The sequence below is a fragment of the Eucyclogobius newberryi genome, unplaced genomic scaffold (assembly GCF_026437365.1).
Source record: "Eucyclogobius newberryi isolate DKJ021-1_F unplaced genomic scaffold, fEucNew1.0.hap1 SCAF_5, whole genome shotgun sequence".
Classification (NCBI taxonomy): Eukaryota; Metazoa; Chordata; class Actinopteri; order Gobiiformes; family Gobiidae; genus Eucyclogobius; species Eucyclogobius newberryi.
In genome coordinates this window covers 37,465,296-37,537,384 of record NW_027316167.1, presented here as the reverse complement: position 1 = coordinate 37,537,384, position 72,089 = coordinate 37,465,296, and positions in this window count along the sequence as shown.

Here is a 72,089-nt window from a genome sequence, read left to right as displayed (position 1 = left end):
CCTCAGGCAGGAGGCTACGGTCCATTCGGACTAGAACCTCCCGTCACAAGAACATTTTCTCACTGCACTGTCACTTCCTATTGCACTACTTAACTTTACTTTTATTATGTACATACCACCACTTCCTATTGCGCGACTACATAACTTTATACTTTATATTTTATTATGTACAGATCATGCCGTTCAGTATTCATTGTTCAATGTTTTGTTGTTTGTGTTGCACCGATCACCAGGACAAGTTCTTGTAAATTTTGTTTATCGACAAATGGCAATAAACCCCTATTCTGATTCTGATTCTGATTTTAGTCTGTCTATTGAGAACAAAAAAGTAATCTTTTCTGGAATAGATTGTATGTGTCCCTAGATTTGTTTCCCCAGATTGTCTCTCCATATGTCAATCAATCCTATATTCTTCAAAGATGCGGAACTTCTTATTTATTGTTCCTCCAGTGTCTCTTGAGTTCAACACGTAGGCTGAATATGAAGATTTTAATATCCGCCACAAATTAGGGTTCCCTCAGAGCGGTTTACAATCAGGTCCATGACATTAGCATAGAAAGCAATATCACTCCCTGGTGGCACGTACACATTCAAATGAGTGAAAACTTTTCCATCAATATTCCCCTTAACCAGTACATATCTGCCCTCTCTATCCTTGCATTCAAAACTTTGTTCAAAAACGATTCAGTTTGAAATCAAAATTGCAACTCCCCTTCTATGCTTGCCTTTGTATGAGGAATAATAGGATTTCTTTTAACAGAATTTCATTAGTTTTTGATGTTCAGTGTTATTAGAATGTGTTTCTTCTAAATATACGTCTATTCTTTCTTTCATTTTTGTTCAAATGTTTGTCCGTTTGATTGGGTTCAGTAGGCTAAATGTAACACTTCTCATGCCATTGGGTTGATTGTATTGATGTAACCGTTGATAACTCTTGAATGTTTTTAATCTTTCTGGTCAAAAACAACAAACATACACGAGAAAAATAGGAACACAACACAAAAAAAAAACAAAGGGAAGGGGCAGAAATGATGCGGGGAGAGATTGTTAAACATGTATATGTACTGTATGTATATGTGTGCATACATAAAATTTATATATATATACATACATATATATATATATATATATATATATATATATACACACCACACACACACACACACACACACAATGACAATGGGTAGTGGTATATGGTGATTGCTATTTTAAAAATATGACTACATGTACGACAACATATAGTAGCATTGTGAGAATGGTAATAATTATATAAAACATTTTTACTCTGTTTTTCAAACAACATACACACACACACACACACCCAGCTCTGAAGTTTATAGACATGACCTTGGGCTTCAAACGGCTGCGTGGATATGTGTGCACATGCTCACTTCCTTGTTTTTACATTGAACATCACCCCCTCTTTGGACAAAATTGGGTAACCCGATATTTAATAATCAATCAATGTATATGGTGTACATGGTATTTTATAATACCCGGTAGTTATTTATTTTCCATTGTTTTTGTATTCATTGTTTAGTGTTTGATGTTTGTGTTGCACCGAAACGCCAGGACAAGTTCCTATGTCCGTGAATCCTGTTCATTGACAAATGGCAATAAAGCTTATTCTGATTCTGATTGATTCTGAAAAGAAATGGCATAGAAAACAACCTAAATGTCAGTAAAGACAAACATGTGCATATGTATATATATTATATTTATTTAATTTTTTTACTATTTTTACTTTTACTATTTTTCAAAGTAGTCACAAACTCTACACCACAATGAAGCCTCATCTTTTTTGCAGTGATACGTGAAAATAATCTGCTCAGATTATAGGAAAGATTCAGCAAATTTATTGTGTACCCACTTTCAACTGGATAACTCACATATTTATCAGGAATTCAGTTTTAGTTTTGCTTACTGGATTGGAATGAGTTTACTGACAAGAATAGTTCATGGTTATGAGTGGGTATTCCGATCTCTTAAATAAGCACAAAATCTCAACTGGGTAATGTGTCAACTCTTTCATGAACTATTTTCATGAATCCAATTAATCCAATCCAATCATCCAATATATAATATGGATTATTGGATATAAATTAAAGGTTGAATGGACGATTTTTTTGGCCCAAATCTGAGTCTTATTTCCTCGTGGCGTGGACTGCCGATTAGTTCTGCCACGTATCAATCATAAAACGCTCCTACCGCTCACCTGCAGCCGCGTGCGGCTCGTCCCACATTTCCGCGTGCCTAAGCGCATGGATCTATCATAATATAGTTCCCTCAGTGTACGGGGCAAAATGAAGACGGAGAAAGACAGTTCGAGCTGACTCAGAAGTAGACGTAAATCTACGGGAGACGAGCGATGCAATGCAATCTTTCGCGCTAATAAACAAACGCACGTGTGTGTTGTATCAGTCCACACGGGGGAGTGCGCATGTGCACTTCCGCCTGCGTTCTCAAATCGCCGAAAAATCGTCCATTGCGCCTTTAAGATAAGACAGTGGAGCATCAAATGCGTAACAGTTGATATGTTACTCAAATGATTTGAATTGTTTTTGTGCCATAAAACATTTTACCCTATTAGAATTAAACCTTCATAGATAAAGTTATATATAACTATATGAAGCAGTTATGGTAAGTATTCTGCCTAATGAATCAATGAACCCCAATTTTAAATCTGTTTACAAAAAACAATGTGTTCAGTGCCAAATGTACAAAAACCCTTTAAAGAAATTGTGATGTATTAAGTTTGGTTGATAAAATATCAATATGAATTGTCAGTTGCCCGTTATGGGGTTGAAAAAATAGTTATTCAAACACTTAAACAATTTAAATATAATTCAAGTTTCAGCTTTCCAAATAATCGTTTGTGCCCCTTAAGAGGAAATATTTTTTTTTGTACTAACACAACCTGTGTTTTTTACTGAGGTAAAATGTACAGTACCCCTAATTATACAATCAAATGCACCTTAAGGATGATGCACAATGGTGGCAGCAGAGAAAAGGTTTTACCTGCAGCGCAGAGGAAGAAGCTCACACTACACCAAGACCACCTAAAATAGGTTGCTGTCTAGAGCGGCCGTTTACTGGGCTCCAGACTGCGACTGTGTTCACACTGAGACAATCGCACCGCAATGTGTGTGTTTTTCAAACAAACTAATGAGCTCTTCAAAATAACCAAGCTGAAACTAACATTCGTCAGATCACCCTCCACCATGGCTCCACAAGAGGGCCCCTCAGCTCCACAAGAGGGCCCCTCAGCCTCATCGACATTGTGTTTTTCAAGTCACTCCTCACATACTCACTTGGATAAATTTAAAATATATATATAATTTTTTGAGCGGTTGTTCAATTTGCAAATGTGCACGCCATACGTGTGTATTAAGGTTTTTTTGTGTTTTTATTACCAAAATATTTTATTTTTTGATATATGTGAATATGAATATGTCTAATAATACAATGTTTTAAAAAACTTTGTTAAAATACAGTTGTTGTTGTTGTTGTTGTTGTTATTTTCTGTGTCAAGCTCCCTTTGAGTACTGCTACTTCATACATTCTGCTTTGCTTTTGAAATTAGGCAAATTATACTTTTAAAATAATAATTTGGGTGCACAGTGCACGGTGCACGGTGGCAAAGACAGTTAGCACTCTTGCCTCCCAACAAGGAGATCATGGGTTCAATTCCCGGACCAGACCAACATCACATGATCTCTCTGGGTGGAGTTTGCATGTTCTCCCCGTGTTACCGTGGGTTCTCTCCGGGTTCTCCGGCTTCCTCCCACCGTCCAAAGACATGTCTCTGTGTTGGCCACTGTCCAGGATGTACCCCGCCTAAGGCCCGAAGTCACTGGGATAGGCACCAGTTTTGCTTCAGTATGGAGCGGGAGAGGGCGGGGCCAGAGAAGTAGTAACTTAATTGGTAAAAGGGGAACAGGTGAGACGGGTCGAGATGGAAGTCAGAGGGTGACCGACACGGTCTTTGACCGCGCATATCCGCACATCGCAGAACATCGCAGCATCTTTTTGATTGTGCAAAATAAAATAATTAAACGCACCGCGGACTACGTGAGTTTTTGTTCGTGAGGATTTTGTGTGAGTCAAGAAACGGACACCCAAAGGAGGCTACTAAGCAGTTTTTAGCGAAGATTGACTAGAAGCCAAAACAAAGTCAAAGACCCGGTAAAGTCAAAGACACGGGAACGCTGGAATCCGGAGCAAAGACGCAACGGGGCGTGGCACACGTTTGGAATTATGAATGAATCAGAGACGCCGCTGGATGAGCGCGAGGCTCGCGCCGTGTGAGTATCAATAGCGCAATTGTGGCTTTGGACATTTGAACAATCTCGCGCTTTCTGACCAAATGCGTGGATTGTAAATGAATCGGAAAATATTCTTGGAAAAAGTTGGAACAATCACTAAAGTTGTGCAAACGGATCTGGACAAATGAATGAAACGGAGGAACGTGGAAATGAAATGGAAAATGAACTCAAAAGGCTCAGTGCCAGTCGCAGAGGAAGGCTGGGCGCATGTACAAGACGAATGAATGAAATTAAAGCGCTTCTTTCTAATCCTCTCAATACAAACTATGTCACAAATATTTTTGAACATTTTTAAAGTGGCATTAAGGGAGTTTAAAGCATGTCATGAAGCAGTGCAAAGACTATTACCTCCAGAAATACAAGAAAATGAAACAATTGATTGATATGAGCCTAAAATGGAAATCTTTAATTCTTTTATGATGGAAGTTGACTCATGGATTATGAGTCCAGACCAACAAGTAGAACCAAAGGACAGAGCATCAAAAGTGTCACAAATGTCTGTTCCATCAAGAGGAAGCTCAAATTCTGGAAAATCACAGAGCTCCAGTGCCTCTAGAGAGCGCCTGAAACTAGCCTCTGAAAAGGCTGCTATGGAAGCTCGGATGGCTGTGCAAACTGAAAAACATGCAATGGAAGTTGAGAAGGCCAAAATCAATGCTAAACTTGAGACAATGGAGCTGGCAGCTAATATCGCTGCATCTGATGCCATGTTAAAGGTTTTGGACAATTGCACTCAAGGTGCTGAAAATGCAATGTCACACAAAGCACTGAGTGAGAGCGAAAGCAAACATGATCAAAATATCACAAGCATCAAAGAACACAATGTGTCGATGGGCATTTCTGAGGGCTCATCTGTTAATTATCCTGACATTGCTACGATACCCAAAACTCCACTTCAACACGTTATAAATCAACTACCGGATGGAGGGAAATCTAGAAATCCCAACTCCAACCCCACTCCACCTGTATTTGTGAGAGCCACACCTGGAAGAGAAGGTGTCTGAAAGTGACTCGAGCACAGGTTCTGAAGCATTACTTTCCAAAGAGCTGCTCTCTGTTATTCAAAAACAAAATGACATCACCAGTCTCCTAATGTCACAGCAGCAACAGTCCTCACTCCCCTCCAGACAAATTCAAGTGTTTGATGGAAATTCTTTACATTTTCAAACATAAGAGCATTTAAGTATGGCATTGAGAATAAAACAAATAATGATGATGACAGACTCTATTATTTGGAACAATATACAAGTGGCCAAGCAAAAGATCTTGTAAGGAGCTGTTTTCATATGGACATAACTCTGGGATATAAAGAAGCACAAAAACTCTTGAAAAGACATTTTGGAGATGAAATTAAAATAGCAAATGCATACATGGAAAAGGCTCTAAACTGGAACAATATCAAACCAGAGGATGGAACTGCATTGCATGAATATGCACTTTATCTGAGAGGATGTTGTAACACAATGAAACAGTTGAAGGCAATTCAAGAATTGAATCTAACATCGAATCTCAAGCTGATTCTGTCAAAACTGCCATATAAACTCAAAGAAAAGTGGAGAACAGTAGCACATGAGCTCTTGGAGAAAAATAAAACCCGAGCAGGATTTTCTGACCTGGTGGCATTTATTGAAAAACAAGCTAGTATTTTACTAGACTCTCTCTTTGGTGAAATTCAAGATGTCTCCAGAAAAACCTATCAAAAACCCACTGTGGCAATAGACTCAAAAGACCTCAGCTGCGTCCACAGAGAAATAAGAGCAGCAGTTTTGTCATGACCATAAACAACTGTAAAACTGTGTGTTGTATTTGTGGAAAAGCAAATCATTCTCTGGATCAGTGTGAAAACCTTAAAGCACAGAAACATGATGTAAAAGTACAACTGCTTAAAAACAATGGAATTTGCTTTGGTTGCTTAAACAAGGGACATGTGAGTGAATTATGTAAAAGAAGAATGACTTGTGAATACTGTCAAGGCAGACATCCAAGTGTGCTACATATACACCGCTCAATGGACAGTTCAAATCTGCAACAGAAACAATCGGTCAGTGGCACATTATTTTCAATGGAAAAGAGAGAGTTGTGATACTGGGGCTGGAAGTGACTGTAAACTGTCGATAGTGCCTGTACAGCTAAAAGCGGCAAAAGGAGACAAGACAATCGAGACATACGCTTTCCTTGACCCTGGAAGTACAGCCACATTCTGCACAGAAAACATGAGACAACTTAATATCAACGGGAAAAAGACACAAGTTTGGTTGCAAACAATGGGACAAAAAAAGCCAGTTGACAGCTATGAAATAAGTGGTTTACAAGTTAGTGATGTAAATGGAAATAACTATCGACCTGGAAAAAACGTACACTCAGACAAATATTCCAGTGACAAAACGAAACATATTCACGCAAACTGACATCGACAAATGGCCTTATCTAAAGGAAATACAAATCAAACAAATTGATGCGGACGTGGAACTCCTGATTGGAGTAGATGTGCCAAAGGCAATGGAACCATGGCAGATTATAAATAGTCATGGTAACGGCCCCTATGCTGTAAGAACTTTACTTGGATGGGTGGTGAATGGGCCACTCAATTCTGCAGCTGTGGACCGACATGGTAGACCTGTGGCATCAGTAAACCGCATTTCAATTGAAAACTTAGACTATTTTGAGGCAACAATATAGTCATGACTTTCCTGAAAAAGAATATGAAGAAAGGCCCCAAATGTCAGTGGAGGACACCAAGTTCATGAATATGATGACACAAGACGCCACATTGAAAGATGATCACTATTACTTACCATTGCCACTCCGCAACAGAGACACTGTCATGCCTAATAACTCTCATCTTGCTGAACAAAGAGCTCAATATCTGGCCAAAAAGTTCAAACACAACAACAGTTTTGCAGAGGAATACATATCATTTATGGATGACATCATAACTAAAGGTTATGCTGAAAAGGTGCCATCAAAGGAGCTGCACATACAAAAAGGCAAAGTGTGGTACATACCCCATCATGGTGTGTATCACAGGCGGAAAAAGACTCTCCGAGTTGTGTTTGATTGTACGTCTTCGTTTCAAGGCATGTCCCTCAAAGAGCTGCTGCAGGGACTTGATTTGACAAACTCACTACTTGGTGTGCTGCTAAGATTCCGTCAAGAACAAGTCGCAGTAATGGCAGAAATTGAAGGAATGTTTCACCAGGTGAGAGTGAATGAAGAGGATTCAAATTTTCTGAGATTTCTATGGTGGCCAAATGGAGATGTGAGCCAACCCTTGCAGCAATACAGAATGAAAGTTAATTTATTTAGCGCCATCTCTTCACCAAGCTGCGCCAACTTTGCACTGAAAAAGACAGCAGATGACAACAAGCAAAGTTTCACAGCTACAGCAGTTGACACAATCAAATCAAACTTCTATGTGGACGACTGCCTCAAATCTGTCCCAACAGAAAAGGAAGCCATTCATCTAGTCAAAGAGTTGAGTGAGCTATGCGCCAAAGGTGGATTCAAACTGACTAAATGGGTCAGCAATAGTCGTTCTGTTCTGTTTTCTATTCCAGAAGAAAATCAAGCTAAACAGATTAAAGCACTTGACTTGGACAGAGACAAACTACCAGTGGAAAGAGCCTTGGGCATGACATGGAATATAGAGAGTGACACCTTTGGGTTTCAGATTTCAGTCAAAACTAAATCACTAACCAGAAGAGCAATTCTCTCTACTGTAAGTTCTGTCTATGATCCCTTGGGTAGCACCATTCGTGTTGAAAGCAAAACTTATTCTACAAACACTCTGTCAGCTGAAATGTGGATGGGATACAATAATTCCCGATGAACTGTCACAACGTTATGAAAGATGGTTGTTTGAACTGGAACAACTAAAACATTTTCAAATAAATCGATGCCTAAACCCAAAAGACTTTGGCAAACCAGTGACCACTCAATTACATCACTTCTCTGATGCAAGCGAACAAGGGTACGGCACTGCAAGCTACCTGAGTGTCAGTTCAGCTCAGGACACCTTCATGTGGCTTTAATTTTGGGAAGAGTAACACCTCTAAAGAAAATGACTATCCCCAGATTGGAGCTCACAGCTGCCACTCTTGCTGTCCATGTGGATCGCATGTTAAAAGCAGAGCTAAAAATAGACTTAAAAGAATCCGTTTACTGGACAGACAGTCAATCTGTTTTGAAATACATTCGAAACCAGTCAAGAAGATTTCAAACTTTTGTTGCAAACCGTATTGCCGTTATCCAGGCATTGTCCTTTGTGGACCAGTGGAGATATGTGGATTCAAGGCAAAACCCTGCAGATGATGCCTCACGTGGTTTGAGCATTGAGGCTTTCCTAAAATCCAAAAGATGGATAAAATGACCAGCTTTCTTAGAACAAAATGAAAAACAATGGCCACCTATTCCGGAGGCAATGAAATATCCTGTTTCAAATGAGGACCCCGAGGTCAAAAAGGATGTCTTTGTGAACACTGTCAATGTTGCACAAATAAGTCCCACCAGCAAACTAATGGAGTATTTTTCGGATTGGAATAAACTCATAAGAAGTGTTGCATGGATCCTGAAGTTTAAGGGACTGTTACTGAAAAGGACAAAAAGAAAAAGGGAAAATTTGAAAGAAAATGAGAATAAGTTGACAGTGAAAGATGTTGAATATGCTGAACAATGTATTATTGCATATGAACAAAGACAACATTACAAACAGGAAATTGACCTTATTGAACGGAAAAAATACAGCCCTAAGAACAGTTCAATCTACAAAATGGACCCCAGGCTGGACCATGAGGGACTGTTGAGAGTTGGTGGCAGGATCAACAAACTGTCTATGCCCATAGAAATAAAAAATCATTTTGCCTAAAAGGTCCCACATCTCTAAACTGATCCTCAAAGCCATCCATGAGCAAATTGGTCATACCGGTCGAAACCATATGTTGTCAAAATTACATCAAAAATACTGGATGTCCTCTGCTAATGCTGCCGCACGCAACATCGTCAGAACCTGTGTTTATTGCCGGCGAATGCAGTCTGCGGCTGGAGAGCAGAAGATGGCAGATCTTCCAGAAGATCGAGTATTGCCTAACATGCCACCATTCAGCACAGTTGGTGTGGACTATTTTGGACCATTTGAAACAAAACGGGGTCGAGCTACTGTGAAAAGATGGGGTGTAATCTTCACTTGTTTAAACACTCGAGCAGTGCATTTGGAAGTAGCCAGCAGTCTGGACACGAGCTCATGTATAAATGCAGTCCGAAGATTCATATGTCGCAGAGGAACTGTATCAAGTATCAGATCAGACCAAGGCACAAACCTCGTTGGTGCAGATAAAGAACTTAAAAGATCACTGGAAGAGTTAAATCACAACAAGATTAGTGAAACACTCCTAAACAAAGGCATAAACTGGATATTCAACCCTGCAGGAGGTGCCCACCATGGAGGTGTATGGGAGGGACTTATCCGAACTCTGAAAAGGATATTGTGCTCTATAATGAAGGAACAAGTCATGGATGATGAGGCCCTACAAACAATGCTCTGCGAAGTGGAAGCAATAATGAATGACAGGCCCATCACAACAGTAACCGATGACAAAAATGATGTGGAACCATTAACACCAAACCATCTCCTGCTGCTTAAAACAAAGCCTGTTATGCCTCCAGGATTATTTGACAAAGATGACATATACTCTAGGAAAAGATGGAGACAAGTGCAGTACCTCGCTGACCTTTTTTGGAGAAGATGGGTCAGAGAATATCTCCCAATAATGCAACAAAGAAACAAATGTAACAAAGTCAAAAGAAATTTACAACCAGGTGATGTTATCGTGGATCACACGGCTCCCAGGAACTCATGGATCCTAGGACGGGTCCTGCAAACAACGCCTGGAAGTAAAGGATTAGTGCGAAGTGCTCTTATTAAAACTAAGACTGGTATTCTGCAACGTCCTGTGACCAAACTATGTTTGGTATTGCTGAATGAAGATTAATGAACATTGAACCTGCCTCAGAACTAACTGACTGGACCCAAACTTTCTTATTTAAAACAAAGGAAAACCTAAGTCTTAATTGAGTATTAGATTTAAATATTAGTATAAAATGATGTGTTGTTGTGTTATATTTGTAATTGCTTGGCCAGCAATTAGGGGCTGGAGATGTTAGAGCAATAATGGAATTAATTAAGAAAAGTAATTTTTTGTTTAAGTATAAATAAGTATCAAATTAATGTAATTACAATCTACAATCTTTAGTATAAATTCCTAATTTTCTAATTATTAACAAAGCCTAATCTTTAAGTTAAATGTATAATTTGTCATGCTTCAGTATGGAGCGGGAGAGGGCGGGGCCAGAGAAGTAGGCCAAACTTAATTGGTAAAAGGGGAACAGGTGAGACGGGTCGAGATGGAAGTCAGAGGGTGACTGACACGGTCTTTGACCGCGCATATCCGCACATCGCAGAACATCGCAGAACATCGCAGCATCTTTTTGATTGTGCAAAATAAAAGAAATAAACGCACCGCGGACTACGTGAGTTTTTGTTCGTGAGGATTTTGTGTGAGTCAAGAAACGGACACCCAAAGGAGGCTACTAAGCAGTTTTTAGCGAAGATTGACTAGAAGCCAAAACAAATGTTATCAAACAAAAAACTAAAGCTTATTGCCACTGCCAGGGCATTGAAAAGAACCAGAAAAGTTTGTAGATTCCTAAAACTGGGTGTTTTTTTACTCCTCTGCACTAAGCCAGTTGCTAAGGCACCAGATTATTCACATTTTCAAGACGCGCGCCGGGCCCTTCTCGCGGATCTCCCCAGCTACGGCGCCCGTCGGGACCTGCTCACGCGGGGCCCCGGCGGGTTGCCTCGGCTGGCGCAGTTTTTTTTTGTTTTTTTTCCCTTGCCATACAAATCTTGAGATTGTTTTATTCCACTCATCAAACAGCCAGTTGGGGATGGAAATCAGGAGAATCAGGAACAGATAGATTTTTTTCTAAGTGAGAGGGGTATAATTTTTCTCTAAGATTGCTGATAAATCCTTTTGGAGGACCACACCCAAATATCTCAGTTTGCCATTTAATGAGTGTGTATTTCTAAAGGGGAATGGAGGTCCCAAAAAGAATTTCAGTTTTTCGTATATTTAGTTTGTATCCAGACCCATTTTTTGAAGAAATTGCTTAACATTGGAGATGGAAGTGTCTGGTTTGGTCTAATATAACAGAACATCATCTGTGTAGCAGGCAAATATTGATTGTAACACCATGATTTGGTTTTGATTATTTGATATATTGGGCCAGTGGTTCCAGATACAAAGCACATCTGTCTTTCCAGAGTCAGGACCATTAATTTTCATTCTTGATGTTGGACCATTGTAAAGAGCCCAAATATTTTTTTACAAGTAAGTCGTCTATTCATTAAGCGCTTTAATAAGGCCTGCTAACAGAATTAAAAGCTTTCTCAGCCTCCAATGATAACAAGCTTCGTCTTGTTGTTTATGTATATGGTTAATTATGTGTAAAGACTATCGTATGTTATCTTTAATGTTAATGTTAATGTTAATGAATCCTGTCTGATCATTGTGAATTAAATTTGGGACTTTCTGTTTTTTTTTTGGACATAATTGAGGTATGTATACAATAGTTCACATTCAGAATAGAAATGGGACTACTTAATGAACCACAATCAAGTCGGTCCTTCCTTACTTTAGGTATTAGAGATATGATGGCTTCTTTCCAACTTGGAGGAGTCTGAGTTTTTTTAGGTGCACAGTTAAACGTTGAAAGCAAAGGGATAAGTGTTTATTTTAGAGCTTGATACACTCTAAGGTCAACCCATCACATCAGAGATTTGATTGCACCTTGTATTTCCAACACTGTTATTTCAGTTCCTATTTTCTTATTTTGCTCTTCTGACATAATGGGCAAATTGAGAGTGTCCAGAAAGGATTTTGTATCCTCCTTTATCTCCTGGAATTTTAGAGAATGTTTTTTTTTTTTTTGAAGGATTCAAATGCGGATTTAATTTGGTGTTGTTTAGATAAGATTGTATTACTTTGCCTATCTCATATTTAAAAAAAATATTCTTTCAGCTTGTTGTTTTCTAAGATTCCAGGATAATAATTTAGAAAAGTTTGATCCACTCTCATAATATCTTTGTTTGGTACAGAGCATTTTCTTAACTATTTACTGTGAAGTCAAATAATTAATTTCTCCTCTTATATTTTTCATTTCCAGTTGCATTTGAGGACTCCCCTTCTTGGCATGATATACCTCCAGCAATTATTTTTTTTCTTGCAGATCATTTCCCCTTTTTGTTTTTAGGAAAAAACGAAACGTTTTGACACTCATCCGAGAGTCATTCTCAATTTGCAAATCAAGACCGGGAACTCAGATAATTATCCTACTCTGAGTGGGCCCTACCCACCTGGACACCTCCTGATATGGATGTTTTTTGGTTTCACCAGAAACTAGCCCTCTTTGTTTACTATCAATCTATCCTCTTTGTTTACTATCAGCCCTTTAATGGGCTACCAGCCTCCTATTGTAACCTGGCTTACTCTTCCTCCTCCCTGAGTAACTGATTAGCATCCAAATGCCCTGGACGTCGACCTCTCCCGGGATTCAAAATTCCATTATAAACGACCGGAAGGTTGAATCTTAAACCACCGTTTCTATTTAAGGACGATTTTTCTTTTTTAACAAAGATCCCCTTCTGTGATTACCTCTGTATGATCAAAATCTGGTTAGTTTTTTATATTAAATGTCGTTCAAATGTGTCTCTTGTAAATATATCATGTCTATTCTTTCTTTCTAATTATTTAAGATCGTTTGATTGGGTTCAATATGCTGTTAATGTTAAATGCTACTTGTATATAGTGAAACCTCAAACAAGACTAATACATGTAATTCATGAAAAAACACTGGGAACAGGAACTACATAAAACTATGGATGAAGAAGAATGGTTTAAAGCAGTGATCCCCAAACTTTTTGACTCGAGGGCCACATTGGGTTCTAAAATTTGACCGAGGGGCCGGGCCAGGAAATTATGGATGGTGTGTTTGTGTGAACTAATTAATTACTATAAATTACACGCAAGATTTGACCTGTAACTTGTAACAAAGCAAACAAATGCAAGGCTCAATGTACAAATTACAAATGCATTAAATAATGACTAATTTAATTACATTTCAGTTGAATAAACACAGCAGGAAAATTGACCTTCAATTTCAGTGGGAACAGTGTTTTGCCAGTGCGTGTCTGGTGTAAGTTTTGTTGTGGCAATTCTCAGGATCGATCCTTTGGTGTTGATCAGTTAAGCTGGATCTGTGACGGGCTTTGTTCATGTTCATGACACTGAATGTCTCACATATGCAGGTCGAGCCAAACAAGACCAGCATCTTCTGTACGTCCTCCGGAGGTTTTATTTCCTTCAGTGAAGCATAAAAGTTGTTAAGTTTATGTTGGACCGTTTTTTTCATTAGCATTTCTTCTACCCATAAATGATCTAGTAGTAACAGCATGGAATGATTAATATCCATAAATAAAAAATCGTAATAAATGTCACCAGAATATGCAAACATTTTGACTTTATTGTTACATTTTTTGCACACTTCTGTCCTTCTCACGTCTCCAGTGGTTGGACACTTTGTCCAGGTTGATGCTTCGTTTGCTTCTTGCTGTGACTTTATGCTCATCAACTGCTCCAAAATGTGCCACTTCAAGACCATTTCTGGATTATATTATTCATAAACTAACAGGCCGCACCTGTCATAAACGCAGGTGCCCACGTTGTAACATGACATATTTACACATAAATAAACGCAGTAGTGATGCGTCTTTTAAAACGGGGGTCTCGTGGCGCACGCGGTGAACCCGTCCTGCTTAAGACCCGCTTTAGAACAAATCACAGCTGTCCGCTCTGTCCCTTCTGTCCTTGATGACTCTGTGTGAGCTGATTTACCTGTGTCTTCACATCTGGATCATCTGCACCTGAGCGCGTTACGTTGCAACATGAGATATTTACACATAAATATGGTCCAGATAATGATGCACATGTGTCTTTTGACTCGTGAGTCAGGTCTGGCCAAGAAAATCTCATTTACACAATAGTGACACACCAGTGTCTATTGAACGTACCCACGGTCCGCGCTGCGCCTTGGGCCGCGGTCCGCTGCGGGACTAATAGGACTAATTTCTCAATGAATATGATTCTGATTGTAATAAAACACACAGCGTTTTGAAACTAAAAATGCAGAGAACATGACCTGTCCGCTGGACAGTGCTTCTACTGTCCACAAGATCTACAGTGTGTCAAACACTTCCGCTTCCCGCTTTATTGGCCCCAGTGGCCGTTTGTGGTGAATTTTATTTTCTGCGCGCCATAGATCTTATGTGCAAGCTGTGTGCAATTGCGCAGGCGCAGCTTAGAGGGAACAGTGGCCATCTCTTGGGGAAATGTGGGCATTACAGGCGAAAGGTAAAATGAACGGCCACAGTATTGTGAGTTTGACTCCGACATTTGCTGCATGTCCTCTTTTCTCTCTCATCATTCCCCTTCCTTTCTTTTTCATTCCATCTACATCTACTCTAAAAAAATAATAATTATATTTTAATATAACTTGGACAAGCTTGGCGGGCCGGATTGAAAGGCCCAGCGGGCTGGATGTGGCCCGCGGGCCGTAGTTTGGGGACCACTGGTCTAAAGCCTTTACACTGGAGAATAATGGTACATCTTGTAGAAGGCTTAATTTGATTTAATTCAAAATCATTCATCGACTCTATCTCACAAACCATAGACTATCAAATATGTTGCTCCCCAAACAACAACATGGCTTAAAGACGTATGATGTTTATGGATCTTGAAAAAAATAAATGCTATTTAAGTTATACACCAGAAAATATCTTAAAAATTTGGAACAAAATAATATTATTTAAAAACATTATAAAAGTATTTTAAATGTAAAAGTAAAAAAAAAAAAAGTTTTGAAAAATAGGGGAGATGAAATAAATAATAATGTGTGTATGTATATATATATATATATATATATATATATATATATACATACACACACACACACACACACACACACACACACACACACACATACATACACACACACACACACACACACACACACACATACATATACAATGTTCCCTCCCGGGGTCTATGTGCCAAAGTTCATCATCATCTTCTATTGCATATTAATTTGAGTATCTCCAGGTTGAAAAAATCATGGTGTATTATGGGTAATTTTAACAGAGTATCCTTGGTAAATTAGCCACATAACCAAATGGCAACACATTTGGAACACCTGGATGCATAACCACACCCAGATCAGAGCAAGGAAAGGTGCCTTGCTCTGATCTGTGTGTGTGTGTGCTTGCTCTGATCTGTGTGTGTGTGTGTGTGTGTGTGTGTGTGTGCGTGCGCTCTTGTGGATGTGCACGTATAGAAGATCAAGGCTAACCCTGCATAGAGGAGGTCACCATTGTGACAGCAAGGCTCTCCTAGCGACGCAACCCAGGAATGTTCTCAGGGCCTGGGCCAGGGGAAGTCGGCTGCCCTGGAACAATCACACATGAGTTAATATTGGCCTTACAGGGCAGAGGTTAAATGCCTGCAGGTCACAGGATGGAGGAGGGCTGCTTAAGAGGCATAGAGGGAGGGCAGTGAGTGCGTGTGTGTTCCAGTTCTCTCATAAGTGGGTATATAACTGTATTTCATGAAGAGTGATCCTTTTTAGTAATAATTTAATATTTTTTTTAGTTTACATACTTAAAACCTGGTTTATTTTGATTTCATACAGTTCTGTTGTCTGCTTTATGTGCACATTTAAGCAAACCTTTTCTACTATTAACTAAGTTTAATGCCATTGGTAATACAAAAAGTCACAGATAATTGCTGAAAAATTGACCTCAGAGATTTAAAAATTAACTGGTACTTAAACCTAATTTTCAAATGTCTTCAGTCTTCCAACCATTTCTGCTTACAGAAATGAGCCCATTGTGTGTTGGGTTCATTTTCTCCAAATAATGCAAAATGTTTTGATGCATGTAGCTCTTGAGGCTCTATTGTCTGCAGAAGAAGTTTAAGAACATACTATACCTCCCCTCTTCCCACCTCTCATAGGGCTCAGGTTATGCAGGGAGAGAAAGAATGTAGGTACCACATAGACGCTCATGCATGCGCGCACACACACACACACACACACACACCGGCTTGTTCATTTACAAATATCTGCCAGAGACTGTCACCTGACCTTGTCTAAACAGGGCAAACCCAGACACACAAGGCTGTTGATTTGTGAAGGAAACACTATCTTGGCATTCACATAGCTAAGATGTGCAAGCAGTTCTCTGGCCATGTCACATCAAGTTTACAGTATATGCCCCCTCAAGCAGCGGAACTTAAATACATTTTAAAAAGCAGTGTAAAAGACACATGTCTGTTTTTGTAAGACAAATTAAGTTGTATTCTATTCTAATCTTAAGCCCTCTATAATTGTTTATTGTACAAGTTAAAACTATAGTACACGTTATAGTTGCAGTATAATGTGTGCTATTGAATATTAATAATGTGATCATGTACCAGTTGTATCAGTGATCTTATCTCTGCCCTTGAAGTGTGTGGGTGGATCAGTTCAGGAGTGTTACAGTTTTATCAACAACCTCATGTAACATTCAGCCGAGCCGGCACTACATCAAACACCCAGTGCAATCTGGGTCAGCCCCTTTCCTTAATAAGGTTTAATAGCTAACTACTGTGTATGCATTCCAAAGCCACGCCACATTTAACAGAAGTGAAAACCATGTTACCGCTGGGGGTCATGGGTGACTGGACCATATCCCGTTGATTTTGGGCCTAGGACAGGGGCAAGCTAGTTGCAGGGTTAACATAAAAGAGAGAGTAATGTAATTACATATTCATATGTTGCTGCTCAATCAGGTGAGATATTTAGAGGTTGCTTTGCTAGGCCTCTGCTATTTCTGAAGATATATGAAGCTAACAAGCTCCGTGTGGTACGCTGGAGCCACAGCCCGGGTTAACTACAGAGCGTTGTGCGCTCTGCTGAGAAGGCTGCAGACTTGCATCTCTGCAGGATCTGTACATCTCCAGGACTCATGGACACAGCCGACCCTTTTCACCCTGGACACGTACTACTTGAGCCACTCCCCTCAGGCAGGAGGCTATGGTCCATGAGGACCAGAAAAATGTTCCCCCGTTTCTATGAACAGGGGAACTACGCTAATACTAGTATAATCTACTGGTTCAGGTTACACAGCCCCAAACGTTGTGCATAAATGTATGGTTTTATTGCATAAAATAAAGCAGCATATAACCCTAACCCTAACCCAAACCCAATGTCTCGGGGAACATAGGTACCGGGGAACATAGGCCTGAACCGATATTAGTCCAATTAAGCGGTCAGATGAAATAAAGAAAACAAATAATGATTAAAAGAAAATGCATATATTATATACCTACAGAAAACCCATTTAAACAACTTAGAACATCAAAAACTAACTAAATTTGGTTATAACAGACTTTATTATTCCTCATACAGGGGAAAACATAAGAGGGGGAGTGGCCATAATGACTACAGGCAATAATGACCACAGGCCTGTGGCACTGACGTCTGTAGTCATGAAATAATTTGAACGCCTAGTCTTGCCCCACCTCAACAACCTCATGTGACATTTAGCCCAGTCGGCACGACATCAAACACCAAGTGCATTCTGGGTCAGCCCCTGTCCTTGATCAGGTTTAATGGCTAAATATGAATTCCCAAGCCATGCAACATTTATCAGAAGTGAAAAGTGAAAGTGCCTTAGGCAGGATACACCTTGGACAGGTTCTAGCTTACCATAAAAGTAATGTAATTACATACACATGCTGCTCAATCAGGTATGAGGTTTAGAGGTTGCTCTGCTAGGCCTCTGCTATTTCTGAAGATGTATATTCAGTTTTCATAAATTGAGGAACAGGGCGCATTGAAGGACAGATGATTTGAACAAGACAAGAGTGACTCAAAAGCTAACAAGCTAGCCTACAGAGCCAAAAGGTCTGTAGACAACGCTTTAAACCTGGCACTCCACTTCATCTTGCAGCATCTGGACTCCCCGGAAACCTACACCAGGATCCTGTCTATGGACTTCAGCTCTGCATTCAATACCGACCTCCCAGCTCTGCTCTAAGACAAGCACTCCCAGCTCAACGTGCCTGACTCCACCTGCAGGTGGATCACTGACTTCTTGACGGATCGGAGGCAGTGGCTGGGGAAGAATGTCTCAGATACTCGGATTATCAGCACAGGATTTGACTAACTGCAGCACCTCCAGCTATGACTCCATAAAACTTTTTGGGAGTTTGGGGATGACACCACCCTCATCGGGCTCATCTTGGACGGGGATGAGTCTGTCTACAGGAAGAAGGTGGACCAGCCGGTAACAACCTGGAGCTCAATGCCCAGAGGACAGTGGAGATGATCGTGGACTTCAGGAAAGTCACAGCCCATCCCCCATCACCACCGTGGACTCCCTCCGCTTTCTTGGCACCACCATCACCCATGACCTCAAGTCGGAGCCCACCATCAGCTCCCTCATCAAGAAGGCCCAGCAGAGGATGTACTTCCTGCGGCAGCTGAGGAAAGCCAAGTTGCCAGCAGAGATGATGGTGCAGTTCTACACGGCCATCATTGAGTCCATCCTCACCTCCTCCATCACCGTGTGGTACAAACAGAGACTACAGCGCATTGTGCGCTCTGCTGAGAAGGTGATCGGCTGTGGACTTCCATCTCTGCAGGTCCTGTATGTCTCCAGGACTTTGGGACGTGCAAGTCGGATCACAGGCCTTTCTCACCCTGGACATGGACTATTTGAGACACTCCCCTCAGGCAGGAGGCCACTCCCCTCAGGCAGAAGGCTACAGTCCATCCTGACCAGAACCTGCCGCCACAAGAACAGTTTCTTTCCCTCTGCCGTTGGACTCCTTAACATTTCCTAAACACTGTCACTTTAACCATAATTTAATCACTCTCTGCACTGTTCACTCTCTGCACTACATAAGTAAACTCAACTGTGAATTTGTGTACATACTAACCCTATTTTTTATTGTTATTTTTATTCATATGTTTATCTTATAGCTTATTGTTATTTTTATTCCATAGTAGATTTAAATTGTTTCTTTTTTGACTTATTCATTGTTCATTGTTTTATGTTGCATCGAATCACCAAGACAAGATCCTATGTTTGTGAATTCTGTTAATTGGCAAAGAACCCTTTCTGATTCTGATTCTGATTTAATCACTAACAGCACTGTTCACTTTCTGCACTACATGTGAACTCAACTGTAAATTTGAGTACATATTATACATTTGAGTACATATTAAGCCTATTTTTTTTTCTTATTTTTTATTTTTTTTTTATCTTATAGCTTATTGTTATTTTTATCCCATAGCAGAATTGAATTGTTTATCTTTTTGACTTATGGTGCACAGAATCACCAAGACAAGTTCCTATGTTTGTGAATTCTGTTCATTGACAATAAACCCTTTCTGTCTGATTCTGACATTGACTTTACTCTAAAGCTCAGAAAGTTTGTTTCATGAAGCTTGCCATGTACCGACGGAATGAGAATTGAATAGGATAGTGTGAATACAAGTGAATAAGACAATTTTTGGTCATGGTAATCGTGATCAATTGACATTTTTTTTTCATAACAAAAATTGTTTGCCTCATCGTCTTGATTTTATATCAATGTGTAGTTTATCAAGGTTCATGCCATTAAAAGTAACACCCTAACAAGAAGATTCTGTACTGCTGGCTAACTTCCTTATCACTGTGACACTAACATTATAGTGTTGTTCCTCTAGTGTGAAAGTGAGTGCCTGAGTGTGGTCTAAAGGGTAAGCTCCCCCCCTGTCCTCCCGTTCTATCGTGCCTGCATCCTCCCAGTCCCAGTTGTTGTGAATAGAACAAGTTTATTCAGCTAGGGAACCTACCCCCAGCGTGTGGAAAGGTCCCAGAGAGGCCTGTGTTAGCACATGAAAGTAGTGAGTGGACACGGAGCCGGGCTGGCTGCGTGAATGTGTGCAAGGAGCAAGCGGCCCCTTTGGGGAAGGGTGCCTGCACTTGAACCAGCCCTATTCAGCCGGTCAGGGGTCTTGTGCTCTTTAATGTGGTCACAGTGAGGCAGAATGACCTTCGAGAAGCCGACCAGCTCAACGGCCTTCTTCCTCCCCCTTCTCTTCAGCTCTGTGCTGCTTCACTGTCAAAAGAGAGACCCACTTTTTCTTCCTGGTCCTTTCTTTTCCTCTTTATGTCCCCCATATCGTTAAACAGGTTTCCTACAGCTTCAGGAATGCCTGCCAATTTGTACTCCGAAGACTTTTTAAGTTTGAGCACATTATACCACAGAATATGGGGAGTCAGGCACAAGAAAGCCAATATTGTCCTGTGTGGACCTTTGTAGATGTGTAAATGCATTATTTATAAAAGACATTTTAATCTTTATCTTTATCTTAAGTTAGATAACGCATTTCACTCAAAGGTAATGAGCATGATTATATTTAAGATTTTACAAAAAAAGGAAATAAGCAGCAGATGTGACCTGGGTAGAAGTAATTCCACAACTGTTACCTAGCGACCATTCTGTAAGCAATGACTCGAGATGGAAATTATGATTGGAATTGTCACTTGAATGAAAAGCCGAATTGAGCTTGGGCTGTGGATATCTGTCGATACCGGATACCAACTGATACCAGGTAAATTTCATTAAATCTAGTTGAACATTCTTTTACTATAATATTTGGTTAATGATATTATTTTTAGGCCCATTACAGTCACTTTGTAACATCAACCTAACTGAAAAAACAGCTTAAAGTGCTCTCCACGAAATGTATTAATATTCATCTTTATTCAAGATTCTTCTTATTTACGTATTCATTGTATATTAAGAAAGAAAGAACAAACACAAATCCATTAGGTATCAAAACAATAACATGCTTTGCAGGGACCTTATGCACAAAATGTGACTTGTATTGTCTCTTCATTCAAGATTCATACAGTCAATTTTACCTATACACTTTTACAGTACGCTTTAGTTTATCTCACTTGGATTGACTGCTGGAGGCAATCTTAGCAGAGAGGGCAACATGAACAGAGGAAATGACTAACAGAATAACAATGAGCGTTTTACTTTTATGACATGTCAAAAATATCATCTAAGTGCCCACATATTTTTTATATATACTGTACTTTTCAGATTTTAAGGCGCTACTTTTTTCCCTTGCTTTGAACCCTGCAGACATTACAACGATGCGTCTAATTTATAGATTTTTACTGACAAACGAGGGGGGGACTCTAGCAGGAAGTGCAAGAAGACGTCCAAGGGGCACATCGTGTTTTCTTTATCAAAACACTGTGTTCAGACTCAGACTCATATTCACTGAGATTAGTCTAATGAGGAAGGGAATCTACACGTGGCTAAACCCAAAGAAACATGCGGAGCGCGGACGTGTAATATACGGCGGTCTGCAGTTTAGAACCTGCCACATTGAAATAAAACTTTCGTGGCCAGACTTGACCCCAGCATGGGGTGGACTATATTTTTGTGAACATAACATATACAGAGCTAAATAAAACCATGCATTATAGGTAAATATGACGTAATGAATGCACAACATTGGCTTAAACAACCCAAGAAACCTCCTCCATCACCGTGTGGTACGCTGGAGCCACAGCCAGGGACAAACAGAGACTACAGCGCATTGTGCGCTCTGTTGAGGTGATCGGCCGCAAACTTACTTCTCTGCAGGACCTGCATGTTTCCAGGGCTCTGGGACGTGCAGGTCGGATCACCCTTCACACCCTGGACACGGACTATTTGCACCAGGCAGAAGGCTACGGTCCATTCGGACTAGAACCTCCCGTCACAAGAACAGTTTCTTTCCCTCTGCCGTTGAACTCATGAACACTCCCTAAGCACCTTGCACTCACTGCACTGTCACTTCCTATTGCACTACAACTTTATATTTTATTATGTACATATCACCACTTCCTATTGCACTACAATACTTTATATTTTATTATGTACATATCATGCCGTTTAGTATTCAGTGTTCAATGTTTTGTTGTTGTGTTGTATTCAGTGTTCAATGTTCTGTTGTTTGTGTTGCACCAATCACCAGGACAAGTTCCTATGTCTATGAATTTTGTTTATCGACAAATGGCAATAAACCCAATTCTGATTCTGAGATATTTCAAAGGGCCAAATGACTGTTTAAATGGCTCAAACAAACTAGCAAGTGGCTGTAGACATCTCTAGAACAATGTGGAAACTACGGTAGCTCTGAGCAGACAAACCACATGAACTCAAAACAGAAACAACTTTTACCATTGGGGGCAGCACACTCCCCGCCTGGTATACTGATATACCACTATACTTCCCTATACAATAACACAACTTCTGAAATACTGTAGGTCCTGTATATACCTTAGGAGTGCCTTCTTTGACTACTCGTACATCTATTTTACGCACTCTGTTGTCTCTGCTAGGATAAGTGTTTACAATGAATCCAGTGGGCCATTAATTTATCTTAACCTGGGAGTCCTTTAAGAGAACAACATCTCCAATAGCCAAGTTTGGTTGATCTGCTTGTCATTTTATTCTAGGTTGAAGTGCTGCAAGATACTCTTCTCGCCAACATTTCCAGAATGAGTCAACAAGACTGTGTCTCCATTGTTTCCGGTACAAGTCTTTTGCATCAAAGTTCCCAAGAGGAGAAGAGACTGTATAGATTTTTGAGTGAGATGGGCACTTGGTGTGAGCAAATCGGGCTGATCAGGGTCAGATGACACAGGTACTAAGGGGCGGCCATTCATGTAGGCTGCAACTTCTGCCATGAGTCTTACAAGGACTTTGTGTGTTAGGTTTGGAGAGAGAACCTTTAGCAGCATAGCATCCAAAATTCGACAAGCACCCCTCCCATATGTGAGGAAGGTTGAATTTTTAAGTGTATATTTCATTATTCAGGATGAAAGGAGCAGAGCAGTGATAGGAGCAGAGACAGGAGCAGAGCAGTGACAGGAGCAGACAGGAGTAATATCTACAGAAACAAATTGTCTACACTTAAAGCGCCAAAACGATGCATGTTTTATAAGAATCTGACTGAAATTTACAGAGAAACATGAATGAATGAGAAGCCGATTGAGGAAAATTATTTAGACGTACCTAAATACAAAGCTACGAGATCACAATCAGATTTTCATGACCCGCCCCGTTGCACACAAACCAGTCAACCATGTTAAGGGGAAGGTTCAAGGATAATCTTATTAGACATGTGATTTAGATCTGGTTGTACAAGCAAATCCAAATATTCTAGTAGGTGGCACTTGGTGTGAAAAGTTTAAGAACCACTTGGATAGTACACAAACTGCAAGAAGCTAAGCAAGCAAAGGATTTGGTGTCTAACAACACTTTTCTTTTTAAATAGACCATTGCCGCCTGTCTTCAAGATGTCTGGGAACATGGGCTAGGTGGTGTGCGTGCTGTGGATGTGGCATTCTTGGTTCAAAGAGGTTCAAACGGGACTCATCTGTGTGGCAGCGGGGCGTTCCCATAGGAGTTGGTCACGTTTACCGTGTTAGCCTCGTCGGCTTGTGGGACAGTCTAAACAATCTCTTTTGATTTTTTTGCTCCCGAAGCATTACTACCCCTATTGTTTTTTCTGTTTACTCATCACTTGCTCCTCGTTTCTCGGGGTTATGTGGGTGAAAGAGATTTTTAAGGCAAATGTCGGCAGAAGTACAGTGACTGCATGCATCTATACTAAAGCCATAACCGAATGTCGCTCTGCCATATTTCTACTCTTCAGTGTGCAATACTGTGCCATTTAATCATAAAGTTTTATATGCTGCCTGGCAGTGACACTAAACCATACATGCCGCAGATAAGGAGGAAACGCCTGTGTTTCAGCAGTGAGTCCAGCTGTTGTCTTTGTGCAGAGGCAGTGATCTTGTCAGTGCTGAATTTACACCCGACAGCTGAGCGGGAAGGGGAAGCCCACTCATACAGTCTGAAGACCCCTCATAGAAATGAAACAGGTTCCTTCTCAGAACTCAGAACTTCCCTCCAAGGTTCACACAATGCACACAGTAGCTATACGATTCCATGCACAGAGAACTCTGAGTGTGCCAAACACCAAACTCAATTGGTCTTTGCCCCAAACATTAGCACCAACATTTTGCTGCTTTAATAGCTCATCTCTGCTGCACTATTGCAGCAGGAATACCGCTACACACACACTTTTCCAAATGTGTTTTGGTGATCTTTGAGATTCAAATCAACACACAAATTGGAGTTCTTGAGTTTATATGCATTTTGAACAAACAAACAAAATTTGACTAAACCAGTCAACCAGTTTTTCTGGCATGCATGTAAACGTAGTGACTGAGACGTCTAATGAAATTCTGTGTAGGAGGCCGGTACCTGAGCCCAATATTTTGTCCAAATTCTGGCATCAGAGGAGGCCAAACATGCACATTTTCACGCTATACAATTTCTATCTGCATAAAAATGTGAATAAAGACTTTGGACTAAATGGAACCTATGCTTTGAATTCTGCTAATTGACAATAGTTGCGTTCCCACTTGACCAGTTTAGTCCGGACTAAACTGATCCGGCTCAGTTGGCGGCCATCTTTAGACCGGATCAATTGACTGTGCGTTTACACTCACAGGAGGAGAGTGGATCGGGGATGGAAGACGTTCTGGACGGCGTGGAGGAGCAGCCTTTTCTGCCTGCACGTGCCCGGAAACGTAAAAAGTCCCTTAGCTCGTCCGAGGGTTCTGGGAATGAGCAGCAGGATGAGGCTGAAGCTATTGATATCCGGGGTGAGAGCAGAGACTGTAAGGTGATCATAAAGCTTGCACAGGATAGTGCATCCTTTAAGGAGTGGAATTCAGTGGCATTGTCAAAGAGCCTAACTGTAGCTGTGGGAGTGATCAAGAGTGCGAGTGTCCTTAGAGATGGCTCGCTGCTGGTCGTGTGCAAGGACGCAGCTCAGCAACGGAAGGCGATTGGAACTAAACGTCTGGGTGGAAAGGACATTCTTGTGTCTGATGCTGAAAGAAACACGGTCAGAGGAGTTATCGTAGGTGTCCCTATGGCGACGTCTGTGGATGAAGTTAAGGAGAATTTGACTGGAGTTACGGTGGTGGACGCTAGGCGTTTGAAGGTGACCCGGTTTGGGGTAAGATGTGACAGCTTGTCGGTAATGGTAACACTTGAAGGGAGGTGCCTGCCTAGTAAGGTGTTCATTGGGTACATGTGCTATAGCGTCAGGCCATATGTTCCGCCGCCCCTGCGTTGCTTTAAGTGCCAGCGCTTTGGGCATATTGCAGCGGTCTGTAGAGGGAAGCAAAGATGTGGTAAATGTGCAGGAGACCACAAGTATGGGAAGTGTGACGTGGGTGCAAAACTGAAGTGCTGTAACTGTGGGGAAGAACATAGCTCTGCCTTCGGGGGATGCAGGTTTAGCAAAAGAGCTGCTGAGGTGCAGAAAATAAAGGTCTCTCAAGGTATATCCTATGCAGATGCAGTCAAGAAAGTTTCAAGTAACGAGTTTAGAGTAAATACAGAGAGGGGAGCCAGCGCTGCTCCCAGCCAGGGCGAAATGAGAAAGGCCAGCGTGGCTCCCAAGAAGTGTGAAGGTTTCAAGAGTGGAGGTCCCAAGTGTGCAGGTTCCAGAATTAATGAGAATACCCTGGTTGTGGATAGAGAGGATTTTGTACTCTTTATGGTGGATGTTGTAAACTGTGCTGCTCAGGCTCAAAGCAGAACTGAAAGGATCAGGATCATTGCTAAAGCTGCAGGGAGATTCCTTGGAACAAAGGAGCTCGATTGGGCAGATATAGAAAACAGGCTAAAGGCGCTAAATGGGAGTCGTAGTGATGGGGGTCTGCTTGTGGGGAGTCAGAGTGATCAGAGTGACGAGATGGGGGTGGGGGTGGTCTCCTGTCCTCGTCCAGTCTCGTAGACGCACGGCTACCAAGCAGCGACATCAGTGGAAATATTAAAGCCTATAGAATGAAGCCTAAAGAATAAAGCTGTACGGTGGAAGCACCGAACGTCAAAGAAGGAGAGGAAGATGAAGAAGAGTCTCCCTGGAATAAAGCCGGTCGGTCTCTGAGGAATAAAGTCTGGTGGTAATGCAACACTTGGATGCCAACCGCCATAAAACAACAACAACAACAACAACAACAACAACAACAACAACTATTCTAGTCACAAAGACATATCATGACCTCATGGGCTTTGTAACACCAAAGCAATGGAAGGAGTACTTTTACGGACTACGACAGAGTCTGAGGACTACGAAAAGTCTGAGGAATAAAGTCTGGCGGTAATGCAACACTTGGATGCCAACCACCATAAAACAACAACAACAACAACAACAACAGTCTGAGGACTACGAAAAGTCTGAGGAATAAAGTCTGGCGGTAATGCAACAATTGGATGCCAACCGCCATAAAACAACAACAACAACAACAACTCAGAAGCGAGACTGGGGTCGATTCGGCAATTACCGTATTTTCCGCACTATAAGGCGCACGTAAAAGTCTTTTACATCCTCAAAAGCCGTCCGTGCGCTTAATAGTCCGGTGCGCTTAATATATGGTTTATTTCTGGTCGTGCTTACTGACCGTGAAGATATTTTGTGTGGTACACGGTGTATAAAGAAGATTTGGGACATGAGACGCGATGCGCGACTAGAGTTACAGTACTCCGGAACCGGAAGTCCCAACAACATGTGTACAAAGCATTCTGGGAACAGTAGTCTTCTGCTACACTCGGCGCACGCGAAACTTTGTCAAAACGTAAACAACATTTTCAGTCAGGCACAACGCAGACACCTACCGGTAAATGAAGGACCCCAAGAAACTTGTCCCAAGATGGCTACTACCAAGAGACCATTGGATCCGTTATATTAGCACAAGAAATGCGCTTACGGGCTAAATTATCAGTCAACTGTGGGAATCAAAAGGCCGGAATCATCACTGAATCTGAGATGCGGGATCACATGACCAAAGAGATTTTAGCACGGAGCACTATCGGCGTTTTGGCTGCTTTTACCATTATGCGCCCCAGTAGACATTAAACCGGGACACGCGGGACAAAGTCTGTGCAAAACCAGGACAAATGCACCGGGACATGGGACGTAAACAATCGGGGCTGTCCCAGGTAAATCAGGACGTCTGGTCATAGCTATGCGGGATGTACTTCAGCTGCATTTGAAGGATTTAATGACGAGGAATGAACTGAAAAAGTGAGTGTATTGTGTTGTATTTTTGTACGTGTTGCAACTGAACGAGGCTGGTAGTTGTTGTGAATATGCTAACGTGTCTTTTAGCGATATCAGACTGTGTTGTATTTTACGTGGTGCAACTGAACGAGGCTGGGAGTTGTTGTGAATACGCTAACGTATCTTTTAGCGGTAGCAGAGTGTGTTCTGTGTTTGTATTTTACGTGTTTACAAGTGATCTTGACTGAGAATTGATTTGGATATGCTAAGTGTCTGTTAGCGATAGCAGAGTGTGTTTTGATGTTGAACAATGTTGATCTGAATGAGTTGAACGCGTTTAATAAAGCTCAACTGACTCTTGACTTATCCGTCTGTTTTGTTTATCTTTTGCGCTTTATCGTCCGGTGCGCTTTATGTATGGACCAGTACACATGGTACACAGATAGCTGATAGTGCGCTTAATAATCCGGTGCGCCTTTTCGTGCGCAAAATACGGTACACTCCGCCGCCTAGCGGACAATCAACTGCCAGTCTCGCTCCTGGCTGGTCTCACTCACTCCGGAGCGAAACCGGGGCCGATTTCGCTTCTCGGCCGGGGCGAGTGGAGTGGCTATAATCTGGCAATTTGACTAGTGGGAACAAGTTGGAGCAAACTGATCTGGTCGGCCCCGGACTAAAACGCAAATGGGAACGCAGTTAAAGGCAATAAACCTTTTCAGATTCTTATTTTAAATGTACATAAGTTTAGTGGATGTCTGCTTGTGACTTTATTTTATGGTTTCATTATACTCTTTTGTCATTTTGTTTTGTTCTGTTTTGTGTTCTGTATATTTGTAGATACAAAAAAAAGGAAAATAAATTAATAATTTGAGCATTTTATCCAATCCACTGTATTTATATTTGGGATACACAAACATTAAATACACTTTCTCTACCAGTGCTACTAACCATAATGATAAAATAATAGAAAATAAATACAAAACAATTAAATAGTCAAATAAAAAACTAAAATACAACCGTGTGTGTTTCGTGCTTTTACTACTACTTTTACTAAAGTAGGAGTGCCGCTGTTCACTTGGGGAGCGCCTCATCCCGCACGTGCATTTAGATGTTAGACGTGTAGATTGGTTGTTTGTGTGTGTGTGTCCGGTGGTCCTCTGAAGCTATGGGTCATTCCAAGAGTGTAAAGCACCTGTACGGTGTGCCCTCAAATTTGTAAGGGTGTCCGATTCCACCAAGCGTCCAGCTCAGCCACCGCTCCCTTTTTGATAACACCTGGTTGGTATTGTAAACAAGTCTTCCTGTTTCCTGTTACATGGTGGGATCCGGACTGTAAATTAAAAAGATGAACTTCAAAATGAGCTAATCTTACAAATAAATGATGCTTAAAATTGAACCACTTGTCCTCTTATCAATATACAAACGTGTGTCCTTGTATTCTGATTAGTTTGTATCCATTATCCATTAAGCCTTACCCTCAAAGCTACACATGTATAAATTAGAATCACACACACACACACACACACATTTTTTTCAAAACTAAAGGTTGCATTTATTCAGGTGTAAAAAACATGCATGCAGGTATGTAGAGTATGTGTTCAGTACTGCTAATGACAGGAGTAACTTTAAATAAACTTATTTTGGGTGAATTAAATTCACTTCTTTTGCAGTATTCAACGCATCGATATATTCTGCTCATAAATACATATATTTGTTCAGGAGCAGAATTGTATTTTTACCACTAGATGTCGCACTAAACCACAAGCCTGTAAATCCTGATCATGTGGTGTCCAGCGCCCAATGGGATGCACTGCAAATGTGTCTGTGGGCTTACGTCCCTGTAGGACCTGTGATGTGTCTGCGGGCTTACATCCCTGCAGAACTTGTACGTCTCAAGGACTCGGGCACGAGCAGGTCAGCTCACTACTGAGCCTTTTCAAACTGGACATAGTCTGTTTGAGCCCCTCCCCTCAGGCAGGAGGCTACGGTCCATTCGGACCAGGACCTCACACCACAACAGCAGTTTCTTTCTCTCTGCTTTTGGACTCATGAACACTTCATAATCCCTGTCACTTCACAATAATGTCAACAGCTTGTCCATTTGCGCTGCTATTTTCGCACTATGTCCGACCAAACTCTAAATTGTGTGTATAGATTCAGTCAAAAGATGTCCGAAGTCCCACGCTTCACCAATGAGGTCACATTTGGTCATCCTGGATGACCAGTTTCAAAATTTAAATTAACTAACATTTCTTACCCAACATTACTTACCTTATCTTATATCCCGCTGATGTTTCTGTTGAAAGATTGTCTTTTGGGTCAAATTGCAAAAGTAAGTAACTGACTCCAAAATGTTAAATTATTATAAATATGTTTAATCCTTGTTACTATAATTAATATACTTTGATCGGAATTCATGTCTATAGTATGTTTTTAGTACTAAGAAAATTAGGGGCATATGATAGCTCTGCATAGATCATAAAGCTATGATGGAATTGGCTCACCAAAAGTTAAAGGACACCTTTTATTATTTAGTCTCAATAAATGATTGAGGTGATTCTATTCTCGTAGCCATAAACTATATTTTAATGACACATTACAGATGTCATATAATTCTGAAGGGATCCTAAGGCGTTCCCTGGCCAGCAGAGAGACATAGTCCCTCTAGCATGTCCTGGGTCTTCCCAGGATACACTGTCTGAAACGTCTCCACAGGGATGTGTCCAGGAGGCATCCAGAACAGAGGCCCGAGCCACGTCAGCTGGCTCCTCTTGACATGGAGGAGCAGCAGCTCTACTCCGAGCTCCTCCCATGTGACTGAGCTCCTCACCCTATTTCTAAATTTAGTTTAATTTAGTCTTTATTTGTCATGTACAAAATCCTTAATATTCAAGAGAAAAGATGATCAGCATCAGATTTAGCTACTGCTACTTTCCATCTGCAGTCCGTGGGCAGGTGAATACATAACATTTCATTATTAACATTAGCTCAGTAAAATACACTATAAAACAAATCAATTTCTAAAAATTACAAAATTAGTCAGACAGATAACAAATACAGCTAAAATCTAAATTGGCTGATGTCAGCGGATGATTACCTAGGATGTGCTTTTTCAAGTTTCGAGTGAAGTTATGAATGTCTACAGACAATTTCAAACTATCTGGAACTTGATTCCACTGTCTGTTAAAAAAGAAAGGGCCATTTGTGCGAAGGCAGATGATCTTTTTGGGATGGTGCAATTTTTGCTAGTTGTGGAGTGGGGCGATCGTTTTTTCAAGGGAGGTGGAGCAGTATTATTAAGGATTCTGAATAGAGTTCTTTGATTTAAAAATTTAATAAATTGTCAAAACTGAACATTTTGTATTTGCTAAGGATGTTGCAATGGTTCCTGTTCCTCATGTGTTTTAAAGATGAAATATTATATTTCATTGAGTTGCATAAGTTTGATCCAAATAAACCCACGGGTATTTTGTCTCAGTGATAATATTTATCTTTGTTCAATTGACATAGATGTTAGGTGTATCTTTAATTTTGTTTAATTTGGTAGAATACATACCAACTGTCTTTTTGAGTGCTAGGCATGAGGATTGAAGCCAATTACTGATTTTATCCATAGCAGCAATTTGATGGTCACTTGCTGCATATCCCTTCCATGTGCATAGATGACAGTATTGTCCGCGTACATAAGGATATCTGCATCTTTGCACACATCCGGGAGGTTATTGATGTAAATACTGAACAGCAAGGGTCCCAAAATTGATCCCTGTGGGACATCTATTGTGCAGGGTTTCAGAGAAGACGTTGCATTATTGGTTCTCACACACTGTGTCCGATCCGAGAGATATGATTCTATCCACTGCAGTACTTGAGTAGAGAGATTGTAATGGGAGAGCTTGGACAGGAGGATACAGTGGTTTACTCTGTCAAAGGCCTTTTGAAGGCCCAGAAACACAGCACCGACTGCGCCCCCTCTGTCCAGATAAGCTTTGATGCTTTCTGTCAGGTAAGCAGCTTCGGTGGAATGATTGCTGCAAAAGCCAAATTACATTGGATGAAGAAAAGGATTGTTGTTAAAACATTCCGTTATCTGTACTATGATGATGGCTTTCTCTAAGATTTTGATGTTACAGGTAATATACTAATAGGCCTGTAGTTGATAATTTCCTTTATGCTACTGGATGTGTACCGGAAGACACTGGGGAACACATTTTCATTTATTGATTTATTAGCAATCTGTGTTATAGTTGGTTTTAATATCTCCCTATTTTTTTAATGAGTTTGCCGTCCAGTTCCAGTTAAAGATTGGATAGTTTTATCTGATTTAGCATGATCAATACATTTGAAACGTAATGCACAATTGGAAGATGGAATAGGTGGTAAAGAAAAATAAAAGGATCCAGATGTCTGTTATATGATTTCATTTACTGAATCAAGTCATTTACTTTAAGCAAGTCCCATTTACTTTAAGCTCTATTGTCCTACATTTTGGGTTCCCTCTTCCAGTTAGTTTATCAATCGTTTGCCACAACTGTTTTGAGTTTCATTTGGCCTATTTGATTACATTGAGATTTTTTTTTACTTTAGCTTTTCTAAATTACTGAACGACTTTGTTTCGGGACGGTTTGCAGCCCAGTGTGAAGCGGCTGGGATGAGAATCAGCACCTCCAAATCCGAGGCCATGGTTCTCGACCGGAAAAAGGTGGCTTGTCCTCTCCAGGTGGGTGGGGTGTCCTTGCCCCAAGTGGAGGAGTTCAAGTATCTCGGGGTCTTGTTCACGAGTGAGGGAAGGATGGAGCGTGAGATCGACAGGCGGATCGGTGCAGCGGCTGCAGTGATGCAGTCGCTGCATTGGACCGTTGTGGTGAAGAGGGAGCTGAGCCGAAAGGCAAAGCTCTCTATTTACCGGTCGGTCTACGTTCCTACCCTCACCTATGGTCATGAGCTTCGGGTAGTGACCGAAAGAACAAGATTGCGGATACAAGCGGTCGAAATGAGTTTCCTCCGCCGTGTGGCTGGGCGCTCCCTTAGAGATAAGGTGAGGAGCTCGGCCACACGGGGGGAGCTCGGAGTAGAGCCGCTGCTCCTCCACGTCGAGAGGAGCCAGCTGAGGTGGCTCGGGCATCTGTTCCGGATGCCTCCTGGGCGCCTCCCTCGGGAGGTATTTCAGGCATGTCCCACCGGGAAGAGGCCCCGGGGAAGACCCAGGACACGCTGGAGAGACCATGTCTCTCGGCTGGCCTGGGAACGCCTCGGGATCCCCCCGGAGGAGTTAGAGGAAGTGTCTGGGGAGAGGAAGTCTGGGAGTCCCTGCTCAGACTGTTGCCCCCGCGACCCGGCCCCGGATAAGCGGCAGAAAATGGATGGATGGATGGACTTTGTTTCGAAGGCCATTATATAGAAGACGATCAGTTTTTAAATGCTTTTTTAAGGCCAAGTCTCTCATTTTCATCAATTTCTATAGATCATCTGTCAACCATGGTAGAGGGATTTTTCCTATACGTTTTACCTTAATTACTTTGGAAAACTTAGAAATGAGCTAAATGAGCTATGAGCAATACGTCATTGCGGATGCGTCGCATCAAACGCGCTGCGTCGCATCAAACACGCTGCCCAAAAGTAGACCCACAAGCCAGCGAGAAAGCCAGGTGAAAAGGCCAAGTGAGGAGCAGACGAGGAGCCAGCGAGGATTTTGGAGGACACGTCTCCTGGGCCAGCATTCTGCAACTGCTACGCGATCACCTGTTTTTACTTTTACAAGAGTTTGAGCACTACTTCCCGTGCGCAAAAGATCCGCGAACTGCGTGTCAATGGATCCATGACCCATTAAACCGGGCGACTCGAGCATGTGCAACAAGAGGATCAGCTGTTGGAGATTGAATGCAACAACTCTGCTGACATTCTGGATGAAAATCAAGCCAGAATACCCTGACATCGACACAAGAGCACTAAAAACCTTACTACCATTTCCAACATCCTCTGTGTGAAGCGGGCTTTTCTGCAGTTACGGCAACAAGACAAAACTAGAAACACACTGTGGGGGTCATTGTCTCCCATCACTCCTAGATGGGACCATCTCATTGCACAGAAACACGCGCAGGGCTCCCACTGATTCAGCGTGTGGTGAGTTAATTTAGTAAGTAGTAATTTTTATGCACTTATTTTTGCCATATTTATCTGATGAGCTTCCACCAGTCAGAAGAACAGTGAGGATACGTGTAACTGTACGTCATGTTACTCCAATTCGGATCTTTTGGTATGGTACACTTAATAATGTACAAACGCGTCTTTTGAGAACATTTCGCCTTCCGAGCTGAATCGAATGGAAGCCTAACTTGCCCGCTACATAACATTATTATTCCGGTCCGTGGTGCAAAAAAGGTTGAGGACCCCTGGGTTGGAACACTCGCTGGTTAGGTTCTCGTTCGGTACTAATAATAATAATAATAATAATAAAAATAATAATACCTTTTATTTATATAGCGCTTTTCAATGACCCAAAGACGCTTTGACATATACAAACGGGGGGGACAGCACGTACAATACACAATAAAATAATCCTTCAAGGGGAAATTTCGTTGTTACAATGCAGTAGAAACAGGAGGAAAGGACAGATTATAGGAAGTTTCAAAAAACACACACTTAATAGAACTCTTATGAACAAAACAAAAAACTCTTATTAACAAAAACTCCTCACCTATCTTAATAGGGAATGGAGGGGGGGAAATATAATAAAATAGATAAATAAAAAATAAAAAGATAAAGATAAAAATAAGATAATAATAATAATAAAATAATGATAATAGAATCAAATCAAATAAAGTAAAAATAGCTAGCACAAGACTAGGTAATACTACTAGCAGGTATATAATAATATACACAGTCCGAAAAAAAAAAACAGATAAAATAGAAGAAGTACAAAGAAAATGACGGGGATGTAACCATGATGATGATTTGTGAGTGTATTTGTGAGTGCATGTTTTTATTGTAGAGATGCAGGTTTCGATGTGGGTGAGGGGAGGGTTTTGGGTGGATTTGGTGGTGAGGTATATCTGGGTGTCATCAGCGTAGCAGTGAAAGTCCAGGTTGAGTTGGCGGAGGATGTGACCAAGGGGGAAGAGGTAGCAAATGAAAAGGAGGGGGCCGAGGACTGAGCCCTGGGGGACCCCTGCATTACTGGGGAGAGGGTGGATGAGTGACCGGAGAGGGAGATGAACTGTTGCCTGTTGGTGAGGTAGGATGTGAGCCAGTCAAGTGCAGAGCCCTCAACACCCAGTTGGCGCAGCCTTTGTAGGAGGATGAAATGGTTTATAGTGTCAAAGGCTGCGCTGAGGTCTAGTAGTAACAGGATGTTGAGGGCCCCGGAGTCTGCAGAGGTGAGGAGATCGTTGATTACTTTGACCAGGGCTGTTTCAGTGCTGTGAAGTTAGATAGAGTTGATGGAGACGGCAGTCAGGGAGCTGTTGATTTTGGAAATGTTGTCATTGAAGGCAAGGAGGAAAGAGTTGCAGAGGTCGAGGGAGGAGGGTGGAGTGATGTCCGGTGGCTGGAGCAGCTTGTTGACGGTGGAGAACAGGGTGCGGGGGCTCCGGTGTGAGCTGTTGATGAGGGTGAAGAGGTGGGCAGATTTGGCGGCTTGGAGAGCGTCACGGTAGGAGGAGATGTGTAGTTTGAAGGCTTCGGCGTGGACGGTGAGGCGGGTTCTTTTGAGGAGTCGTTCGAGTTGGTGGCCAGTCTGCTTCATGGTGCGAAGTTCAGGGGTGTACCAGGGGGCCGGGTTGATGTATGAGCCAGAGGAGGTTTTCCAGGGGGCTAGGGAGTCAAGGGAGTCGGAGAGGGTGGTGTTGAGCATGGCAGCATAGTCGTCGGGGGAAGAGGGAGCGGAGTCAGGGGGGAAAGCAGAGGATATGAGCTGGGAGAGCGTGAGGGGGTTGACTGACTTGATATTGCGGTGGGTAATGGTGCGTTTTATGGGGTTGTGGGGCGAGGGTAGGGGGGCGGAGAAAAGGATGCAGAGATGATCAGAGAGTGCGAAGGGGAGGGGGTGGGGGTTAGATATGGGTAGGAGAGAGGAACAAACTAAGTCCAGAGTGCCTTTGGTATGGGTGGGGAAGTCAATGTATTGGGTGAGATGGAAGCAGTCCAGGAGAGAGAGGAAGTCGGACGTCAGTGGGGCGTTGGGGCAGTCAATGTGGATGTTGAAGTCACCAGTGAGTAGGAGGCGGGCAGAGAGAGAGGATGCGATGGTGAGGAGTTCAGACAATTCAGTGAGAAAAGAGGGGTGGGGCTTTGGGGGACGATAGATTAGGATAGCGGTGATAAAGCTGGGGAGGGAGAAGGCGAGGTATTTAAATGATGAGATGGATGGAAGGTTGAGGTTCAGTTCAATGATGGATGTAGATTTTTTATGTATAACAGCAAGACCTCCCCCACGCCCGGAGAGGCGGGGTTTGTCAGTGTAACAGTAGTTGGATGGAGTGGCTTGGTTGAGAGCATAGAAGCCCAGGGGCTGTCCAGTGGAGCGGCAGTTCAGCAGTGCAAGGGAGATGGATGGGGGCGCAGGGGTGGGGGGGCGGAGGTTGCTGAGGTTGACAGTGCGGCAGGTGGGGGTGACGGGGGGGGGGCGAAAACTAGTCCAGAGTGAAGGGATAGGTGAGCCATCGTTGGAGTATTGGTTGTGGGAGAGACCAGAGCCCCGGTGGATGTAGCGGGGCCGGCGAAGGATCCCAGCTGAGCTAGCTGCAGAGGCAGCAGCAGCTGGGAGACGGTGGTTATGGTTGAGGAGGTGAAGGTCAGCAGCGGTGTAGGTGAGTGGGCGAGAAGTTGGTAGAGCGGTGGCCTGGAGACGCGGGAGTGATAGTCCGAGGAGGAGATGGAACGTAACAGCAGATGAGAGTAATCCAGTTAGTATGTTGGCGGTGGCTAGAAGCTGGTTAGCTAGAAGCTGGTGGGCAGAGAGTTGTGAGAAAGCAGCAGTGGACCGGGTGTTGAAGCTGGTGGAGCGAATGGCGTAGGTTACCCCAGACCATGTCTGCACGGCAGGTAGGCCCCGCGATGCCATGACAGGCCTCACCAGGTGTTAATCCAGCTGTTAGCTGGCGGCTAGCGCAGTAGATATCCCAGGAGTGAGGGAGGAGATGAGTGATAGACAGGTGCAGCAATGTCCGATGAAGTGAAGGAACACGGATATGTAGACAAAAGACAACACAGAGATGCGGGAACAAAACAAAACAATGGAAAGGACTAACAAAACAAAGACGTTGGGACAGATGTGGCAGTCAACATACCAGACACCGGCGTTGCTCTAGCCCAATCGAGACTCATTTGTGTCCAGTTTTGTGTCCAGATCGCCCCCATCTGCGGAGCGAGGGAAAGCAGAGAAACGGGGCTGTACCTCAGTTGTATGGGGCTGCTTTTCTCCGGGTGAAGCGCCCTTTTATCGCGTTGATGTAGTGGAAGAAGAGGTAGCAGCTGCGGCGTGCTCGGTTCCATGCGGTGGCGGCGGCAGTAGTGTCGCTGCCCCGCTCTCCGTTTCTGCTCCTGTGGCGGGCTGGGGCCACACCTTTGGCCAGGTACAGACCTCCGGGGCGGCGGGTGCGGGAGCGCGAAGCCGGTGTTCGGACGTGGAAACACCGGTGCAGCGGAGGAGAAGCGGTGCCGCTCGTGGTGCGTGGTGGAGCGGCGTGGAGTACACACCTGTGCTCAAATGCTTCGGCTGTATTGAGTTGGAGTCGTTGTAGGTCGCGGGTTTAAGCAGCGCAAAGTGATGAAGCCGAGAGAGTCTGTGGAGGAGGTTGCTTCTTCTTCTTCTTGTGTATTTCCGGCAGACTGCGCGCCACACAGAGCCTACTGTAAAGACCAGGAAGAGCCTGGCACACCTACCCACTGACCAATAGTCAGTTTTAATACTAAAAGCTTCGGTCGAGTTTTGTCTGGGACAATTAGTTTAGTGAAAGCTAAATCTAGGGAGGGGCAGACGAGACTGGGTCCGTCGTTAAAGATACAAAGCCCCACACATAAGGTGGAGGCGTCGACGAGAGAGTCGTCGTAAAAGATACGTACGCTCAGCACAGACGTGTGCAGTTTGCAGATAGCGGGCTGATATGGGAAAGAATCAATCTAAAAGTGATGTGTCCATCCCGGAGACACGGGATGGACATCACGCTGGCAATGTCATATGAATAAGGGAAAGAGTGTCTGAAGTGTCTGCCAGTGTGGTCCAATAGATTTGGTTATGCATCTGGCGGACCAATAAGCACGGACAAACTGTATGATTCATATGAGCAAAATTGTTAAATTGAGGTTTTGTGATGTCTGTCACATCTTTGTGATCTTAATGCATTTTTCCCAGTTGTGTGAAGCACTTTGAATTGCCTTGTGTACGAATTGTGCTCTTCAATTAAACTGGCCCTTGCCTCATCTTAAAATAAAGGTTTTTGAATGTTGAATGCACTGGTTGACGTGACATGAGGACCATTGTAGCTGTCCCCAAAGCCCTTTGTGAACATTAGATTGTACACCCCCTTTTAATAATTATTCAAGACATTTGCCTATATCCTCTAGTGCTGATAAGAGTGCTGCATATTGCGCAGTTATCCGGGGTATGGGTGGACGCACTGTTGACTGTCTCCCTTGTGTCAGTTGGAGCTAAAGGCCTTACACCTTCTTGCTAAAAACTTCACTTGTCAATGCAAAAGGGGTGTAGAGGGGCCTGTGGAGTGTGCCAGTGTGTGCTCAGCCTGATCAGTTCAGAGTTGGAACAGCTGGAGCCCTAGTTTACCCAAGCGCTCTACCGCATCACAAATACACACTTAAATCTCACTTGTGGGGAGTTAGTGTAGACCATAAATCTTGTATGTCCACAAATGACTCCCTTGAAGAAAACGGTGTTCAGTGTTGAATTTTTAATGATATTTCAATCCTCTGATGATCTTTTATTTAATTGTTTTATTTGATAAGCTTTTTGCTTATTATTTACCCCTTTATTCTAGGCTATATATGTTATTGTGCATGAATTATGTTTTTAAAATCTATTTGATTTGTTTTTTTTTTATTGAAGTTGTGTTTGTTTTGTATTATGTGTAACTTTATGGAAACTTTGTATCGGTAAAATGTGTTACACATATGATAATAATTATTGTATTTTTAATATGATTTGAGTAGATTAGTTTGAAATTTTATTATTTGCTTCGGTCCACACATAGAACAATTAAAATAGGTGTATTTGTAGTCATTATTGGTTTGTGTGTGCATTAGGGATTTGTTACAGTGCCAACTGTAACTGCAATTCAGACAAATTTGAAACTTTTATTATTTCCTTTGTATAAAACATTTTGATGTTGCTGAAGTGTTTGCTGAATTTAGAGTCTTTTTAAATGTACGTTTTCCTTCACTACCGAGCACTGATCAAGTCCTTTTTTAGAACTACCTGGTTTTGCCCTGCTTTTAACCTGAAATAGTCCTGTTATAGACTTGCTGGGATGGCCAAATATTTTTAGGGAGTACTTGGTGCAAAAAGTTGGAGAGCAACCGTTATAGTTCATGTTTGTTTGTTTGAGATTATATACATAATATACTCTCATGACAGTATAATGCTGTTATAATGAGAGAATAGTAGACATCTGGTGCATGTGCATGTGACTGGATTGAGTGTTTGAGTGCCCTTAGGTCCTTCTTACACATGGTACAACTGCAGCTGACAGGCTTAAGAACCTCCATGAGCACTCACCAGAAGAATTGTAACCAACATTACACAGAAAATAAACTGCTCACATTGAAAACTCAAGATGGTTTAGTTACCACGGTATCTCTAGCCTGTTATTTGGAAAGAGGCCCTTTGTGGCCGGTTTGATCCGTCAGGATAATAATATACTGTATAAGGAGATCATGGGTTCGATTCCTGGGCCAGACCAATATCACATGATCTCTCTGGGTGGATTCTTGGAGGGATAGTTACATTGTTAAAAATGTACTCAATTGCAGGTATTGTTAAATTATTTGAATATATATTCGAATCCAGGCAAGTAGCGGAGGGCCGGCCCGTGATCATTGGTGTGAAAAAAAATTAATCAAAAAGATAAAATATCAAATAAAATATCACTTTTCTGTCAAATATAGGCTATTGAATATATTATTTAATTAATTTCACATCATATTTATTAAGGATACAAGTGCAGACAGATGCCTAAGGGCATAAAAGAAAAAAATATTTTTAAAAAAATATTACCTGGCATGTTTGGCGGGCCGGATTATAAAGACAAATGGGCCACATGTGGCCTGCGGGCCGTAGTTTGCCCACCCCTGCTTTAAGGGATGGTAAAATTTGAAAAAGACACTGAGGGCTGAGGTGAATATCTTATGGGTAGAGAAGGATAAACTTCTTCACCTGAAATCAAGATCCTGCCAAAACAATCTGAGACTTGTGGAATTGCTTGAAGGCCCTAATGAAGGCCCCTCATTAGGAATGGATCGCCCCTCCTTTTTACAATCTTTTATATGATCAGGTTTTGGATTCAGTGTATGTTTTTGGCATGAACCCTTTTGTTTTATCAGTGACACGTTTCTGTAGTTCTTGTGTTTATGTTTCGTGTTCGACTAGAGAGTTTTATAGCATTAGTAAATTAACAAGAGCAAAATCAATACAATCAACTCACTTGCATCGGAAGTTTTACAAGTAGCATGATTTATTGTTAACAGCATACTGTACCAAATCAAACAACCAAAAATATGAATAAAAAATAGACAAACAGAGAAACATGTTTAATGGATATAGACATTTTTTTAAAGGTTTTTTTTTAAACTATTCAAACACAGGAGGATGCTGCTAAAGTTGTTTTGAGACTTTTATCTACAGGAAATTAAAAAGACAAGAGGAGAAATAATGACCTGACCTTGTAGGAAATAGTTAAGAACATGCTCTTTACCATTAAAAAATGTCTACATTATTAGCCATGAAATATAGAAATTAACAAGCTTAAAATATAAGCTGAGCAAAGTAATGCAATCTTCAAAAATGCAATCATTGTTAAAATCCTTCTACAAATTCCCCCCCTAAAATCTCAAGAAATAAAGCAGACGAAATCAATTATTTTCTGGACGCCCTCAATTTGCTTGTTATGGCAGAAGAGCAAATTAAAATAAAAAAATAGGAACTGAAATAACATCATTATAAATACAAGGCGCAAGAAACTAAGGCGAGAGTTTTTTAATTTGTTGTTTCACGGACTTTCCTTGGCATTTTTAAGAGGGGAGGACGGAATAAAAATAAAATTTTATTTTCACGTTATCAAATCACATTTCTACCATCCAGAAGTCGGAGTTGAATTTAAAAATAAAATTGTATTCTAAATAATTTTCTTGGATTCTTAGAATATACTACCACCTCTCTACATTATCTACATAATTATAGTTATCAAAGCAAGAAATTGAAAATAATAAACAATATTCTGAAGTAATGATTATTCTTTATTTGAGAACTTTTCATTAAATAGGTCGGTGTAATCCCTCATTCGTCCAGGCGTGTTACATAGTAGAAAAAGCTTCAGTTGTAGTCATCTGGAAACGTCTATTTTTTCTAATTGAGTCCAGATGACTACAACTGAAGCTTTTTCTACTATTTTCATTAAATAGGTTTATTTCAACAAAAACTGGTCATATTAGACAGAGCAACAAGCTCTGTTTTTATTTGCTTTTATTCACTTTTATTTTCTAATTTGCCTACCCTTTTCTTTTAAATTTACTCAGCACTCAACCCCTGGAGCTAACAGCTTAGCCCCCGGGGCCCGAACTCAGCCTATCCGGAGGCAAAAGCCAGCAAAAGTGACAATAAAATCACGAAAACTAACACAAAACCACCATAAAACACACCCCACACGACCCACACAACCCACGTGTCAAGAAATACAGAAAAACACCGAAAAATAAGCCGCAGAGAGGCCGAGAACAAAGAACAAGGCGCTAGCCTAGCCTAGCTCCCAACTTAGCTTGCGGCTAACAGGAACAAACAACATGAAGATTCAGACAAAACACACACGAAACACCACCCCAAACACGAACGAATAAGGAATACACACGGTTACACACGGTTACACACAAGAAACAAAAAATAAATGATTGAGGGAGAGTGGAAGCTTGCGCGCCGGAACTCCGGCCAGCTCCGGAACTCAGTGTCGGAGTTGCTGGTGCAGAATACATTTTTATTTTCATTGAGGTTTTGGCAAAAATAACTGCGGAAAATCTGCGAAAACAGGAACAATAAATCTCCGGGGATTCATGGGTTCATCTCTGAGTGGTATAAAGCTCTAAAAGAGACACGCATCCCTTAAATTGAACAACTCTTAACTAGGCACTTTACCCATAATGAACCATATACCAAAACAAAACAAAGCTGTAATAATTTGTTTGGAAACTGAGAAAGCGTTTGATTCTATTAGCTGGCCTTATTTATTTAAAGTGCTAAGCAAATTTCAAATAGACAACTTATATATTGTGTAATATTGTGGCTCTTTATGGTGGGCCCTGATAGACCCACTGACTCTGGAGAGAGGGGTGCTTTGTAGTTAGAACAATTGGGCCAATATATTAGACAGTAAAAAACAATCCAATGTGTTACAATTGTGTTGAAATGGTTCATAAAATTGCCTATAATAATATGCAATTTCTTCAAAAAATTGCTTTTCATTGCTGGATAGCGCACTACCCTTTTAGGAGGTCTACATATCTTTGGGGGTTTTATGATTTCTCGGCCACAAGTAGGTTTTATACTTTGAAAGTTGGAATAAACCTTTCCTAAAATGTCTGCCATCAATTTTAAACTGGATTAAAATGAACTTTCAAGAGCCATTTTCCCTCACAAGATGAAAGCTAAAATTCAGCTAAAAGTCTCTGCTGTTTTATTAAACAATCATCTGATTGAAGACTTTATCCTCATGATGAATTTACTGTGCATCATTTTAGTGCTGTTCTGCATGTGTTATGACTCGTCTTGTGAAAATCTTAACCTATGTAACTATGTAGGCCTAGTTAAAGGTTGAATGGACGATTTTTTGGCCCAAATCTAAGTCTTATTTCCTTGTGGCGTGGACTGCCGATTAGTCCTGCCACGTAGAGTATTGTATAGAGTATAGAGTATAAAATTTACTTACTTACTTACTTACTTACTTACTTACTTACTTACTTAAGTAAGTAAGTCAATTTTATTTATATAGCACCTTTCACAGACATAAGTCACAAAGTGCTTCACAAAACACAGAATAAAACAACAAAAACACAAAAAACTTACAGTGAACAATACATATACAACAATATACAGTAAAATCAGTCCGTAAAACAAGTGCATTTAAAAGGCTTGACTAAATAAAAAGGTTTTAAGCTGACCTTTAAAAGCAGGAGAACGGAAGATCGTTCCAGAGTCTGGGGGCAACAGCCTGGAAGGATCTGTCTCCTCTGGTCCGAAAACGGGTGCGAGGAACCAGCAACAGTTTCTGGTCCAAGGACCTTAGTGAGCGAGAGGGAGTGTACGGTTTTATCAGATCGCTGATGTACAGAGAGACCTGACCATTTAAAGCTCTAAAAAATTAAAACAAGAATTTTAAACTTAAAAAATTTGGTACGAGACCGGCTCCAGTGAAGGGCTTTAAGAATGGGTGAAATGTGGGCCCTTCTATTTGTGCGGGTTAAGATCCTCGCTGCAGAGTTCTGGACCAGCTGCAGACGAGAGAGTTCCTTCTTGTTATGACAGGAAAACAAACTGTTACAATAGTCTAAACGTGAAGACACAAAGGCATGAATTATAACTTCCAGGTCATTTTGAGACACCATTTTCCTGAGCTTAGAGATTTTCCTCAACTGAAAGAAACAGTTCCTCGTCAACAGCTTGGAGTGGTGATCTAAAGACATGTCTTTGTCAAAGATAACACCCAAGTTTCTAAGATTAGGTTTTGCAGTCTGGCCTAAGACACCCAAGTACTGGTTTATCCCTGGAATGGCATCATCAGGGGCAATAATCAGAGTTTCTGTTTTGTCAGCATTTAGCTGCAAGGAGTTTTGACTCAGCCATTGTTTTATTTGCACTAAACAACTGACCAAGGAGTTCAGCTTCTGGATCTCGGAAGGTTTAAAAGAGCAATAGAGCTGAATATCGTCATGAACAGGTGATAGGACACATCACTAAACTCTTTAATGATCATTCCCAGGGGAATTATATAAAGCAGAAATAAGACGGGACCCAAGACGGAGCCCTGAGGAACTCCACACAACAGCTGAGTCGGACATTATTTGGTTTGCAGCAACACTAAAGCTCCGACCGGATAAATATGAGGAAAACCAATGAAGAACTGACCCTGATAGTCCAATCAGGTCCCTCAGTCTGTTTAACAGGATATGATGGTCGACAGTGTCAAAGGCTGCAGACAAATCCAACAGAACTAAAACCGTGCATTTCCCAGAATCAGCAGACATCATAATGTCACTGGACAATTTTAGCAATGCGGTTTCCGTAGAATGATGTTTGCGGAAACCAGATTGAAAAGAGTCGTGAATGTTTGACTGATCAAGGAAATCTGACAATTGTTCAGAGACCACCTTCTCAAGGATTTTGGACATGAACGGGAGCTTTGAAATAGGTCTGAAACTTTTTGGGTCTGTCGCGTCCAAGTTTTGATATGGATATGGCATGTTTAAATGGACCAGGAAACACACCGGTAGAAAGAGAGAGATTTACCATTTTGGTAACCCAGGGGCCAATAACATCAAACACTTTGAGGAAGAGCCTGCAGGGAAGGGCATCTGATGTACAAGAGGAGGGTTTCATCTTGGTCACCAGAGCTGAGATGTCTTCTAGAGTGACAGGCTTAAAAGAAGACCAGTTTTGGGAAACAGGCTCCACAGAAACAGGTTTATCAGACAATGGGAGTGGGATTTGGTCTTTGATCATCTTGATCTTATTGATAAAGAACCTGAGGAATTCATTGCTGTCAGCTTTGCAGGAAACAGGAGTCACTGCAGCTGAAGGACAAACAATAGAATTTATAGTGTCAAACAACACTTTGGGGTTTTGGGGTATCAATCATAAAACGCACCTACCGCTCACCTGCAGCCTCCTCCGGCTCGTCCCCACGTTTCCGCGTGTCTAAGCGCATTGACGGGACAAAATGAAGACGGAGAAAGACTGTTCGAGCTGACTCATGAAGAGACGGAAATCTACGAGAGATGCGATACGATCCGTTGCGCTAATAAACAAACGCACGTGTGTGTTGTATCAGTCCGCACGGGAGAGTGCGCATTCGCACTTCCGCCTGAGTTCTCAAATCGCCGAAAAATCGTCCATTGCGCCTTTAATGTTCAAATGATAAAACAATCACAGGCCAACTCCAGTTTGATCCACTCTGGAAAGAGAAGAAGAGAGAAACACTGAGTGTCTCCTAGCTTATTTTAGCTATCTTAGTTTAAGCTGAGGGACAGAGACATTTCAGATCGGATAACACTTAAGGAAGCTAACTTTACTCTCTCCTTTATAAGTAATTCTGTACCTGTCTTTCGGTGCGATTTTTGCTTTAAACGGCAACCCACAAACTCAAGCAAAGGCTGCTCTTTGAATTTTCCCCTTGCCCCTCTCAAGGAAACTGCTTCTTCAGCCTGACGCTGTCATAGCCAGAGCTTCAGACCAAGTGGACCATGTCCTTCCCAGCGTGACCCCTCCAGAGCTGAACTCCAGGAAGCGTCAACTCCATTAACACGGACATACAGACCCATCTTGGCTGGATCACACAGCTCCTGCTTCTCAATGTATAAACGCACATATTTTACAGTTTGGCTGATAAGATCAAATTAGCATCATCTTTAACACTAATACACAACTAGATTTATCCAGAACAATCATATCTAGTGTCTCCACCTGTCAATGACTAATTTGCATATTCTATATTCATATTTATCTGTTTCATTATTTGGTCAATACATTTTCATTAACCACAATTGTCTCCCGAGTGGTTCCAACTTCACTATGTGAAAATTGTCGCACGTATGAATGTCCATCCCTTCACTGTGGAACTCCTCGAAACCAAAGAGGTTTGGTATTTTTTCCTTGCCGAGTAGGGAGGGTCTAAGGACAGGGGACCTTGGGACATTTGTCTAAGAACACAGGATGCTGGGACATTGCCAAGTCCCTCTAAAAATGGTTCTATCTATTCTCACTGTCGCCCTTCGAGGCAACCACTGTTGAGATTTTGGGCGTTACAAAAATACATTTATTTGAATTGCAGTAAAGTGTTAATCTTGTTTCCAGAAAAAGGGTCAATGTTACTGTTACATTCTCACTACAATTTTTTTTAAGTATATTAACTTAGATATTTGATTTGAGGATTATTAATTGTCTAATTGGCTGGTGTCCCACATAACTCTTAAAATACTAAATAAACTTACCCACACCCAAGCTGTGTGGCATGTTTGAAATGTTGTGGCACCTCTTTCATAAGTGGTAGGACATGAATAACACAGGGCATGGGAAAAAAGAAGCAGCTTAGTACGGTAAAAGTAGGGAAAACTATGGTAATTACATAAAAAAGAATGGAATAGAGAGTGTAATTTTATTTTGACAGATGAGGAGTGGGAGAGTATATGTACAGCTCAGTGGAGAACCACAAACTCACACGTTTGGAGGGAAGTCTGTTGGAAAAAGTTGTTATGTTTTTTAAGTGCTCATTATTCAAAAGAAAATTCCAACCGAAACTGTGACAGCCAGAAGGCAAACTATTACAATGATTTTTGGAGGTATTGGACTGAGATCAATACATTGCTACAGTTTTTTACATCACCATCACACTGGATTTCAAGGCTATGGCTTAAAATATCAAATGGGCTTCCATTGTCAGCTACTGATGCAACTTGCGCCATTTTGAGTAGCTTGCGAAGGGATTTCCAAAACATTGGCAGTCTCAGCCAAGCTTGGATACGGCGCTGTGCAGCAGCATCAGCACTGCAAATAAGCCAAACACATACAGTTTTTATGAGGAGTGGGCATCTGACTTTTTATTCTCAACATTCATGACAAATGTGTGTGTTTGAAGCAATAAACACTGTACAGGGGTGTAGTCTATGATTTTTTATATTGAGCCCTAATCTGGGAGGTTATTTTACTAAAAATGTAATTAAATCACACAGTGACCTGCTAAAATAATATATCTAAAATTCACCAGAATGCAAGAAATCACTTATGATTTCTTCAATGTTTTCTGAGGGTTGATCCCAGACTCCCCCCAGAGCCACCTGTGCCTCTGCCTATAAGCAAATTACTTGAATGTTGAACCTTGTGTGGCAAGACGCAGGTTTTAGTATTGTTTTCTATGAAATTATTAGAGCCAGATTAGATTACATTAAAAACCAACGATGCCACTGAAAATTAATCCAGTAAAAGAATAAAAAATAAAGGACACACAGTTCATTGAAAGAGGCAGTGCTGAATGAATAAGTTACATAATTTATTTTAGGTTCGCAGAGGTTTAACTGGTTGGTTCACAGTCTTTTGTCATCTCCGTTCACATTACATCAAGTACATAGGTTCACATGCAAATAGTTCAAAATTTAAAAGAAAACAGTGGTTAAAAAGGGCTGTTGGATCTCCACAGCCTAAAAAGAGAAGTTTAGAAATTAGGCTCATGTTAAGTTGGCTGATGATACATAATAATACTTTTGAAAATACTGCAAAAAGTACAAGTTGTTTAAATGTCAAAAGTAATAGCAAACGTAATACTGTTGAAAGTGATCGTAATGAGGTATAACTTGTTGAAATCAGTTAAAGCGTTAACGAGTTGAAACGTGCCGCTGTAATAACAGGGCCGTAGCCAGGATTTCTATGGGGGGTTCTTTTTAGTATGATGAGGTAGATAAAACATTATACATGTATAAATATAATGTTTTATCACAAAAAAAACAACAAATACACATACACAGTAATTTCACACAGAAACTACAACAGTAGCCGGTTAAACAAATATCTGAACAAAGCTAACACTTCACGGATCATCCAAGACTTTACTTCTGTTCTGGTCTGAGCAAGGACTCTTCCAGCTCCAGTCTGGGGTGTTTCCTCCACATGCTCAAGGTCAAACTGGAAGGAGTAGTGTATATGCAACAAGGCCAGCGCTGAGAGACGCTCCTTGCCCATGGAGGCCCTCAATGAGGGGTCCGGAGCTTTTTTGGCTGTTTTTGGGTACCTTCAATTTTGCCCTGATATACTACATTAAGAAATGTTTACCAGACCAATGTTGGGTATCTTCTTTTTCAGCACAACCTCACCTATATGATCAGTTAATTCGTTTTTCACTTTGACATACTATTTCAACATAACTGGACCTAAACAAACACAGAAAACACAAAGTCTGTTTTTTTCATCGTAAAACCCTCAAACATGCTCAACCAAGCGTTTAAAAAGGTTCAAACTGAACCACAAGGTGCAAATATGAACATATAAAAGTATTCTTGTGATATATACAAGCAATAAACCACTATTTACAATAAAAAGTAGGTAAATCCTCAGGCGTTTTTCTATTTGTGCTACTTCTCAAAACAGTTTCTGTCCAAAATGACACAGAGAGCCACACCACAGGCCTTGCATTTCCATGTGAGTGATGTTCAGAAAGAACTCTAAACCAGGTCCAAACCAGGACTAAACCAGGTCTAAACCAGGTCTAAACCAGGACTAAACTGGGTCTAAACCAGGTCTAAACCAGGTCTAAACCAGGTCTAACCCAGGTCTAAACCAGGTCCAACCCAGGTCTAAACCAGGTCTAAACCAGGACTAAACCAGGTCTAAACCAGGTCTCAACCAGGACTAAACCAGGTCTAAACCAGGACTAAACCAGGACTAAACCAGGTCTAACCCAGGTCTAAACCAGGTCCAACCCAGGTCTAAACCAGGTCCAACCCAGGTCTAAACCAGGTCTAAACCAGGTCTAAACCAGATCTAAACCAGGTCTAAACAAGGACTAAACCAGGACTAAACTTGATCAACATGAAGTGTGGCCCTCATTTTGCTTCACAACAACTATATTACTGACAATGAAATACTTGAAATACTAAAACTCTCCAAAACTACTCAAAAACAGCATGATTCCTCTCGTTCTTTCTTCCTCTTTGACGTCGACGGCAGCCGTCTACGTCACTTAGTTTTCATGCTGTGCGGTCCTAAAGCCGACCATGTTTCAAAACGCACCGGTCCGGGCGTCGACCCCGAAGGGCTAATATCTGTGGTCCCTCAAGAGTCAAGACGGACCTTTTCGGCCCAAATGGGCGGTTCGTTCGAACCCCCCCTCGCTACGGCGCTGAATAATAATACAAAAACAATGGCTAGAAGTATCCTCAAGAACAAGTATATATACTGGTGCATGTTTTGTATCTGTCCTGAAATTATTCTCCAACACGTGTGCTGATTCGCCCATACATTAAACACGTATACAATTTGAGACAAACGCCAACTTCCTGCTTAAAGAATCCCTTTGAATTTTTTCAGCAGCAGCTAATCTGTGGGATAATCTGTTTAAAGATAGTAGCTCTGATTGGATTCTGCAGCATCAGCACTGCAATTAAGCCCCACGTTCTGATATTCTGGCTCACTTACCCGGCGCCCAGTAGGGTACGAAAGGAAGGACCCTCCATAGGGCAGCAGCACACAGACAAAACACTTTAAGCTGCCAAACAATCAAGGGCCAATGGCGTTTAAGAGTTAACTGTGGGAGGTGGGAAGGGGCAGTGCAGAGCAGTGGGGCTTTGGACCATGTGGCTCTGATTTAGATCTACAGACGGACAGGAGGTTGAGCGCGGGGACAGCTTTAACCTCAGGGCCTGTGGCAGAAAGCACGACTCTGTGCTAAAGACTCACACTGGAGAGAAGCTCACTGTTGAGCTTATCATACAGGCTTGTGTTTTCAAGATATTTTAAATGATTTTGTAGATCACATTGTAGAATTAAGGGACATTACCTGCACAATGTACAGATAATAAATGTAATTTGAAATGCATGGCCCACTATCTTATGAGAACATAGCAAATCTTCTCCCATGAACTATAATAAAGAGACATGGTGTTGCTTTGACAATAAAGCGAGACTGCAGGTGAGCAGAAAGAAAAATCTTTACTCAAGAGACTTTGAAACTTAATTTGTAGTTTGCATATATAATTATAACAAATAATACTTTTCATCATGTAATGTTTTCATACATTAATCTTGCTTTATTTTGTTACATTACATTTTGAGTGCAAAAATGGCTTTTTGGATATATATTTTTTTAAATAATATTTCAGTTAACTAGATCTTACTGAAAATTGGTGCAAAACATAAAAAAAACATTTTTGAGGTAAAACCTTTAATAAATCAGTTTTAAAATTTGATATGAACAATTCTGTATGATCTGTCAAAATCGTAAGCACAAGATTGTAAAGTAAAGGGCTGATCCATGGGAAGTTCACTCTAACGCCCAAATCTTTATATTATATAAATCTATGGCTCCAACTGGGTTCAATTAAATAATAAACCATCTTTAAGTGTAGACTGGACAATGTTCTAATTTCCACGTGAATAGGTTAAAGAGCACAATGTTTTGCCTGCAGTGTCTTCCCTTAGCAGGATTTGAGTTTGAATGGCTTTTTTCTCTAGGGGGCAGTCTAAACATTCTGAGAGCAATGATGGCTTGATAAACAAGACTGGGAGGGTAGCAAAGTGTGCTCAGACTCAAGAAATGGAGCTTAGAGTGAGTTTATTGGTGTGGTTGACTGGGAAAGCTTCAGGCAAGGATAATCACCTCACAGCTACAGCTGAGTTTACACTAAAGTTCTTGTAAACCTCACTAAACCTAATAATTTAGTTGTAATGTAAAATCTACATTGCTTTGTTTTTTCAGTACAAACTGAAAAAAATACTTTTTAATGTAATTGTCAAACCATTTTGAACAATCAAGCAAGTCACATTCTTCTCATTAAACTAAACAGTGTATTGTAATTTCTATGTCATTAGAAAAATAATGAAGCTATTCATATTTTATGATTACATTAAAGTTTTAGCACTCACTCTGTATTGCACATTACAATCACATGGCATTGGATACTTAAAACTAGTGAATGGACATGTGTTCATATACTGTCTGAAACTCAAAAAATAAAGGTTTATTTCTGAATTTAGGTCTCCTTCTGCCAGCTGCACTGTCCAGTCCAACTAAGACTACAGGTCAAGAAATACCTCCAAATGAAGTGCAAAACTTGAGCAGATTCTCAAGTGAATTATCGAAGTGAGTTATCTTTACTTTGTTTCACATATGAACAGTTCGTGATATTATAATTTTTTTACTCATTCACATAATTTCAAAAGGTTTGGACTTTAATAAAGTATTCATAATTCCTTTCAGGGCCTATTTATTGGATAAAATAAGAAATCAAACTAGGTTCCTAAATCTAAATAAATGTGAAAATAGTCAGTGTTTTGCATGGTTCTTTTCATTAAACAATTTTCAACATCACTGCAATCAATATTACTAAAACAAATAAGTAGACCTATATTGCAATTTAATTTGGGGAAAAAAATGCTTTACTCAAGGATAACATTCTAAATTGAAGGGATTTTACACCACTTTGCACGTCTTTTTACGGCAGCCATCACATTGGCACTGTCACTCGCAGGAATATCTTGGGCGTGTTTTGAAAAGGGTAGTTTGTCATTCAATAGGTAGCTGAAAGAATGCCTGCAATGAGTCTTAAGGACCCCTGCCGGGTGGTCCAAGCCATGTCTGCATTCCCATTAGGGGTCCACACACTCACAGAAAAGAACAGATGGGGGGTTGGGAGGTAGAGGCACCATGCCAAGCCCAAAGAAGAGATCCAAGTTTGCGGTTTTATGTCACTCATGATTTGAGCAAATCGACCTGTGAGTGTGTCTGGCGGGGTTTATGTTTGATTTGTGTGTGTGTGGCGGTACGTCATGAAAGGGTTAGGGTTAGGTAAGGTTGAGGTAAGAGTAACTACTACTCAAATTGCCTGGACCAGCGGTTCTCAAACGTCTCACGCAAAGTACCACCAAAGAAACGTTTTGGCTCTCTGAGTACTGCCAGATCTAAACCAGGTCTTAAACAGGACCATTTCAAATCTTATCAAACACTAAACCAGAACTAAACTAGGAGAGAACCAGGTCTAAAATAGCAATAAACCTGGTCTAAGCTAGCAATAAACTAGAACTAAACTTGGGCTAAACCAGGTCTAAAATGCACTATTGCTACAGAATGTATAAACAGGACGAAACTGAAGAAAATTGTGGATAAATTTAACTCAAACATAAGCAAACATAACTGACAAAAAGTCATGAAATAATATATTTCTAACTGAAAGCTTTTATCACTTTTGTCAGGTTTACTTGCAGTGGGAAAAGTAACCGACACTTTAGATTTCAATAAATGTATTACTCCAGTACGTGGTGTCAGAAAACTACAACTACAGTTTTAGTAAAATGTCAGGGAATAAGTGTTTGATCCAAACACTAGTAGAGTTTGCATTTCTGAATGCAGTCACCTGCTGGGACATACAATAACGTTTATCTATTTATAACTGAGTGTTGGTTGAATGCAGACAAACACATATTCAAGTCAAACTCGTAAGTTCTGGAACTACAGTCACACCCGTACTTCTCTTTCACACATTTATAATGATCTGTCGTGTTCAAGATCTGGGTGGTTTCCCGTTTGCAGATAACAACCACAATCCAGAAAGTCAAAGTGTGAATGGAGCTGTGGAGCTGGGGAAAACCTGCTGATAAGTACCAACAGACATTCAAATTAAGTGTGTTTCCTCTGTACTGCATTCACTGTGGTCCTTAGAAAAGCTCAGCACTCACCACACCTCAACTGTAGAATCTGCCTGTATCTGCCCAGGCCTGGTCAGTGTGTGAGTGGATAAGCATACTGTAGACAAAGCAATTCTCTATAACTGAGGTGGGACGGTGGCTAACGCTGAGATAACGCTAACGGCTGGACAGCTGTTTTGAGATGAAAGCTTCCAACGCCTTTTTTACAGTATGGTTTCTGGTATCTGGGCTTAACTTTTTTTTTTTTTTTTTTTTTAATAGAGTTAGCAAACAAAATTATAGCTCACATGAATACAGAACAGTATGTCAGAGCCTGCTTTAAACAAATGTACTTTTGGATTTTACTTTACTTCAACATTTGAAAGAAGTTTATGACTGGACAAATGCTTACAGAAATGTTGAGCCAACAATAATTTTTCACTTTAGCTACAGATTTATATCATACTTTACCACAGAACAACAATTTTGAGGATAGAAATTGTATTTTCCCCCATCATTTGTAGCACAAAAGCAGACTAACTGACATTTCCCTGGAAATGTATCGCATTTTTTGCGGCAGTAGCTCAGTGGTAGAGTGTTTGTCTTCTGATCTGATGTTCGGTGGTTCAAATCCCACAGGTTGGGGGTGCAATTGTAGCTGCCTCAGATGAATGCTGCTGTTGTGTCCTTGGGCAAGACACTAAACCCGACTCGCCCCCAGTGTCTGCGAACACTGGTGTGCTTTGAGTGCCTCGATGGTAGAAAAGCACTATAAAATGTGACCATTGACTTAAGTTTTCCTCATTTCTAGAAATATGAACATTTGATGACTATTGCATTGTTGACACAGCATTTCCCTTGCCTCTGGGGAGATTAAGTTCTTAAGTTCGATCGTTTTCAATATTCACAGAATTGGATTTTGGAATACCTCGTTTTATAATGAATCAATATGAATATCCCATTTGTGTCTTAACTCACTTTTGACATATAAAACACAGTTTGGTGTTATGTAATAAAGTAGAGAAAAAATGTGAAGCGTCAACAAATTAATTCCTACCTTGTTAACATTATACAATGCTCTGCATAGCACAAGCACTAAATTAAGATTACCCTCCATTAAAATGTTGTACTTTGGTACTCCTTGAAATGCTCTTCCTTATATTATTATTGTATAGTTTTACCTCTCTTTCACCTGGCAGAATGTAAAGGACTAATTCCTATTGACAATGTAAATGGAATCAAGGCAGAAAATTTGTTTAATACTTGCTTTTTAATGGTCAAGTGACTGCTAATGTCTGATCTGTGATTAATTTGTTTTAGTCACTTATTATTTTACTGTTTTATTTTTAACCAAGATCAAATTTCCCTTGGGCATGTAAATACACCCCAAAAATCGTAACTAATTATTGGATTATCTGATTATTCTATATTTTGTTCTGACCATTATAATAACTACACCTTAATTAGCCTTAATAAAGCATTAGCAAAGATAGGGTAAGTATTTGATTAGCCTGAATCATTTGCAAGTATTTGTTCATGGTTTACAAAATAGTAATTATTATTAAATTGTACATATTTTCGTTACCCTCAGCATAAATCTCACTTGGATGAAAACTATTTTGAAATGACTCTTGCCAGTTTGATGAACATTTCACTGATTGTACTGAGCCAGACTTTGTTCAACACTTGCAGCTAGAGCAGGGAGAGATTTGTGAATGGCCAACAGACCCCTTTGGCTGTGCTCTGATTGGTCCTAGGCTCGGCCAATCAGGCGGCTCCACTGCAGCTCATTCATGAACAGGCGGCATGTGTAGAGAATAGAGCAGGCATGTCCGAACTAGGGCCCAGGGGCCAAATGCGGCCCTCAGACCAATTTTTCTTGGCCCTCCAGCTTCCTGCTATGTCGGCCCAAACAACAAAAAGTAAAAAAGTAGTACTTTTTACTGTAAAATTGGGAAAATTCAGGCATATTGCTGTTATACCAACCGAATGTTAATGTTCCAGGTCTAATTAAAGGTGGAGGCTCATCGCAATTACGTCCGATGCAAAATTTCGAATGATTCACTTCAAATTCAACATTTTCAGGTTGTTTGTGGCCCATTGCCCCGTTCAAGTTTCAAAATGAGGCCCTTGTTGAAAAAAGTTTGGACACCCGTGGAATAGAGTGAGGGGGAAGTGTATACGAATCCCCACTTCCTCATTCTGCAGCTCGCGGCAGCCGACACAAGAGCCTCCTGTTCTCCAGTCCACAGGGCTGTCCCGCACGCGCAACCACGCACGCACGCACACACACACACACTTGAGTTTCTTACTTGAGTTTCTTACTTGAGTAATACAGTTTCTTACTTGTATAATATATTGTCTTTTCTTTGAATACATTTTTTGGTTCATCCATAGAAACCATTTTTTTTTTCTCAATCTCCAAACTTGCCCCGATACACATACATTTGAATTTGGGTATAAATGATTTATCAAACTTGAAGGACAAATATTATGCATTGTTTTTGCCAGTTTCTTGTAATGATGGGCGACACCACTGATTTTGTATGCTATCCAGTGGCGTGCGGGGACTTTTTCATTCAGGCAAGCAGAAATTCAAGTTGTCACGATTTAACAATTTCAAACCCGATTTCGATAGGAAAATACTTTCTTCTCTAGATTTAATGTAAATGCTCTTTTTACATGAACAATGGTGGGTGCTTTGATGAATTTTTAAAATGAATCAAATTGGCTTACATGGACATATTTCTCACAAACTGTTGTGTTTTCACTCACAAAATTAGCCAACTCACCTCATCAACGCATCAATTAACCTTGAGCATTATAGTACAGCTTTTGTACCACGGGTAACTTCACAAAACAACATTTATGACGAGATACTCACAATAACAGCATACTCATTCAGACAGATGCACTTGTAATCATGCCTCATTTGCCACAAACCTGAAACACATCTATGCGTCGCAGATCTTCCTGAAGAAACGTCTTGTATTTCCCTGAAGTGGAGTTGGTCAAAAACAGCCACAGACAACTCACTCTTCATAAAAATGTCCTGTTATTCCGTTGTCGCTGTTGTTACTTCATAAAATAGTGTCACTTGTCAGCTCGGGATCCTCCAATGCATCAAAATTGCTGACTGCGTCATTAAATGACTGCCTATATTTGTAGTTGTTTTCTTTTTTTTCTTTTTTTTAAGCCCGAGCCGATGGACAAGAATCATCCCGGCGAGGGACTTATTAAAATTGTATCCGGGGGCTGGAAAAACGCAAAAATCAAGTAGTAAACAAGCACGTATATGCTAGTGAGTGGTATCAAAAATTAAAACTCTTCTTATACAGTTTTCATTGAAGACTAACCCTAACCCTTGAGTTTTTTTAATGGAAAAAAAGTTGGAAAAAAAAGAGTTTCCGTTATTATTTATGTATGTTTTTTCTCCCACAAACCACTCCAATTTTGACCCAAAATTCAGGATTGGTGAATTATTATTTTTTCTTTACAAAAATGTATGACCTTTAATGACTCGCATGCCTCCTCAAATTTCAAAATACATTACGTCAATGACTGGCCTTTTTCATCGTAGTCTAATGAAAATTATTTTATGACCTCATCCTAAACCCCACAGGGAGTCAGCCATTGTGGGCGCAACCCAATTTTTTCACAATTTTTCCACCTCATATTTCCTTTTTTTCCACCTTGGATTTTCAGTGAAAAAGGCTTAAAAAATGTCAAAATGAACTATTCTGAAGTGCAATTGAGGTAATTATTTCATACAATTCCAAATGTAGCTATAATTCAAAAAGGCTCTACAGCGCCCCCTTGAACATTTGACAAATACAATTTTGATTAAAAAAAAAAACATCTGCAAACATGTGTCCGTAGCAACCTGACAAATATTGTCATAAACTTACATACGTTTTGGTTTATAAGCATTTTGAATCGGATGAAAACATTGACTTTGCAATCAACAGTTGAAATTTGGCACACTTATTTGCCACATCACACTGAACATAACCTAGCTTTAAGGGTGTCAGCTCCAGGGGACTTTTTTGGGCCTAAAGAGAGCAACATATGTAAAACTTAATACTGTGTAAAGGGCTTAAAGGAAAATACTTGATTGTCAGCCCTATTCTCATGTATAAAATATTTCCAGAGTTAACAAGGTGTTGGTTTAACGCATCACAAATAGATTTTTTCTTTTTCAGACTTATTGAATCTTCAATTTAATTTCATAACGAGAGAGCAGTGTTATGCGATAAGGTACCAAAAAGGTTTAACAAAATTGGGCAGAATTAATCTGTGAATCAGTTAAAGTATTGATGTAGTAACATGCTTTGGCTTAACAAACAGTAGAAAGTCTGTAGTAGTCTGCTGCTGATTTAGTGGACTTGGCTTCTGCCGGGCATTGTCACTATTTCGAGATGGACAAAACTATTTATCAGTAATGTTTTAACAAAAAAGTGCAACAGGGTTCTGGAATACTAATGGTTAAACCAATGTCACTAGTAATGGTAGTTCTTCTGGGACCTCCTGTCAGGACTAAACATAGGGAATCTGGGTTTCAGTTTTATGCAGCTAAAATCTAGAAAGGTCTTCCTGATGTGAGACTGGCCTCTACTCTGACAATGTTCAAATCTAGGTTAAAATTAATTTTGTTTAGCTGTGCATATGACTGAAAGGATTTTATTTTATCTTTTAAAGCATGTTTTTCCTGTTGTGTGAAGCACTTTGAGATGCCTTGTGTACAAATTGAGTTCCACAAATAAACTTGGTTTGCCTTGTTTATTAAAATATAAATATAGGGCTCTGCCTGGTGGTCAAATGGTTAAGGCACATATGCCAGGCTCCATGTGCGGCCACAGTGTTGTGAGTTCAAATCCCTGCTCTGACAGTTTACTGTATGTCCTCCCTTCTCTCCCATTTCATTCTAAGCTTTCCTGTCTAATAAAGCCTACAGGCTAAAATATTCTCAAGGGAAAATAATGTTTGAAAAATTGCTTATAGGACCTTTTAACAGTTATACTTGATTTGGAATAATTTTGTGTTCTGCACACACCCAACAGGACAGAGGTCACTAAAATCAAGAGGAAAGATACCACTATATTGGTATTTCTCAGGTTTGTTGCGTAAGATTATGTCCAATAGTTTTGCTTTAAGTGGATCTATAGGGTCACTTGCACCATCCCCCGTAAAGGTACATTAGCAGGAGCCCAACCTGGAACCACCCCCTGGCCAAAGCTCCCGATACGGTTAAAGCTACGTACAGACCGCCGCGGCCTAATCGCGCCCGACGCAGAATTTGAGCGTGTGTACATTTGAAAGGTTTACGCACCGGATGCGCGCTCTCGACGCTCCGGCCACTGTACACAGTGCGGCGCTTGAGCTGTCTGCGCACATGCGCAGTAGAGGTGTTGTCGCATGAGCAGTGGAGTTGTTTGTTCATTGTGTAAAATGGCGGATATTGAGAGCGTTTTTGGTTTTCAAAACTCTCACACGGAGGTGCCGGGCTTGTTTCTGTCTCTGTATTCCACCGTGAATGCATCGTACAGCTCCTTTCTCCCACAAACAGCCACAATCAGTCTTTCGTCTGCCATTGTTGACGAGCAAGGAAAAAGTGGCGCTTCTTGGGGAATTCCACGGGGAATACCGGAAATGCGAGGGGCAATACGTACGTACGTACGTCACTGGAGCGTCAGCTCTGATTGGCTGCTGCTACGCTTCAGCTGCCTGCCAGAGACCTCAACATATCTGAACGCGTCGCGTAAGCCGTTTTCGTCGCCTCGGCCGGCTCATATGCGCGCTCAAAGTGTCGAGAAAACGAAGAAATCGCACCGCAGATAACGCACTACGTGCTCGACGCGCGTTTACCATAGACTTTGAATGTAAAGCTCATGACCATAGGTGAGAGTAGGAACGTAGATTCAAATCAAATCATCAATCAAATCAATTTATTTTTGTAAGGCCCAAAATCACAACAACAGTTGCCTCTGAGGGCCACAGGGAGAAATGAATCAACAATGTCTGTGGTGGAGATTGACCGGTAAATCGAGAGCTTTGCCTTTCGACTCAGCTCCTTCTTCACCATAACAGTCCGATCCACCTGTCAATCTCACGTTCCATCCTTCCCTCACTCATAAACAAGACCCCGAGATATTTGAACTTCTCCACTAGGGCAAGGACTCCCCACCCACCCGGAGAGGGCAAGCCACCTTTTTCCTGTTGAGAACCATGGCCTCGGATTTGGAGGTGCTGATTCTCATCCAAGCTGCTTCACACTCGGCTGCAAACCTGGACCTGCATTTTGCAGGTCCAGGTTTGATGGCTTATTCAGAACAAGATCAACTGCAAACAGCAGAGATGAGATCCTGTGTTCCCCAAACACCTTCCAACCCCTGACTGCGCCTAGAAATTCTGTCCATAAAAACTAGCTGCAAAATATTATTGTTTTTTTATTAATATGCACTTTACAGGATAGTCAAAGCCTCTCAAAGCGCTACACTGTTCAATGTCAACATTCTTTCATCCCATACCAGGTGGTTGTAAGGTACTGTTGGAGCCACAGCTGCCCTGGGAAAGACTGACAGAAAAGAGGCTGCCAATCTGCACCACCACATATTCACGCTCACGCCACTTCCATACTAGAAAATGTGGGTTAAGTGTCAAGGACAAAACGACAGAACTGTCAAAATATTTCTGCTGGAAGAGCATCTTTACAGGAACAAGGGACAATTGCATTGCAGTGTATGCCTGCAATACACATGACACACTTCACATGAGCCGCACAAACCACAAACTTTTTTTTTTCCAGCTTATAGTTGTATTATTTATTTAATTGTTCCACTTTGAAGGAAGCCAGTGTCAAGCCCCTCTAAGCGCTTAGTGAGGCATTAGTGAGACAAAGGCATTGAATTGCATTACAAATAAACACGGCTGCTTTTTCATACTCAGCCTTGATTCTGATTTGAAATTCCAAAGGCTGAACAGAGGACTTTTTAGAACAGGCCACCTTACAGGAGAAAGTTCATTGACAGTTTTAAAGGATGTTTAAGATGTTCAAGTGTGTTTTATTGTATGACCTTTATCCCAGTGACTAGTGCTGCAGGGTAAACTCCGTCTGATCACGTTCCCAGCCACTCGCCCCCTACTTCATGTAAATGAGGGTCCCTTGTGTACTGTATGGTACCCTGCCTGGCCCACTGTGGGATTCATACGTTTATCGCCTCTCAGAGCCCTCCATTGCTTGGGGTCAGTTAGGATGGGAGTACCAGCGTACTCCCATCCTTACAGCCCAAAACCATCAGACTGTCCCCAATCAGACTTTGGTGGGGCCATTGTTCCCTTAAGTAGGTCAGGGCTCGCAGCTATCACAATCAATTTGGTCTGATTTGGGAGCGGTGGGAGTGGCAGGACTTGTAGACACTGGCTGCAAGGCTGATCACACTTGTTGATATAAGCTGAAGGAACAGGAACTAATGATACCATTCTTTGACCAACTCATCTCCCCAACTTGTCCAGTCCGCTCATTCTCCTTGTGTATTGTTCTTTGCACCTCCTTTCTCCTCAGCCCCGTACTCCCACCCTCCCTTTGTTTGCTGTAATTAGTCATGTGGAACATATGGGGCATCATATTACATAACGTAACAACAGCTGCCCCATGCAAGACTCCGAGCAGGATAATGCCGTGGAGGGGCCGCAGCACTTCTGATGCTTTTAGCTGCGTCATAGTCAAAATTTTGGGTATTGTACTTGTCTGTTAGAACAATAAGTTGACGATTTGGGCCCCCTTGCTTTCACCACTAACAATGGAGTCCTTGCCTATATTCATTGACAACCATCATCACGACGGCCCAGCGTGCTGAAGGAGGATTTGCATAAAGCGCGCTGAAGTTTGACGCACTTTAAACCTGCTGGGGTCTGTTGAATACATTATTAAAATGAGTGTAAAATGAAAAAAAGTTTGACACAGCTCAATAGTTCAGACCATTTTGGTTTGGAAGAATTTGACTCAATTATGTATTAGTTTATTTGCTATACTAACAAAGGTTACTGTCAGATTTAATTAATTAAAAAAAACAAAAAAAGACACACAAAAAATTGTAAATACCAAGCTCCTTTTCTAAATTGGTATATGATGTCTTCGGCCACACAACCAAACACTTCCAATCTGCATTTTAGATGGTTCTTTTTTGAGGAATGAATGATTACAAAATAAATTATTGCTCATTCTGTGTTGTTAGTATTTATCAGTTTGATTGATGATACTGAAACTTCATGTGAGTGTGGACAGGAGAAGAACCATTTCCAAGCTTGGACATTTGGAGAGGTGTCTTGGCAGAACCAGCCAAACTAGAATTAGCTCTCTCACCTCTTTGTGTCTTGCGGGGCTAATACCATAATCATAGACTATTGTGTTCATTAGCCCTGTATTATTCTAAACGTTTGGTTAATCCCGCAGGCCAGCGCCATCTGGGTTCATCCAAAACCCCACAAAGGCTCTTGTCTTATGTAATGTTCTTAAGTGGCTGATTAGAATGTAATCTGAGAATGTTTTTTTTGTTAGTCTGCATCTTTGATGATCCCACCAAAGTCACACAGAGCCTAAAGTCACAAATCAATTGGACTTGTGTTAAAGCCACGAATGTGTTAAGGCCAAGCTGTTCCCGCCTTCAACTGCTTATGTGTCACAGGATTATACAGAGTACGAGGTACTTATAGAGTACTTATTCAAAGTACTTATTATATACAGGAAAATATTGTTCAATTATATGATTATTTTTTTTTTTTCCAAGTGTATTTTAATTTAATGCGACACAGTGTAACTTCAAAATCACCTGCATAAAACAAAGTTAAAACAATACTTCTGAATATTTTCCATGCAGATAGATACCATGTATGCCATGCTATGGAATATTATAAACAAAGGAACAAAATGTCCATAGAAACAAGCAGGTGATTCCTCCTCCAGGGCCAAGTGTGAGTCAGATTTGTGGAGATGCAAGCCTGGTGGTCACAGTAAGGCCCCCGGTTTGTATATGTTTTTCAGTGCTATAAGAACAACCAAAATAAAAAAAAACATGCTTATATTTCTTTTTGGCTAAAGAGTTACCTTTTTTTTTCCCTTTTTTGATTAGTTTTCTCTCTTAAACAGGGAGCCCTTCCGATATGACATTAGGTGCAGGAAGTTAGGAACGTTTCTAATTTGTGGCCTCAAATCACTATTTCCTTCCCACCAAATAATATTTGTACCCATGATTTAGCAAAAAACATTCCCAAGATTTAGAAAAAAGTTCCCCCAATTTACCCAAATTGTAAGCACAACTTAAAAATTGTGTTTCTGAGCTATAAGACGTCAGTATTCGGCAAAACAAAGCCTGTAGACTGCGAGCTGAGCAATGATAATAGCGAAAAACACATGCTATATCATCATACCAAATATTTAGCCTATTAGTCTAAGCCTATAATAGATGCGTGATGAGTAGCAGTATAGAGCCTGCTGAACTCATCTCCCGACGCAACTACTTAATTTCAACACATGTAAAGCACAGATAAATCCGTTTGTGTAAATTATGGGCGTGAATACAATTGGGTCGGAACAAATTTGTAATTTTAGGCAATAAACTAGAAACTTCCATCACCTTATGTCATCAAAAGGGTATCATATTTAAAGGACACATGTTAGGCTCAGTAGATTTTTTTTAGCTTTTACTCATACAAAACTATACAAAAGATTTAGATTATTTAACACTTTTATTTATTGTTGCACATCATTTTCCCGATACAACTTGCGTCTGGCCTTGCATAAAATGGCAACAGCTCTGTTAGAGAAATTCCGGATTCTATTATCGCTTTGGATCACTTTAATCTACTGCGCGCTGATAAAACAAGGGAGTGCGGTAAGAAGAGAAGAGGCGGCCTGGCTGTGTTTGTGAACGAGAAGTGGTGCAAACCTGATCACTGTACAGTGAAAGAGAAGCTGAGTAACAAAGACATTGAACTGTTGGCTGTTGGCATGAGGCCATATTATCTGCCCCGGGAGTTTAACATGTATTGTGATTGCTGTGTATGTGGCCCCCTCCGCTAATGTTGAAAATGCTTGTGAAGCACTGCTCTCCTGCACCAACAGGTTACAAACACAGCACCCGCAGGCCCTCTTCCTCATCTCTGGTGACTTCAACCAAGCTTCTCCATCATCTATTCTGCCAACAAACACCCAGTATGCTACCTGCCCTAACAGAGACAAAAAAACACTGGACTTGTTCTTTGCCAACACCAAGGAGGCTTATTCTTCTTCCCCCCTCCATCCCCTGGGCAGCTCGGACCACAATCTTGTACATCTGCGGCCTGTATATGAACCCATCGTGCACAGGCAGCCTGTGGTGCCCCACGTGATGACGAGGTGGACTGCTGAGAGCAAGGAGGCTCTGAGAGATTGCTTCAGCACCACTGTCTGGACTGAGTTTTATGACCCACATGGGGAGGACATCAACACCATCACAGAGTGCATCACGGATTACATAAACTTCTGTTTTGAAAACACTGTACCCACCCGAAGGGTGCGTTGTTTTCCAAACAATAAGCCGTGGATTAACCGTGAATTGAAAGCTCTGCTGAAGGAGAAGAAGAGAGCTTTCAGGTCAGGGAACAAGGGGGAGCTGAGGACTGTGCAGAAGAAGCTGAGGAGGAAGATCAGGCAGGCGGAAGCCAGCTACAAGAGGAAGATGGAGGAGCAGCTGCAGCAGCAGAACATTCTAGGAGTGTGGAGGAGCCTGAAAACCATCTCAGGCTTCAGAGTCCCCCCAGTCCAGACGGAGGAGGACCTACAGTGGGTGAATGAACTAAATTCTCACTTCCTGAGATTTGATCAATCACCCACCCCTCCCCCTACACAGCTGCATGCTCTCTCTTCCACAGCTGGACAATGGCCCATCAGCTCACCACTTCACCTGGACTCACCCATCCCCCGAGCACACAGTCCCCCTGCCAACCACTGACTGTCACAGCAGCACAGGTGGGGAGAGAGCTGAAGATTAAAGTAAGGAAGTCAGTAGGACCTGACGGCATCAGCCACAGGCTCCTTAAGTCCTGCGCAGATGAACTGTGTGGAGTTATGGAGCATGTCTTCAACATGAGCCTGTAGCTGAGGGTGGTACCACAGGTCTGGAAGACCTCCTGCCCAAGACACCGCGCACCAAAGACCTCAACAGCTTCAGGCAGGTGGTTCTCACGTCCCATCTGATGAAGACACTGGAGCGGCTGGTCCTGGACCACCTCCGCTCCACCGTGAGCTCAGCCATGGACCCGCTGCAGTTTGCATACCGGCCTGGCATTAGAGTGGAGGACACCGTCATCTCCCTGCTGCACCGCTCTCTCTCTCTCACCTGGAAAAGCCTGGCAGCGCTGTGAGGATTCTGTTCTTTGATCTCTCCAGCGCCTTCAACACCATCCAGCTGCTGCTCCTGAGGGACAAGCTGGAGATGGCTGGTGTGGAGTATGACCTGGCAGAGTGGATGCTGGACTACCTCACAGACCGACCCCAGTTTGTGAGAGCCCGGGACCTGCAGTGTGGGGGCGCCCAAGGGCACCATCCTTGCGCCCTTTCTCTTCACCCTCTACACTCTTAAATTGTTTTGTGCTGTAATTTCTTTGTGATTTTAATGCATTTTTCCTGCTGGGTGAAGCACTTTGAATTGTGTATGAAATGTGCTCTACAAATAAACTTGCCTTGCCTTGCCTTACACTGCAGACCTCAGACACGACACGGACAGCTGTGTCCTGCAGAAGTTCTCTGAAGACTCTGCCATCATCGAACTCATCACGGTCGACGATGATGCGGAGTACAGAGGACTGGCGCAGGACTTTGTGGACTGGTGTCAGCAAAACATCCATCCATCCATCCATCCATCTTCTTCCGCTTATCCGGGGCCGGGTTGCGGGGGCAGCCTCCTCCCCAGACACTTCTTCCAACTCCTCCGGGAGGATCCCGAGGCGTTCCCAGGCCAGCCGAGAGACATAGTCCCTCCAGAGTGTCCTGGGTCTTCCCCGCGGCCTCTTCCCAGTGGAATATACCTGAAACACCTCCCCAGGGAGGCGCCCAGGAGGCATCCGATACAGATGCCCGAGCCACCTCAGCTGGCTCCTCTCGACGTGGAGGAGCAGCGGCTCTACCCCAAGTTCCCCCCGTGTGGCCTAGCTCCTCACCCTAGCTCTAAGGGAGCGCCCGGCCACCCGGCGGAGGAAACTCATTTCGACCGCTTGTATCCGAAATCTTGTCCTTTCAGTCATTACTCAAAGCTCATGACCATAGGTGAGGGTAGAAATGTAGATTGACCGGTAAATTGAGAGACTCAGCTCCTTCTTACCCTAGGAGCCCTGCCACTGAGGAGTTTGCGAATAACCTCAGTACTTCAGCTTGGATGATGGACGAGCCAGCCTCTGAGTCCCCGGTCTCTGCTTCCTCTTCGGAAGACGTGACGGTGTGATTAAGGAGATCCTCAAAGTATTCCTTCCACCGTCCGACAACATCCCCAGTCGAGGACAGCAGGTCTCCACCTGCACCGTAAACGATGTTGGTGAAGCACTGCTTCCCCCTCCTGAGGTGCCAGACGGTTTGCCAGAATTTCTTTGGGGCCGACCGATAGTCCTCCTCCATGGCCTCCCAGAACTCCTCCCAGCCCCGGGTTTTTGCCTCTGCGACTGCACAAGCTGCGGCCCGCTTGGCCTGCCGATACCTGTCAATGACCTCAAGAGACCTACAATCCAGAGTGGCCTGAAAGGCCTCCTTCTTCAGCCTGACGACATCCCTTACTTCCAGTGTCCACCACCGGGTTCGGGGGTTGCCGCCACGACAGTCACCGGAGACCTTGCGACCACAGCTCCGAGTAGCTGCATCAACAATGGAGGCGGAGAACATGGTCCACTCAGACTCAATGTCCCCGGCCTCCCCCGGGATATGGGAGAAGCTCTCCCAGAGGTTGAATACCCTTCTGACAGAGGGCTCCGCAAGACGTTCCCAACAGACCCTCAAAATGCACTTAGGTCTACCAAGTCTGTCCGGCTTCCTCCTCCGCCAGCGGATCCAACTCCCCACCAAGTGGTGATCAATTCACAGCTCTGCCCCTCTCTTCACCCAAGTGTCCAAGACACGCGGCCAGAGGTCAGATGAGACGACAACAAAGTCGATCATTGACCTCCGACCTAGGATGTGCTGGTGCCACGTGCACTGATGGTGTTCGTTATGGACAATCCGTGGCTAGCACAGAAGTCCAATAACTGAACACAGCTCGGGTTCAGATCGGGGAAGCCGTTCTTCCCGATCACCCCTCTCCAGGTGTCACTGTCATTGCCCATGTGGCCGCCAGTCCCCCAGTAGAACAACGGAGTCCCCGGTCGGTGCACTGTCCAGTCCCCCTCCCAAGGACTCCAAGAAGGCCAGGTACTCTGCACTGCTGTTCGGCCCGTAGGCCGACGCAACAGTGAGAGACCTTTCCCCCACTCGAACGCGACCCTCTCGTCCACCGGGGTGAACTGCAACACGTGCCGGCTGAGCTGAGGGGCTATAAGCAAGCCCACATCAGCCCGCCACCTCTCCCCGCGGGCAACACCAGAGAAGTGGAGCGTCCAGCCCCTCTCGAGGAGATGGGTTCCAGAGCCCAATCTGTGCGTGGAGGTGAAGCCGACTATATCTAATCGATACCGCTCAACCTCCCGCACAAGCTCAGGCTCTTTCCCCCCCAGCGAGGTGACATTACATGTCCCCAGAGTTAGCTTATGTGTCCGGAGATCTGATGGTCGAGGCCCTTGCCGTCGACTGCCGCCCAGCTCTCTCTGCACCCGCCCCTTATGGATCCTCCTGCGGGTGGTGGGCCCACGGGAGGGCGGCCCCATGTCGGCCAGGCTCTGTGGGGAAAGACCAGGCATTCGCCGTCGAGCCCACCCTAGGCTTGGCTCCAGGATGGGGCCCCTTTGACGCCAATCCGGGCGACGTAACTGGCCTTGCTGTTGAACTCATCATAAAGAGCTTCTGAACCGCTCTTGGTCTGACCCGTCACCTAGGACCTGTTTGCTTTGGGAGACACTACCAGGGGCTTAAATCCCCCGACAACATAGCTCCTGGGATCATTCGGGCGCTCAAACCCCTCCACCACGTTAAGGTGTTGGTTCAAGGAGGGGATTTTTTTTAATCTTATAGTAAATTTAAATAGTTTTTCTTTAATGCATGCTTTATTTGATTGTATTATTGTTCATTGCTGTGTGTTGCACCGAATCACTAAAGTCACTAAAGCAAGTTCCTTGCCAGTGAATTTTGTTCACTGACAATGGCAAGAAACCTTTCCTGATTCTGATTTTGTTCTCCTACGTATGTTCGTAATGTTTTGTAACACTTTTTTAACACTACTGTTGAGGCAGTTCACATTAAAGCCAGGGTGGGGCGAGGTTGTCAGACCCTCACAAAGAGCGTTATTTATCCAAGATTTGTGAGATAAGATGCCCAGACCCGTACTCCTTGCCGAAAGCGATGTTACAGCCAGTGTTTTCAGCGAGTCGCGGCTCTTCGGCAGTAACAGTGACGCTACCTGGACATATACAATTACCTGATCAACAAATCGTCTTCGTACACTGCTGAAGCACTAACAAGTTACAAGAGCTTGGGTGGCTATAAATACTCCGTGGCTGGATGAATTAAGGAACTCTATCTGAAAACGCCGTCTTTATCAACTTGCCCCTACGTGATCATTAGCAAAGTAAGCAATTTCAATTCAACCTCCCGTCAGGACTACGCTACTAAAATCATATTTCTACTGCCACGAAAAGTTTGCAAAATACATTATGTATGGCTACTTGCTGCCGAGGCAAAATACATAGCTGCTAGTTAGGCTACGTGTATCTTTCTGGCGTGTTTACGTGCTACTTGTAGTAGGCTAGGCATTGTAGTAGGCATTATGCAAGTAAACACGGCAGAAAGATCGCAGATTTCGGCTAATATTGGAATCATCCTAGACCCAAGATGGGTAAATCTTGCAGTGCAATTGGATCCACCAATCGTCAGGAAACAACAGACAGAGTTTCTTTCTACAGAATCCCGAAAAACACGGAGAGACGGTCGAAATGGCTAGCAGCCATAGAACGCGAGTGTGGCAGTATGGTCTGCGGGCAGACTATGGCACTTTTGGGTCTTCCTATTGGCTAATCACTAGGGCCGTTGACCAATAAAAAGCGCATCAGTTTTGTCATTCATCCTCTGACCTACGCACTTCCTGGGTCCTTGGGTGTTGCTCCATGTACCTCCGCTCTCCAGGTAGTTATTGTCCTTTCGTTAATAGGATCTGATCATGTAGTTTTACTGATAGTTCCTGTGGTTTACCTGGCGGCACTTTGATTAAAGCTCCGATGTGATCTCTGCTGACTCGGGATTGTTGTGGTCTCGCTGTCATAGACCTACAACGCGTGGTCCCGTGCAGCTAACGTGGTACGTCCTGAGCTTGATATGTCGGTGCCTAGTGTTCAGGTTAGCGTTAACCAGATCTCTTCCCAGATGTAACCGAGTACATAAACTCTGGAGCGGCAGTGTGCACTGGAGCCGTTGCCTTGCCCTGCCCTCTGTTGTTATGGACGTCTGTGCCCTGTGTTGTCCAGGTCCACTGAACTCCTAAAAGACTATACATCCATGCATAACGAACTGTGATTACCTCCACTGAACGAGCTTGTTGTAAAAGTATTTATTAAGTGGATAGACTGTTGAATAAATTATATGTCATGGAACTGGAATCTGCCTCTGTATAATCAAGAACGAACCTGTGTGTCCTTATAGTTACTTTTCCGGGTGGAAGCCCAGTGGCGTTGTTGGTTTTAGTTTCTGTATTTAATTTAGTGTAAAGTAGTTTAAAACGCGCATTGTACCCCCCATGATGCCACACGAGCACTGGACACTAGGCTACTTTGCTACTGGATAAAGATGATGAATTTACAAATGCTTGTAAGTGCCCAGCCGTACTTTGGAGTCTCGTTGACCAAATCGATCACTTGCAAATTGCTATTTCCAGCAGTACAGTTTGCAGTGCTTCTCGGAGCCTGTGAGCCATTGATAGCGTTCGTAGTTGGAACTTTGAAAGTAGCAAACAAACCCACCTGTCCTTTGTAGCGTCAGACTACCTCTTCTTACAATGTCTAACTTTTCTTGACGTTATAATTATATCCTCGACCAAATCGACCAAATCCTCCTTCCGCCAGTGTGGGTTGAAAAAACATCTTAGTAGTACGCAAATTAATTTGTTTATCAAATTCAGTTTCCTAGTTCTGAGGTTCTGTATAGACCCGTCCATAGGACATGCCTCTCAATATTGGTAATCCAACCAAAAGACGTGCACGCACTACGCCTGCTAGCAGGTGTACAATATTCCACTCCAAAGCTGGTTGGTTGACACTAAATTTTCATTTCCATTCACTTAAAGCTACAAGCGCCTGCACTGTTGATTCTGAAGGCCTGAGGGCAGATTTTAGACCCCTGGCAATACATGATGGCTGAATATGATTGGATAAAAGATCTAACATAAAGACCTCCAAATCTCAACCTGGGGCTGGAAGCAGTGCAACCAAGAGGAAAGCTATGAAATATAGTATAACTCTTACTCTGGGGAATCATTTAATACATATTTGTGGGAAAATATATATTTTTTATTATATTCTGATTATGTTTAGGCCAGCAGAGAAGGCCTTGCTGGCCCTGACAGCCCACACATAATATCACATGTAGGCCTTCAGACAGATTGTGAGGTAGAGTAGCATTGAGTGGCTAATTGCTTAGGAAGACTCAGAGGCCAAAAATGATGTCCAAAAAAGTGGATTTTTATTTACAGTGCCACCAATATATATAATATACAATATATACATTTCTGCAGAGCTTGAAGCGATTTCCAACACCAAAGAAACCTCCCCCACACCTGCCTTCTATCATGAATTGGCCCGGCCCATTCCACATAGCTGGAACAATATGTAAAAATAGTAACAATACAACATCTGAACATTTGGAAGACTAGACAGACACAAATGTTATCAGTGCATACAAAAGGAACAAGTGGAGTGAACACCTCACTTCGTCACTTGGATGATGGATATATTGACATATATTGTCAGTTCATTACAATAAAATAAAATGCATAATACATCTTCATCGTTCACTTCATTACAAAATTGCGTATTTGTATGTACTTTTTAACCAGTCCAACAAATGATGTGTAACGTAATAAACATAGGTATATACATAGTACATTTGAGTTTATGTTTTCCATGCAAGTAGTAACAACATATTTATTGATTTTACACTAAAATCTCATATAAACAACCAGTACAAACAAACTACACATCCTGCTTTCACCTCAATGGAAAAAGAAAAACAACACAAAACAAAAAACACCCAGTATACACCCAGCCCCTACACAAATACACCTATATACAAATACAAATATACATTGACAAGCCAAGTGTTGTTGGCTTGTCAAAAAAAAGCAAAAGAGATGTCCACACACTCAATGTCCAAAACCTTTGCACAGAACCACACAATGTATATCTAATTCTTTCAAGCCTAAAGATAGAAATAACATCCCTGATCCAATGTGTTGCAGATGGTGACACTGGGTATTTCTGTTTAAAAAAATAACAAATAATAATAATAAGGCAACGAGCCAGTAAAATTCTAAAGGCTTGTACCTTGAACAAACCCTCAGGGAGTCACAGCCTTTCAGGTACAATCCCAAAGGGAGCCGTATAAGAGTTGAGGGTTATCTTAACTCCTAACTATAGACGGAGCCTCAAATATACTTCTCCAGTACCAAAGGCTAGAGCACAACCAAAACATATGGAGCAATGTGGCCTCACTGATCTTGCATCCATCACACGAGGAATCTGTTTGAGGAAACATTTTTGCCAGTTTAGATTTAGACATATGTACCCGATGCACAACCTTAAACAGGATCAAATAATGTTGAGCACACATAGATGAAGTTTTAAAATGTCAACTTACAGGGTGTCATCAATTGGCGTCTGGCGGTCCCTTTCCCACATTAGTTACATTTTAGTGTCAAGGGAAAGCACACCCAGGTTATTAATTATGAAAAAAAATGTGCCATTTCTCTTTAAATCACAAGTAAAAATGTAATCTAAAAAATGAATACCTGGTTTATGAGGAAAATCAGCATAGCAGTCACATAGTGTCTAAAAATCAGTCAAGAAATAAGATACTGGACTGTGCAAAAGACGAAAATTGGCCTTGTATGAAAAGGTCAGCTATACTTCCCAAATAGGGAAGGTATTATCACACATGGGAGGCTGGAAAAGATGATTTTGTTCAATTGGATTAAAACAACCTTGCAATAACTTTCAATATTGAAAATACATTTTCAATGAATTAATAACTGTATTATTAGAGTACCAGCCCAGTAGTACACCCTTATTCTGAAGAAATAAGCCCCCAGCTCGTTTTGACTTCTGCAAACAATCCTTGCGCATACAGTACGTGGTTGCTTCCCATTCCAGATAAACCAAGATGAAACTAACTTTTTTTTAATAACTACTTGGAATCAATACAGACTGACAATATAAACATTTTGGAAGAACAGTCATGCCGAATTAACCCTACCAATTACTGCTTAGTTTGTGTTAAAAGGGTTCCAAAATGTTGTCAGTGTAATATCAAGATAAGTGAAGCTGCTATTCTAAAAAGAACTCTGATACATTCCAAGGTTGAAGTAGTCCATTTAAGAGGCATCAACTCACTTTTTTGAAAGTTTAACTACTTCAAATCAATGCAATATATCAATGATATAGGGAATTGTAACCTGAGCATTGGACACATACAGAAGAAGGTCATCAGCAAAAAAGGACCAATTTATGTTCAACAATAAATCTGGTTAGCTCCTATAGCAATAGCCAGGGGTTCAATAGCTATAACAAATAAAAGTGTGCTAAGAGGGCAGCTCTGCGTCCACTTTAAAAAGTTTGAGATGTGTAATGACCTTCTTACGCTTAACTGGATGATTCAAGTCATTGACATTCACACTAACATTGCCGCCGCTCCCATTACGCACAAAATGCACAGTGTGTGGGGGCACCAACCTGACCAGGCAGTTTGGATTTAATTACAGAAGAGGCTATTTGTGCAGCAGCTGCATTGTTCCTTTTGCATTTAAACTGGGAGGCTACAGTAGGCCTACTCTTTCTTTAGTTCTTAATCTATTCAAAATTAACTTGAATTGATTAATTGATCTCTTTTTTTCATTTGAGATGGGCACAGCCACAGTTCAAACAGACACAGAGAGATCAGGGGCACAGCTAAACACAAAGAAGTTTAATTTCGCACAAATTTCTAAATCATGTTTTTATTAATGCAACAGAAGGTGTCAATAGTTTGCAGCCTATAGAGTTTTCACGATATGTTCTGCAAAAGAGCAAGGGCTTCAGATGACACTGAAGCAGGGGCGGAGCAAGGAAATTTAGGGACTGTGGGGGGCCCTAATGTAATGAGTTGCTAATATTATTACATAAAAAATGCACTAAAATACTGAAAATGTGTTAAAAACTTCTTGGTGAGATTATATAGATGCATTTTACAGCAACAGTGTTAAAACCTCTGAACTCTGTTTATCACTCAGCTCTAAGGTTCATTA